Here is a 72089-nt window from a genome sequence, read left to right as displayed (position 1 = left end):
GCCTGCTCAACTTTTTCTGGGAAAAGGAAAAACCATGTAAGTGTAAAATGAAGACCTAAAATAGCTGTACAATAAAGTTCCTTTAACAAGAACCCCGGTCATTAGATAAATACTTCCCGAACTATGGGCAGCATGAGTCTGAGCTTGGTGCACGACTGCAGCCAGGTATGTTTTTTTCTGAAATGCTCCAGTGGCTTTTCCCCGCACCACTCTAGTTGATTGATAGGTCTCTCAAGTGTGAATATAGGGAGCGATCGGTCAATCAACAGCAGGGATAACCCAGGATGGTCACTGGACGGTGGCAGGGAGACGGACGACTCCTTAAATTATGTTTTCTCTGAAACACAACAGCATTTTTAGAGAAAAACATACCTGGCTGAAATCGTGTAACCAGGCTCTGATTTATGCTGTCCGTGGATTGGGCAGGATGAATTGAGTCACAGGTCCCCTTTAATATGGTATTAGAGCAGCCTGACAAGTGCTGGATTAACAGATATTTGCTGATATTTATTATCACCAATATCCATAGTAAAATAGATCTAAATTATTGATAAGGGGAGAAAACCTTCAGGAAGGAAGTTCAACGTAAAATTTAACCCCCAAATCGGCTGCTATCATTTCCTAAGGAGATAATTCTCCTAATAATCCCCATTTTCTCCAATAGTAGTTGTTCGTCGTCTTGAAACAGTATACCCAAGAAAGGGAAGAACACTAAAATACATCTTGGAACAGACCGCCGTACTCCCTGAGATCCCGATACAGAAGCAGACGGCAGACTGTACACAACGTAAGTCACCATTTGTATAGTACTGTACCTGCCGTGTCAGAGGGTCATTAACTTTTATGTCCATGTATCAGGGGTAGAAGGGGTCTTGTTTCTTTATACATTAAGTGCAAAATCTCACAGTTCTAAATGCATTCATTGTCTTCTCTAAATAGAGAGGAGATTGACGCATCGCTCGCTCTTGTGGAAATGTCAAGACAATTTGAGAAGAAGAGAATCCCTAACCAGTGAGTTACACTCAGCGATGGCCCCGGCCTCACTCTATAACGTCATCTGAACTTCTTATTTCTTGTCCGTTACACAGACTCACTGAGAAAGGGATAAAACGTAACTTATAATCATCATAGCATTAAACAACCCCAATAGAGTCCCGATTCCCCAATATGTCACTCAGGAGATGACTGAGACATAAATATACAAAATACATACAAATACCCGACGTCTCTTAAGCCTCATAGCTGGTGTACGTCAAAGCAGCAACTCTCTCCCATCAGACCCATGACTGAATGCGACTGGCTGCATCTGAGCCAAATGCACGGCTAACCCTAATGTATTCATTGTCTAATCTAAACAGAGAAGAGATTGATGCAGCGGTCGCTCTTATGGATTTATCAAGGAATTGGGAGGAGCGCAGAGCAACTGAGCAGTGAGTTACAGCGATGGCCCCGGCCTCACTCTATAACCTCATCTCAAGAGCTTATTTCTTCTCCGTTACACATGTAGAACGTCAGGACCTTATATTCATTTTCAGAGCTAAAAATACAAAAGAGGAAAAGAGCTCAAGGAAAACTCAAGGAAAAGAGCAAAAAACTCAAAACTCAAGGAAAAGAGCTAATAAGACCAGCAAGCCGCCCCCCAAGAAAAGAGCAAAAAAGAATAGTGATGAGGTAAGGCAGAGCGCCGCTGCCTTCATTTCTCTGTGGGGGAAGAGAGAGGAGGACCGAGCGATTGGGAAACACATAACATAATGACATGCAACATATTGTAACAAAGTCCGACACATCACAGTGGCCAGGAATGGTGAAAAGAACCATAATTATATGTTTGCTGCGAATGAAGATTTCACTAAACTTTGGTTTTCTTTTTGTTTCTTGTTCTAGGTGGTGACTGCATCACCAGCTATGACCACCAGCCACTCCAACCATACAAGAAAAGCTGCCACTAAATGCCAAGATCAACCGCCAGCTGCCACCATCATTTAGGATATTTCTATTATCTATTTTATTTATAGGACTAGTTTTTTCTTATTCATCCATTGATATTTTTAGATTTAATTAATGTTTGAGCATTTATTTTAATAATGATTTTTATATTTTTTATTCTATTTCTATTTTTGTATATTATATTTATTATAAATAAGAGATCTATATTTTTTATACCAAAGTGGCTAACATCCATCTGCTACCAACAACTATGCCTAATTACTACCAGCCAGTACCATCAATGCCGAACTACCACCAGCCAGTACCATCAACGCCTAATTACAACCAGTCAGTACCATCAATGCCTAACTACCACCTGCCAGTACCATCAACGCCTAACTACCACCTGCCAGTACCATCAACGCCTAACTACCACCTGCCAGTACCATCAACGCCTAACTACCACCTGCAAGTACCATCAATGTGTAACTACCACCTGCCAGTACCATCGGCTAACTACCACCTGCCAGTATCATCAACGCCTAACTACCACCTGCAAGTAACATCAATGTCTAACTACCACCTGCCAGTACCATCGGCTAACTACCACCTGCCAGTACCATCAACGCCTAACTACCACCTGCAAGTACCATCAATGTCTAACTACCACCTGCCAGTACCATCAACGCCTAACTACCACCTGCCAGTACCATCAACGCCTAACTACCACCTGCAAGTACCATCAATGTCTAACTACCACCTGCCAGTACCATCGGCTAACTACCACCTGCCAGTATCATCAACGCCTAACTACCACCTGCAAGTACCATCAATGTCTAACTACCACCTGCCAGTACCATCGGCTAACTACCACCTGCCAGTACCATCAACGCCTAACTACCACCTGCAAGTACCATCAATGTCTAACTACCACCTGCCAGTACCATCGGCTAACTACCACCTGCCAGTACCATCAACGCCTAACTACCACCTGCCAGTACCATCAATGTCTAACTACCACCAGCCTGTACCATTTAAGCCTATCTTGCGCCTGCCAGTACCATCTATGCATCATTTTCACCACCTATTGTTATTTTTACTGAGTTTTATATTTACTTTTATATTTTTACTCTATTGATATATTTTTTTATATTTTGTACATAGTGTAAATATTGTAAATAAGAGATATATATTTTTATACCAAAGCCCTGGTGTCAATTGTGTTCTTTATTCGTCTACAAAAATTCTCTGTTCTAAGAGATGATGAATTGATGATCCTTTACTTGCCTAAAACGTGTTCCCATTGTTAACACGACGGCTGACAGGTTAGGCTATTAATGTCGTGTGCCACGATGCATTACACAATTTGTGCAGTGTGGCCCCATACACCGATAGTGGTTTTCCACAGAAATTAATAATCCTGCCGATCCCTACTGATTCTGATCTCTATTGTTGCTTCCCTGCGCTGCTCTCAACACAACATAACAAAGCTCTTACACTAACTCCGGCAGGAGGAGAGAGCAAGAGAAAAAGGTATCAGAGGGTAAGATGGGGTTGTAGGAAATAACCAGAGGTGACAGGGGGCGATGGGGAATAACAGGGGGGTAATGAGAGATAAGAGATGGGAGTCACATACGGTGGCAAAGAAAAAAAATACGGAGCAGAACCAACGGCTAAGGACCACAGACCCTGGACTATGAATAAAGTGCGACCCTGACCCCCGACAGCCCAGAACATAAATAGTTTTTTTATAATTTTTTTTTGCAAATTACTTTCTACATTTGAAAAAAAAATAAATAGAAATCTTGTAATTTTCACACTGGCAACGAGGCTTAATATTAGACTCATATTTCCTTTCTTTTCAGCAGGAATAGACTGACTGACCCTATTGACCTGTATAGGAAAGCTTTCTATGCATGCTCTGACCTAGGCAAAGGTCATTGCGGAGGGAGGAGGAGTAGGTGAGCTGTAATATCACCTATTTAAATGGTGGGTTCTGAGTTATTTATCTTGCATCAAGGTGACATTTGTCATGTAACCCTGTCTGTGATGATAATGAGACTGCTGTGAAGTATTACAGAACAGAAAGGATGAGTCTGCTTTTAGGTTTAGCGGCCAATGTGAAAATTGAAAGAAGTTTTTTTAAACGTAGAAATTAGCAACATAGAAAATTTGATGGAGGGAAAAAAAATTGCTTTTTTAACACAGAAATAACACAAAATCAGGTTTTTCAGTTTATTGTGGCTCTTGAAAATGACTCTAGCAAAAATAAAAAAAATATATAAGTTGAATTTAAAGGAAAGAGCAGCCAGTATACAGCCGGCCGGTCTGAGCACCGACACCAGAAACAGTGCAGAGCGGTTTCTTCTCTTACCTCGGGAATATTTCCTTCTCTGCACAAGTAATGAATCCCCAACATCCTGATGGCTTCCAGGTTATGGCTGTCCTTGTGTAGTAACCTATGGGAGAAAAAAGACAATGTCAGATTTTTATACATTATCTGTCTGGGAATAGTTTATATTTTTTTACCATCCATGCACAGAGACAGATATATTAGAAGAACTGTGCATGTGATCAGATGAAAGCAGCGGAGAACAGTAAACAGATCTGTCACCAGATTTCACAATATAAACTGCACACATTATTTAATCTTCGCCCTGATGAGGCTGATGTACTTACTTTGAAAAGCCACATCAGAATGGCTGTATAGTCCTGAGTACAAAATCAGTAGTTTATGAGTCCAGCCACAAAAAGAACTCATGAGTCCAAGTGTTTTCTGTCTCTGCCCACCCACTCAGTCAGCCTGAGAACTGCAGATTGTACTGAGCAGTGTAAGAATTCAGCAGCAGCATGCAGGAGGGACACTGAGGAGCTGTCAATCAGACCAGTTGGGCAGAGATTGAGTTTAGACTTTCAAAAAGTATTGTATACCATTCTGACGATGATTCTCAAAGTAAGTACACCAGCCTCATCGGGTTTAAGATCTATTGAAAAAATGTGTGCAACTTGTACTGTTAAAGCCGGTGACTGATTACATTTTATGTAAAAAAACAAACAAATAAGCAATGTCCTGTCAGCCAATGCTTCACAAATATCTCAGATAGCGTGTGATGTAGCTACAGGACAGCTACATCCAACTTACTGTTCGGTGAGGGTCCGACAACTTATACAGTCACTGATCAGCAAAACAGGGAATTTTATCCCTAATGGGGCATTTTACCCCCTTTACAAAATGGAGCAGCAGGTCGGACACCCAACTGACGATCAATTTACTCTCTATGGGGTTGGCGGAAAAAGCCGAGCAAAGCGCTTGTCAGCCCCAGAGAGGAGTTAACGGTCCCAGCGGTAGGACCCCATTGATCAATAAGTTATCACCTTACCTATGGATTGGTGATCAGGGGTTTCTTGGATGAACATAAGTTAAGATATACAGTGCATTGTGAAAGTATTTGGCCCCCTTGAACTTTTCTACCTTTTGCCACATTTATGGCTTCAAGCATAAAGATGTAAAATCCTATTTTTTTTGGGGGGGAAGAATCAACAACAAGTGGGACATAATCGTGAAGTGGAACGAAATTTATTAGATATTTTAAACTTTTTTAACAAATTAAAAACTGAAAAGTGGGGCGTGCAATATTATTCCGCCCCTTTACTTTCAGTGCAGAAGTTCAGTGAGGATCTCTGAAGGATCCAATGTCGTCCTAAATGACTGGTAATGATAAGTAGAATCCACCTGTGTGTAATCAGGTCTCGGTATAAATGCACCTGCTCTGTGATAGTCTCAGGGGTCTGTTTCAAGTGCAGAGAGCATCATGAAGACCAAGGAACACACCAGGCAGCGCCGAGATACTGTTGTGCCGAAGTTTAAAGCCGGATTTAGATAGAAAAAGATTTCCCAAGTTTTAAACATCTCAAGGAGCAGTGTGCAAGCGATCATATTGAAATGGAAGGAGTATCAGACCACTGCAAATCTACCAAAACCCGGCCGTCCCTCTAAACTTTCATCTCAAACAAGGAGAAGACTGATCAGAGATGCAGCCAAAAGGCCCATGATCACTCTGGATGAACTGCAGAGATCTACAGCTGAGGTGGGAGAGTCGGTCCATAGGACAACAATCAGTCATACACTGCACAAATCTGGCCTTTATGGAAGAATTGCAAGAAGAAAGCCATTTCTCAAAGATATCCATAAAAAGTCTCGTTTGAAGTTTGACACAAGCCACCTGGGAGACACCAAACATGTGGAATAAGGTGCTCTGGTCAGATGAAACCCAAATCGAACTTTTTGGCCACAATGCAAAACTATATGTTTGGTGTAAAAGCAACACAGCTCATCACCCTCAAAACACCATCCCCACAGTCAAACATGGTGGTGGCAGCATCATGGTTTGGGCCTGCTTTTCTTCAGCAGGGACAGAGAAGATGGTTAAAATTGATGGGAAGATGGACGGAGCCAAATACAGGACCATTCTGGAAGAAATACTGTTGGAGTCTGCAAAAGACCTGAGACTGGGACGGAGATTTATATTCCAACAAGACAATGATCCCAAACATAAAGCAAAATCTACAATGGAATGGCTCAAAAATAAACGCATCCAGGTGTTAGAATGGCCAAGTCAAAGTCCAGACCTGAATCCAATCGAGAATCTGTGGAAAGAGCTGAAAACTGCTGTTCACAATCGCCCTCCATCCAACCTCAATGAGCTCGAGCTGTTTTGCAAGGAAGAATTTGCAAGAATATCAGCCTCTCGATGTGCAAAACTGATAGAGACATACCCCAAGCGACTTGCAGCTGTAATCGCAACAAAAAGTGGCGCTACAAAGTATTAACTCAAGGGGGCCGAATAATATTGCACGCCCCACTATTCAGCTTTTAATTTGTTAAAAAAGTTAAAAATATCCAATAAATTTCGCTCCACTTCACGATTGTGTCCCACTTGTTGTTGATTCTTCCCAAAAAAAAATAGAATTTTATATCTTCATGTTTGAAGCCAGAAATGTGGCAAAAGGTAGAAAAGTTCAAGGGGGCAAATACTTTCACAATGCACTGTAACTAAAAAAAAAAACTTTCAATAGAATAAAAATTCTGAAAATGTATAATATTACTGTTGGGTGGAAAATGCTTTACGTTACTCCATCTTCCCATGACACATTGCATGAGCATCATAAGAATAAGATGGTCTGGGTCACCCCAACACTGCAACTGTGACCTTCTTCACAGCATAACTGTCCAAATAAAGGAAAGAATGAACCTGATTCCTCCCACAGAGGTATAAAAAATAGCACAGGGTAATTAGATTCACATTGACTCTCAATACTGCCACATCTGTCACAGTGACAGGTAGATCCTATCATTTAATATGGGGTTGTTCTATAGATATTAGCAGGCGGGAGATGAATAGTGACGTTTGCATGTTATCATCCAGGAAGGTATAGAGTGTGCTGCCCATCTCATCCTGTGCACTGTATATACTATGACGCTGGATCCATATATCGCAGTGTCTGCATTGTAGATACGAATGGAGAGGAGACTTAATAGCTGTCTACAAATATGTCAAGGGCTGTCACATTGTAGAAGGATCATCTTTATTCTCATTTGCACAAGGAAAGACTAGAAGCAATGGGATGAAACTAAATGGGAGGAGACACAGATTAGATATTAGAAAAAACTTTGACAGTTAGGGTGATTAATGAGTGGAACAGGCTGCCACGAGAGGTGGTGAGTTCCCCTTCAATGGACGCCTTCAAACAGAGGCTGGACAGACATCTGTCTGAGATGATTTAGTGAATCCTGCTTTGAGCAGGGGGTTGGACCAGATGACCCAGGAGGTCCCTTCCAACTCTACCATTCTATGATTCTATGATTCTATGAGTCAACAGAACATAAAGGAGCGGATTTCACCTACAACACTGCCACCCAGTGGACAAGCATTGCCATGCAGCTATCAAAGTAGATCAGATTTCGATATTTTTTCTCTCTGCCGATTGTTTGTGTTGAATTGGGGACGGGATGGTATAAATGTTATGTTTTTCAAATAAATTTTTAATTAATTTTTCCTAGAAAACTTGAATCCGTGAGGAACTACTACAATAATCGACATCATAGGCGCACCAAGATGGAGGCGATAGGTTCCTTGTTAGCCCAGTGGCTACACTGACTACCCAACTGATCATTCAGCTACTAGAGATGAACAGTTGCATCCAAATAGTGAAACAGCAGCGACTGCAGCGTTCTCTGTTCGTTGCTTTAAAAGCAAGTATTGGCTGAAAAAAACAGTATATGGAGCAGGATCAGCTCCGGAGACCACCCATACAACCTCACCCGCCATAGGACGCCCATACAACCTCACCCACCATAGGACGCCCATACAACCTCACCCGCCATAGGACGCCCATACAACCTCACCCACCATAGGACGCCCATACAATCTCACCTGCCATAGGACGCCCATACAACCTCACCTGCCATAGGACGCCCATACACCCTCACCCACCATAGGACGCCCATACAACCTCACCCACCATAGGACGCCCATACACCCTCACCTGCCATAGGATGCCCATACAACCTCACCCACCATAGGACGCCCATACAACCTCACCTGCCATAGGATGCCCATACACCCTCACCTGCCATAGGACGCCCATACAACCTCACCTGCCATAGGACGCCCATACACCCTCACCCACCATAGGATGCCCATACACCCTCACCTGCCATAGGACGCCCATACACCCTCACCTGCCATAGGACGCCCATACACCCTCACCTGCCATAGGACGCCCATACAACCTCACCCGCCATAGGATGCCCATACACCCTCACCTGCCATAGGACGCCCATACAACCTCACCCGCCATAGGACGCCCATACAACCTCACCCGCCATAGGACGCCCATACACCCTCACCTGCCATAGGACGCCCATACAACCTCACCCGCCATAGGATGCCCATACACCCTCACCTGCCATAGGACGCCCATACAACCTCACCCGCCATAGGACGCCCATACAACCTCACCCACCATAGGACGCCCATACAACCTCACCCGCCATAGGACGCCCATACAACCTCACCTGCCATAGGACGCCCATACACTCTCACCTGCCATAGGACGCCCATACAACCTCACCTGCCATAGGACGCCCATACACCCTCACCTGCCATAGGACGCCCATACACCCTCACCTGCCATAGGACGCCCATACAACCTCACCCGCCATAGTACGCCCATACAACCTCACCTGCCATAGGACGCCCATACACCCTCACCTGCCATAGAAATCCCCATACACCCTCACCTGCCATAGGACGCCCATACAACCTCACCTGCCATAGGACGCCCATACACCCTCACCTGCCATAGGACGCCCATACACCCTCACCTGCCATAGGACGCCCATACAACCTCACCCGCCATAGTACGCCCATACAACCTCACCTGCCATAGGACGCCCATACAACCTCACCTGCCATAGGACGCCCATACAACCTCACCTGCCATAGGACGCCCATACAACCTCACCCGCCATAGGACGCCCATACAACCTCACCTAACATAGGACGCCCATACAACCTCACCTGCCATAGGACGCCCATACATCCTCACCTGACATAGGACACCCATATAACCTCACCTGCCATAGGACGCCGATACAACCTCACCTGACACAGGATGCCCATACAACCTCACCTGCCATAGGACGCCCATACAACCTCAACTGCCATAGGACGCCCATACAACCTCACCTGCCATAGGACGCCCATACAACCTCACCTGCCATAGGACGCCCATACAACCTCACCTGCCATAGGACGCCCATACAACCTCACCTGCCATAGGACGCCGATAAAACCTCACCTGCCATAGGACGCCGATAAAACCTCACCTGCCATAGGACGACGGTACAACCTCACCTGACATAGGACGCCGATACAACCTCACCTGCCATAGGACGCCCATACAACCTCACCTGCCATAGGACGCCCATACAACCTCACCTGCCATAGGACGCCGATAAAACCTCACCTGACACAGGACGCCCATACAACCTCACCTGCCATAGGACGCCCATACAACCTCACCTGACATAGGACGCCCATACATCCTCACCTGACATAGGACACCCATATAACCTCACCTGCCATAGGACGCCGATACAACCTCACCTGACACAGGATGCCCATACACCCTCACCTGCCATAGGACGCCCATACACCCTCACCTGCCATAGGACGCCCATACAACCTCACCCGCCATAGTACGCCCATACAACCTCACTTGCCATAGGACGCCCATACACCCTCACCTGCCATAGAAATCCCCATACACCCTCACCAGCCATAGGACGCCCATACAACCTCACCTGCCATAGGACGCCCATACAACCTCACCCGCCATAGGACGCCCATACAACCTCACCTAACATAGGACGCCCATACAACCTCACCTGCCATAGGACGCCCATACAACCTCACCTGACATAGGACGCCCATACATCCTCACCTGACATAGGACACCCATATAACCTCACCTGCCATAGGACGCCGATACAACCTCACCTGACACAGGATGCCCATACAACCTCACCTGCCATAGGACGCCCATACAACCTCAACTGCCATAGGACGCCCATACAACCTCACCTGCCATAGGACGCCCATACAACCTCACCTGCCATAGGACGCCCATACAACCTCACCTGCCATAGGGCGCCCATACAACCTCACCTGCCATAGGACGCCCATACAACCTCACCTGCCATAGGACGCCCATACAACCTCACCTGCCATAGGACGCCGATAAATCCTCACCTGCCATAGGACGACGGTACAACCTCACCTGACATAGGACGCCGATACAACCTCACCTGTCATAGGACGCCCATACAACCTCACCTGCCATAGGACGCCCATACAACCTCACCTGCCATAGGACGCCGATAAAACCTCACCTGACACAGGACACCCATACATCCTCACCTAACATAGGACGCCCATACAACCTCACCTGCCATAGGACGCCCATACAACCTCACCTGCCATAGGACGCCCATACAACCTCACCTGCCATAGGACGCCCATACAACCTCACCTGCTATAGGACGCCCATACATCCTCACCTGCCATAGGACGCCCATACAACCTCACCTGCCATAGGACGCCCATACAACCTCACCTGCTATAGGACGCCCATACAACCTCACCTGCCATAGGACACCCATACAACCTCACCTGCCATAGGACGCCCATACAACCTCACCTGCCATAGGACGCCCATACAACCTCACCTGCTATAGGACGCCCATACATCCTCACCTGACATAGGACGCCCATACAACCTCACCTGCCATAGGACGCCCATACATCCTCTCTTGACATAGGACACCCATATTACCTCACCTGCCATAGGACGCCGATACAACCTCACCTGACACAGGATGCCCATACAACCTCACCTGCCATAGGACGCCCATACATTCTCACCTGACATAGGACGCCCATACAACCTCACCAGCCATAGGACCCCCATACAACCTCACCTGCCATAGGAAGCCCATACAACCTCACCTGCCATAGGACGCCGATACAACCTCACCTGCCATAGGACGCCGATACAACCTCACCTGCCATAGAACGCCCATACAACCTCACCTGCCATAGGACGCCCATACAACCTCACCTGCCATAGGACGCCCATACAACCTCACCTGCCATAGGACGCCCATACAACCTCACCTGCCATAGGACGCCCATACCTCACCTGACATAGGACGCCCATACATCCTCACCTGACATAGTACACCCATACAACCTCACCTGACATAGGACGCCCATACAACCTCACCTGCCATAGGACGCCCATACAACCTCACCTGCCATAGGACGCCCATACAACCTCACCTGCCATAGGACGCCCATACAACCTCACCTGCCATAGGACGCCCATACATCCTCACCTGACATAGGACACCCATATAACCTCACCTGACATAGGACGCCCATACAACCTCAACTGACATAGGACGCCCATACAACCTCACTTGACATAGGAAGCCCATACAACCTCACCTGACATAGGACGCCCATACAACCTCACCTGACATAGGACGCCCATACAACCTCACCTGACATAGGACACCCATACAACCTCACCTGACATAGGACACCCATACAACCTCACCTGACATAGGACGTCCTGGTTCTGATATTGAGATGAAAAGTTTATTGTTCCAGATATAATGTGAAACCTCATGGATCCAAGTAAATTCAGTCACTACCCACCCAACTTGACTAACAGCTGCAACTTGTTCTGAGCAGGGTGAGATCTCAGCAGGGGAGAGGGACAGTGAGGAGTTGTCAATCAGGCACATTGAGATAAAATTTCATGAAAGATTATACTGCTATTCAGCTATAGATATACAAAAGAAGCACACCAGCCACATCAGTCTCAGGGCCAATAATAATGTATGCAGTTTGCATTGTGAATTCTGGTGACAGATCTGCTTTAAATGTAGTACACTGACAGGAGCAAGTGCTCTTAAGGAGACGGTGACAATAGATAGCGATGTTTTTATATGCAACTCGCACACAATCTACAAGGTTTCCGGTAAAAAAAATGTTTAAACTACTGATGACTGTCAGATTCAGCCATTTACTTCCATAATTGCTTCTTCTCTGTTTTCCTAGCAGCTGAAATGCCGGCAGCCCACACAATTCCCAATATCTGTAACGCTCTGCTGGCGGTGCGAGCGCTGCGTACTGAACCTTAGTGCCGTCTCCACTGTCTGGTCCCAGTCCTGCAGAGCGAGCTGGAGACTCATTTCGTTAATGAGAGCCGGGGTGAAGCCCGGATGGCTGGCCAGGATTTTGTTCACGACTTCCAAGGCTCCGGAATAATTCTGTCGTAACTCGTAATGGTGAGCCTAAAATAAAGCCAAGTGCATGCATTAAATGCTCTATGTAGCAAAAGCCGTATACTGCTTCTGAATAGTAATTGTGAGAAAAGCATACATTGGACGAGCACTTATGGTCTCTTACAGTGGCAGGAAATTAGATATTGATCACCTATCCTAAGGAAAGGCCGTGAATATGTAATCAGTGGGGTCTGACACCCGGCGTCCCACCGATCAGCTGCATGCGGCTCCCATGGAGGTCAGATTTGCAGTGTGATCAGTGCAGCGCCATACACGTGTAGTGGCCGTACTTGGTACTGCACCTCGGGCACTATTGAAGTGAGCTGCTTCACCCAAGAACAGCCACTCCACAGAGCCACTGTGGGATCCACGGGTGACAGACCACCTCCGGTATGATACGTCATCAATATACAAGTCCTGGACAACTGCTCCCATTTACCTGGTCATAAAGGTTCTCAAGTATTAGATAGACTGAACAGTCAGTGCTAATAGCGGCATTTTCCATGTTATGAACGATTCTTCTCATGGACAATAATGAGTCTTTTTACATTGCTATCTGTGTATATTTTTCAAGGGAGGTTTTCCAGCTGACAACAAGATCTAGATCTGATAACTGGACCGGTGTGATCACGTCATGAACAGAACAGATCACATTCCCTTGAAATACACCGTGACAGCAAGCAGAGATCTCAAGAAGCATGAAGAATTCCTACAGAAAGTCAATTCTAAAATGGCAAAACGTTTAACTGCACAAAGAATTAGGTTTGTGGGAATATTCCCCAGAGACGACCAGTCAATTGCAATAAATGTATATGTGATATTTTATCCTGGTGTCAATCCTGCAATGCTCCTGAATTTATTTTTTATTTATTTTACTCACTTATATGGCGCCATTAATTCCACAGCGCTTCACAGACATCATCACTGTCCCCATTGGGGCTCACAATCAGTCACTGGGCTATACCGGGGGGGAGAAGGTCACTGGGCTATACCGGTGAGGAAGTCACTGGGCTATGCCGGGGAGGAAGGTCACTGGGCTATACCGGGGAGGAAGTCACTGGGCTATACCGGTGAGGAAGTCACTGGGCTATACCAGGGGGGAGGAAGGTCACTGGGCTATGCCGGGGAGGAAGGTCACTGGGCTTTGCCGGGGAGGAAGTCACCGGGCTATACCGGGGAGGAAGTCACTGGGCTATACCGGGGAGGAAGTCACTGGGCTATACCGGGGAGGAAGGTCACTGGGCTATACCAGGAGGGGGAGGGGGTCACTGGGCTATACCAGGAGGGGGAGGGGGTCACTGGGCTATACCAGGAGGGGGAGGGGGTCACTGGGCTGTACCGGCGGGGGGTCACTGGGGGTTGGGGAGGAAGTCATTGGGCTATACCGGGGAGGAAGGTCACTGGGCTATACCGGGGAGGAAGGTCACTGGGCTATACCGGGGAGGAAGGTCACTGGGCTATACTGGGGAGGAAGGTCACTGGGCTATACCGGGGGGGAGAAGGTCACTGGGCTATACCGGAGAGGAAGGTCACTGGGCTATACCAGGGGGGAGGAAGTCACTGGGCTATACCGGGGAGGAAGGTCACTGGGCTATACCAGGGGGGAGAAGGTCACTGGGCTATACCGGGGAGGAAGGTCACTGGGCTATACCAGGGGGGAGAAGGTCACTGGGTTATACCGGGGAGGAAGTCAATGGGTTATTCTGGGGAGGAAGTCACTGGGCTATACCGGGGAGGAAGATCACTGGGCTATACCGGGGAGGAAGATCACTGGGCTGTACCGGGGAGGAAGTCACCGGGCTATACCGGGGAGGAAGTCACCGGGCTATACCGGGGAGGAAGTCACTGGGCTATACCGGGGAGGAAGGTCACTGGGCTATACCGGGGAGGAAGTCACCGGGCTATACCGGAGAGGGAGTCACCGGGATATACCGGAGAGGAAGTCACCGGGTTATACCAGGAGGTGCAGGGGTCACTGGACTACACCGGGATGGGGGGGGTCACTGGGCTAAACCGAGGGGTAAGCCACTGGGCTATACAGGGGGGAGGGGGTCAATGGGATATACCAAGGGGGGGGGGGAGTCACTGGGTTATACCAAGGGAGGGGGGTCACTGGGCTATATCATTCCCTGACTCCCGTTTACTTATATGAGAGTTCTGGAACTACAATAGTAAAGCTCATCTCCGTTCACTCTTGCGGCAGGACGTGGCCAGGGATCATTGTTCTAGGGATAAGTGGGACCACATCTATGAGACATTTATGGGCCGTCCTATGAGCATGGGAAAGCCTCTTTAAGTAGGATTTAATGATGTTTCATAAGGATCTACTTATAACTTAGACGGTTTCACATGTCCAGCATTCACGGTCTGAGTATGGACCGCTATGTCTGGACCTGCTGTGGGTCTCCTGACGCCACTTTACAGACTCCTAGACATATATAAGGCTCTTAAGTTCATACATGGAGACTGCGTCCAGCCCGGGTACTGCGGTTGGTGCTCAGACCGTTAATGTCGGACGTGTGAAACCACCTACGCTGTAAGTAGATCCTATGTGAAGCGTCAGAGAAGCCTACATTTATAGTACTGGTACTCATTTATGTAGAAGGACTGATGGGGCCTTTCAGCATCCCCAATATGAATGCTGCTGCCCAATATTCAGTAATGCACCTACATCGGTGAGGATCCGTCGGTCAGCTGTTTGTAGCTGCAGCCAGCTGTATAGGAGCAGAGGAGCACAGCTCTATGCGCTGCTTTATGACCACTCTCGGGTGCGGAAGCTCCTATAGAAGTGAATAGAAGCGGAGCTGCAGCATCCAAAGATGGTCACTACACTGTGCACATCTGTCAGTGAAGAGGACAACAACTGATCGAAGGGTGCACTGAGGAACAGACCCCCACACATCCAATATTGATCGATAGGTCATCAATATACAAGCCCCCCTTAACTCCCCTCCTTTCTGGATGCTCCTAATAAACTTTACCTTTATGACCAGATTATCTACAAGATTATCCAGATGTAAGTTAAAGTTGATTTTAATCAATAAATCTTGGAATAACAATAATTTCCACAATTGGATGTGTTTAAATAAAATGTTCCTGTGCTGAGATAATCTTATAAATGTGCCCCTGCTGTGTACTGTGTAATGGCTGTGTCTGACCATACAGGAACATGGTCTGATCATACCACAGCTCCTGGGCAGGGGAGGAAGGAAAAGAGTATACAGACATTACAGCAGGGGATCACACCTGATTCTTTCTGTGAGATAAAATATTTCTCTGCATCTTTTTAAAAAATGTTTTATCTCACAGAAAGAATCAGGTGTGATCCCCTGCTGTAATGTCTGTATACAACTTTGTTTGTGGAAAAACCCCTTTAACCCCTTAAACCCCGAGGGTGGTTTGCACGTTAATGACCAGGCCAATTTTTACAATTCTGACCACTGTCACTTTATGAGATAATTACTCTGGAACACTTCAACGGATCCCCCTGATTCTGAGACTGTTTTTTCGTGACATATTGTACTTCATGATTGTGGTAAAATTTCTTCGATATCACTTGCGTTTATTTGTGAAAAAAACGGAAATTTGGCGAAAATTTAGAAAATTTTGCAATTTTCAAAATTTGAATTTTCATGCCCTTAAATCAGAGCGATATGTCACACAAAAGAGTTAATAAATAACATTTCCCACATGTCTACTTTACATCAGCACAATTTTGGAATCAAATTTTTTTTTTGTTAGGGAGCTATAAGGGTTAAAAGTTGACCAGCGATTTCTAATTTTTCCAACAAAATTTACAAAACCATTTTTTTAGGGACCACATCACATTTGAAGTCATTTTGAGGGGTCTTTATGACAGAAAATACCCAAAAGTGACACCATTCTAAAAACTGCACCCCTCGAGGTGCTCAAAACCACATTCAAGAACTTTATTAACCCTTCAGGTGCTTCACAGGAATTTTTGGAATGTGGAAGAAAAAAATGAACATTTAACTTTTTTCACAAAAATGTTACTTTAGACCCAATTTTTTTTATTTTCACAGAGGTAACAAGAAAAAATGGACCCCAAAATTTGTTGTGCAATTTTCCCTGGGCACGCAGATACCCAATATGTGGGGAAAAAACACTGTTTGGGCGCACGGCAGGGCTCGGAAGGGAAGGAGCGCCATTTGACTTTTTGATTGTAAAATTTGCTTGAATAATTAGCGGATGCCATGTTGTATTTGGAGAGCCCCTGTGTGCCCAAACTTTGGAGCTCCCCCACAAGTGACTCCATTTTGGAAACTAGACCCCCAAAGGCACCTATCTAGATGCATAGTGAGCACTTGGAACCCCCAGGTGCTTCACAAATTGATTCGTAAAAATGAAAATGTGACAAAAAAAACACTTTTTCATATTTATGAATCAATTTGTGAAACACCTGGGGGTTCCAAGTGCTCACTATGCATCTAGATAGGTGCCTTCGGGGGTCTAGTTTCCAAAATGGGGTCACTTGTGGGGGAGCTCCAATGTTTGGGCACACAGGGTCTCTCCAAACGCAACATGATGTCCGCTAACAATTTGAGCCGACAATTTGTTAGCGGATACCATGTTACACGCAGTAGCTCTCCAAACGCAACATGGCGTCCGCTAACAATTTGAGCCGATTTTCCATTCAATTTGTTAGCGGACACCATGTCGCGTTTGGAGAGCCCGTGATGTGCCTAAACAGTGGAGCTCCCCCACAAGTGACCCCATTTTGGAAACTATACCCCTCAAGGATTTTATTAAGGTGTATAGTGAACATTTTGAACCCAGAGGTACGACACAGCATTTGTTTACATTAGGTCATCATATTGAATAAGTTGTCATTAGTCTTGAGCGCAAGTGCTCGCTACTTGAGTTTGCATCGGGTACTCAGGTATGCACCATGTACAGCGTGTGCTCGAGTGACATGCTCGAGTCCCTGCTCCGCATGTTTCACGGTTATTAGACACCCAAAAAAAAACATGCGGGGATCGCTCGTGCATGGCAGGCAATCCCCGTAAAGTTTTTTTGGCCGCGAGCATGTCACTCAAATACCCACGATACTCAATGCATACCAGAGCACCCGATGCAAACTCAAGTAGCGAGCACTTGCGCTCAACACTAGTCGCCATATCGTCATCTTTTTTCTTACTTTTGAAAAAAATCCCAACCCCATCACAACCCTAACCCCAACCCTAACCCCAACCCCAGCCCTAACCGTAGCACAACCCTAACCGTAGCACAACCCTAACCGTAGCACAACCCTAACCGTAGCACAACCCTAACCCTAGCACAACCCTAACCCCAAACCCAGCCCTAACCCTAGCCCAATCCTAACCCAAGAGTTTATTTTTTGCGCCTTTCCTCGTGCGGTATAAGTGATTAGATGACTTTATTCTTCGGGTCGGTGCGATTACAGTGATACCAGAATCATATCGGGTTTTTATGACCGACAGCTGTCACACACAAAAAGACGCATTTTTTGTAAAATCTAGTTTTTGCATCGCCATATTTTGAGAGCTATAATTTTTCCAGATTTTGGCAGACAGTCATGTGACGGCTCGTTTTTTGCGGGATGAGTTGACGTTGTTATTGGTGCCATTTTCAGGCACGTGACATTTTTTGATCGCTTTCTATTCCGATTTTTGGGAGGCAGAATAAACAAAAACCAACAATTCAGGAATTTTTTTTTTTTTTTTATTCTGTTCCGCGTGTGGTAAAAGTGATAAGGCAGCTTTATTCTTTGAGTCAGTACGTTTACAGCGGTACCACATTTATATCGTTTTTCTATGTTTTGCAATTTTACATAATAAGAGCAATTTTATAGAAAAAAATATTTTTTAGCATAGCTTTATTCTGAGAGCTATAACTTTTTTATTTTTCGGCTGATGGAGCTGTATGTCAGCTTGTTTTTTGCGGGACGAGGTGACGTTTTCAGCGGTACCATTTTTATTTATATTTGTCTTTTTGATCGCGTGTTATTCCATTTTTTATTTGGCGGTATGGTGATAAAGCATTGTTTTTTGCTTAGTTTTTTTTTTTTTTTTACCGTGTTCATTGAAGGGGTTAACTAGTGGGACAGTTTTATAGGTCAGGTTGTTCCGGACGCGGCGATACCAAATATGTGTACTTTTATTTTATTATTTTTTTTTTTTTATAATAATATTTATTGATGGGTACATTATATTTTTATTTTTGGTGGATTATTTTATAGTTTTTTTTTATATATTTTTGCAATTTTTTTTTTTTTTTTCACTTACTGACAGTTTTTATACTTTATTACTTTGTCCCACTCTGGGACTTTCACTTTTTTTTCTCTGATCGCCTGCATGGCACAGGAATGCAGCACCATCCCTGTGTCATACAGGCTATCAGCGCTGCACAGTGAGAAGATTGTTTGGAGATGCACTGCGCATGTCCAAACAATCTTCCTGCTGTCTGGTGACCCGGATGCTGTCATGACGACATCGGGTCGTCATGGCAACACCCGGGAAGCCTTTGCAGACAGCGCTGGAAGCCGGAAGAGGAGGTGAGTATCTGCACATAGTACCGGGTGTCAGCTGTGACAATCAGCTGACACCCGACGGCGATCGCGCCCGCACAGCCTGTGTGCGCGCGCGATCGCGATGACATACTGATACGGGTCTGGCTCTTAAGTCCCAGGGCACAGACGCGTATTAGTACGTCAGATGTTATTAAGGGGTTAAGTAAAACTGCATCGATAGCAAGACATTTACTAGAACAATGAACTCGGCATTCACGCCACCATTTTTGATGATCTTACCCTTCCCATCATTGCGAACACGTCCGCGTCATCGCTCTGTCCGTCCTCAAAGTACTTCAGAGCCTTTTTAGCATTGGCTTCCCTCCCGCAGGTCAGATCCAGCCACCCTTTCAAAACCAATCCCTGCAAGACCAGAGCTCGACATTTCATTTCATCTTGTCAGACAATAAAACAAGGTGTCCATGCTGTTCAGGACTAACGTGATGACGGTGCTCGGCTTCAGAGAACCATCTCTCCGTCTTTACCCACCACCCACCCTGTAAGTACCTGGATAAGCAAAAGCTGGGAAAATTACTTAAGGCATAAAACACAAGATTTGATTTATATAGATGCAAAATGTTTGGTTATAAATGTTGTACTCGTGCGCTCTCTGTGTACAAAGTCCATAGACAGAGAGCTGCTTATCACAGGAGGGGGCATTGCCAGACTAGTGTAGTCCCAATGTTAATCCCTTAGTGATAAATCCTTCACAGTTAGTAGACAACAGCACGCACTTTGTCAAGTGACACATCCCTGAATTCTGTGTTTCAGCCTCTATCTCTTGCATAGTAAAAACCTGCTGACAGTTTCCCTTTAACACTTTCCCATTTTTTTGCTTTTAAGTTTTTCTTCCTTTTCTTCCAAAAGCAAAATTATTTATTTCTCTGACCACTTGGCCACATGAAGGCTTGAAGTATAGGGGGACGAGCTGTAGTTTTGAATGTCGCCATTTTTCTACCATTCAATGTGCAAGAAAACAAGGAAAACAAGATTTCAAGTGCAGTGAAATTGCGCAAGTAGAAAAGAAAAAAAAAAAAGATGCAGGTTCAGCTCCTGAGCCAGCATACAAGAAGGTGACTTGTCAGATGTCGCACTCGTATGTCAGATGTCGCACTCAGGCAGTGCGACCTTATATCTCCACGGAGCACGCTACTGGTTCAGCTTCTGTAAGGAACATGATATGTTGCGGAGGACTGTAGATTGTGAAAACTGGTAAACTGATGTATAAAAAAGAAAAACATAAGGGCCGATTCATCAAAGCTTTTACGGCAGAAAAGTGACGTAATAAATTCAGCCCCTTCTACTGCAGTAAGACTAGCATGGGCTACTCCAGTCTTGATGAACCGGACCCATTATTTTGCAGGTTGCAGTGCACCATAATGGCGCACAACCTCAGTCAAGCTATTAGGAGAATATATCAGTCTGAGTGGCAACGAGCATAACCCTGAATATAAGTTTGGATGGGGCTGGCTATAGTTCCTTGCATATCGGCGGACGGCAGGAAAAACTTAGAAGGGGACTCAGTGGTAACGTGGTCTCTTCATTCTCTGGAAATCCCACAGAGGTCGCACCTTCACTGATCATAAAGTGATACCAATCCCCACTTTATGGCACGGCATACTGCCCAGTGAGTGTATGAGGGTATTGTTGTATTATGGCGCTGTGTTACTTACATCTCGGTCTCCGTTTGATATCTTAATCATCCAGTCGACATACTCCCGCGCTTTGTCATGACGCTCCACGTGCCACAGGAACAGCCCGGCGTAGTATAAGGCTCTGGGCGCCGCAGTCTTTCGCTGCTCTTTCATCCTCGTTTCCAGATCCTGAATCGCTTCTCTGTCTGCACAAAAGTAAAAGGAACTTTATTGTCTTTAGACACAGAAATATAATTAACCGTTTAAAATAAGAAAAGAAAGAGAATATTGATATAATGTCAGGGGTCTCTATGTGTATGTTATAGATTCCCAAAATATCCATGTCCTAGTGAGGCTGTGTCCCAGAGGACCAGGCTGCTACACAAAAATAAACGTCCATCCTAATTATCTGTCATCTCAGTGGGGACGATATTGGACTGACTACATGACCTGTAGGAAAATTATACAGGTGTATTCAGTCTCTGCCCACCCAGCCTGACTGACAGCTGCAGCTTGTACTGAGCAGTGTGAGATCACAGTAGGGAGGAGGGACAGTGAGGAGCTGTCAATCAGGCCAGGTGGGCGGAGATTGAGCTAAACTTCATAGAGGATTATACAGCCATTCTGACATGGATTTTCAAAGTAAATACCGTACAGCAACCTTATAAGGTCACATAGTGTTGCATATATTTCTGATATTAAAGAAATCAGAACAACAATGTATAAGCCTGACGTCAGTATAACAATATTAAGGGAAAAATAAAATATTAAAATTATTAATGCCATTTAATTTAAAACAAATAAATGTAAAAAATATGGCAAATGTTGTGAATGGATTAAAATGTTTTTCCAGCATTTGGAGGGAGAGAGAAGACGAGAGAGAGAGAGAGAGAGAAGGCGAGAGAGAGAAGACGAGAGAGAGAGAGAGAGAAGGCGAGAGAGAGAAGACGAGAGAGAGAGAGAGAAGACGAGAGAGAGAGAGAGAAGACGAGAGAGAGAAGACGAAAGAGAGAGAAGACGAGAGAGAGAGAGAAGACGAGAGAGAGAGAGAAGACGAGAGAGAGAGAGAGAAGACGAGAGAGAGAGAGAAGACGAGAGAGAGAAGACGAGAGAGAGAGAGAAGACGAGAGAGAGAAAACGAGAGAGAGAGAGAAGACGAGAGAGAGAGAGAGAAGACGAGAGAGAGAGAAGACGAGAGAGAGAGAAGACGAGAGAGAGAGAAGACGAGAGAGAGAGAGAAGACGAGAGAGAGAGAAGACGAGAGAGAGAGAGAGAAGACGAGAGAGAGAGAGAAGACGAGAGAGAGAGAGAAGACGAGAGAGAGAGAGAGAAGACGAGAGAGAGAAGACGAGAGAGAGAGAAGACGAGAGAGAGAGAGAAGACGAGAGAGAGAGAGAAGATGAGAGAGAGAGAGAAGACGAGAGAGAGAAGACGAGAGAGAGAGAAGACGAGAGAGAGAAGACGAGAGAGAGAAGACGAGAGAGAGAGAGAAGACGAGAGAGAGAAAACGAGAGAGACAGAGAGAAGACGAGAGAGAGAAGACGAGAGAGAGAGAAGACGAGAGAGAGAGAAGACTAGAGAGAGAGAGAAGACGAGAGAGAGAGAGAAGACGAGAGAGAGAGAAGACGAGAGAGAGAGAAGACGAGAGAGAGAGAGAAGACGAGAGAGAGAAGACGAGAGAGAGAGAGAAGACGAGAGAGAGAGAGAGAAGACGAGAGAGAGAGAAGACAAGAGAGAGAGAAAACGAGAGAGAGACAAGACGAGAGAGAGAGACGACGAGAGAGAGAGAAGACGAGAGAGAGAGAAGATGAGAGAGAGAGAAGACGAGAGAGAGAGAGAAGACGAGAGAGAGAGAGAAGACGAGAGAGAGAGAGAGAAGACGAGAGAGAGAGAAGACGAGAGAGAAGACGAGAGAGAGAAGACGAGAGAGAGAGAGAAGACGAGAGAGAGAGAGGAGAGAAGACGAGAGAGAGAGAAGACGAGAGAGAAGACGAGAGAGAAGACGAGAGAGAGAGAGAAGACGAGAGAGAGAGAAGACGAGAGAGAGAGAAGATGAGAGAGAGAGTAGACGAGAGAGAGAGTAGACGAGAGAGAGAGAGAGAAGACGAGAGAGAGAAGACGAGAGAGAGAAGACGAGAGAGAGAGAGAAGACGAGAGAGAGAAGACGAGAGAGAGAGAAGACGAGAGAGAGAGAAGACGAGAGAGAGAGAAGATGAGAGAGAGAGAAGACGAGAGAGAGAAGACGAGAGAGAGAAGACGAGAGAGAGAAGACGAGAAAGAAGACGAGAGAGAAGACGAGAAAGAAGACGAGAGAGAAGACCAGAGAGAGAGAGAAGACGAGAGGGAGAGAAGACGAGAGGGAGAGAAGACGAGAGAGAAGACGAGAGAGAGAAGACGAGAGAGAGAGAAAAGACGAGAGAGAGAAGACGAGAGAGAGAAGACGAGAGAGAGAGAGAAGACGAGAGAGAGAGAGAAGACGAGAGAGAGAGAGAAGACGAGAGAGAGAAGACGAGAGAGAGAGAGAAGACGAGAGAGAGAGAAGACGAGAGAGAGAGAGAAGACGAGAGAGAAGACGAGAGAGAAGAGAGAGAAGAGAAGAGAGAAGAGAAGAGAGAAAAGAGAAGAGAGAAAAGAGAAGAGAGAAAAGAGAAGAGAGAAAAGAGAAGAGAGAAAAGAGAAGAGAGAAAAGAGAAGAGAGAAAAGAGGAGAGAAAAGAGAAAAGAGAGAAGAGAAAAGAGAGAAGAGAAAAGAGAGAAGAGAAAAGAGAAAAGAGAGAAGAGAAAAGAGAAGATCGAGAAGAGAGAGAAGAGAAAGAGAAAGAAAATATCTAATTGTATCTAATAAGCCATCGACCTTTGTATTTCAGCCCAGATTAATTCACTTGGGGAAAGGGCTGTGGAGTCGGTAAGTCAAACCTTCGACTCCTCAATTTCCATGACACCGACTCCACGACTCCAACTCCCTCATACATGGCTCATGTTTAAGTGATAAATTTACTGTATCACAGGTTCATCTCCACTAAAAGTCTAGACCCTTAGATCAGGAATAGGACAGACATTTATAGGACATTACATAACTTTCTCAAATTCTTTTGAAAAAATATTCCCCACAAACTGCAGTGAACTACTGTACCCAATTTATTATATGTTTTAGGAGTTGAAGTCGGTCCATTTTATACCAACTCCAACTTCACCAAAATGGACACCGACTCCACCTCCACAGCCCTGCTTGGGGATCAGCTGCAATACTGCACACATCCTATGACCAAGAGTGGTGCTGTTTTCTTTTTAAAAGTCCAAATCTTACATATTCAGTAAGTTGCTTATTCACTTTCCACAGTATGACCACTAATAAGACTATTCATTCTGGGCGAGGATTACCAGGGTGTGAGCTCTTCTTGTGCGCATAGATCAAGGCCATTACAGCACACAGAGACACATCCGCCTTGTCTTTCAGCGTTTCCAGTTCCTGGATGGACTCGGACACTTGATCTGCGGATAAAGAGAATAAAGCAAACATGGGTTAAAAGGAGGGTTCAAATGGAAAGGGTTAACCGGGAGTTTCAGCTAAAATCCATTACCTTCCATTAACATCCCAAAGGCCCGGAAAAAGAAGAACACCGGATCATTCCCATACTCCTTCAGCCCCTCATTAGCGGCTGCCTGCACGTGATGAAAGTACTTTTCCTGGCAGTAGTAATTGATTAATGCCTGAAAAGAGGAAAGAATTACAATTGTAGGCGCTTTCTAGAAATCCCCAAAGAACATTTCCATGAACGGTCATGAAAAACACAATGTTGACTCTTAGGATTCTGGAGAAACACAGGCTAAAAGGAAAGGTGTGAGAAGATCTGCAGGCTGCATCCAGCACAAGATCGATGGCCATTACTGCTCTTCTGGTGATCTGCATTCTCTCTCTCCGCCAGGTGATGGCGTCCTATGGCTACACCTCTGTAGGGACCACCCTGGCACAGCAGAAGTGCCGCCTAGGCTTCTGCAGTAGTGATGAGCGAGTATGTTTTGTTAACCCTTTCGGCGAGTATGCTCGGGCCGAGCACTTATAGCGTTCTCGGTGATATGTTTGAATCACTCCCGTGTGCATGATTTGTGACTTTTTGACAGCTATGATACATGCGAGGAATGTCTGCTTCTTACACATTCCTCACATGTATTAAAGCTGTCAAACAGTCGCAAATCATGCACACGGGAGTGATTCAAACATAACACCGAGCACGCTATAAATACTCAGTGCTCGGCCGAGCATACTCGGCGAAAGGGTTAAGAAAACATACTCGCTCATCACTATTCTGCAGACTTCTACAAATTTCTGCTAGAAGCCACAGGAACATGCGCAGAGGCAAATCCAGACAAAATCATATGGATTTTGGAATAGATTTAGAATAAGCAATATAAAAAGAAAAGTAATCACTGGTAACAGCCTGTAGAGTTGGCGCGTATTGATTGGCAGGAACCTGTCCATTGGCCAGTGATCTGTGGCTGCTAGACGGTAGCCCTGAGAACAGCCTCTTACATAATGGCATCGGCGGCTCTTCTTTTGGCGTGATGTCATATGTGTTTCACACCGCGATGATGATGTCACGCCAGGTCGGCTAATCAGATGAAGAGCGGCAGATGCTGTCAGGTAAGAGGCAGGTCCCAGGGTTCCTGTCGTGGCCATCAGACTGCGTCCTGTGGGGCGATTTGCACCACCTCTACTAGCCTGGTCTCTTGAGTTGTCATCGCAGCAGACTGCGCTATAGAGACCGGCAGGGAACCAGGGGAGTTTTACCAGGGGAGTTGAGTACAGAATATTTGTTTTTATCTTCGACTTACTGAAAAGTGATTTTCCTTTTTATTTTGTACATTTTTTATTTTTAAGAAGTTGTGGATTTTCAGTAATCTACAAAAAATGGGATCTGTTGATATATTTTTATTTCAATGGGAAAAAAATCAGCAAGTGAGACAGGCAGCAGCTCCATGAGTCATTACTGACCCTAATGGATTTTGTTTTACTCCCATATCATCCACTATGCTTCTTAGACCACGTTCACAAATTCAGTATTTTATCAGTATTTTACACCAGTATTTGGAAGCCAAAGCCAGAAGCCAACGTTCACCGTCGGCCCCCCCTCCCCCGACGTTCGCCGTCAGCCCTCCCCCGACGTTCGCCATCAGATCCACCGATGTTCGCCGTCAGGCCCCCCATCGTTCGCTGTCAGCCCCCCCCCGACATTCGCTGTCAGTCCTCCCCATCGTTCGCCGTCAGCCAATAGTGAACTATAAAAGACGATACAATCTATTCTGAGGCATTCTCCGGTCCCTGGTACATTTTTGAGTCCTTTTGCTTTGGGAATGGGGTTTTGCTTTTTTCTGCCATTTCCACATACGTGCAAAAAAAATTATGAATAAAATGAACAAAAAAAAATACTATACTAGTGAAAACTGCAAGAAAAAAATCACAAACACCTAAGTGTGAAGGAGGGAGCAGAGCTCGACCCCCTCTGACTTATATGTGACAGACCGAGGGCTGATAATAAACGCATATTCGCTCTTATTCAGTCGCCATCTACACTATAGCACAGCCAGTAAGTCGCAGCCGCTCCCACCTGAGCACTGGAGGCGGCAGCATCTGCAGCCATGTTCCCGGAATGCCCGGATGCTGCCTCTCTCCACAGCGGACACCGCTGACACTAAGGACCAGTCCTGTAACCCCGCCCACCGGAAGTACAAGGCCGGTGCGGCTCCAAGTTCTCGGAGTCCTTAGGAGACAATATTTACGTGATGACGTCACCAGCGCTTTACGTTCTCTCATAGTCAGTGTAATCATTCCTGAACACTAGAGGGAAAGCATTGTATACACTGCACGTTATAATATGTCGGCCTTTGTGGTGTGACGGAAGTGTTAACCAGTTATATGCCGCTGTCGATCGCTGATGACAGCGGCATTTAAATGAGAGTCGCGCATGTGATCGAGAGCACCAGCTCCCGTCTGCTCCCCCGCAAGGCGATCGTGGGGCACCGATGGCTTACAATGACGGGGGGAGGGGCAGCTCAGAAAAAGAGACAAAAAGAGCTACAACTCATTCTGCAGCGAGCAATTAGGGAAAAAAAGCAGTAATGGTGGACAACCCGTTAACCCTTTAAAGATTTAGTATTTTTTTTTATTTTTGCGTTGTTGTTTAGGCCCAACTATTTTCATTTAAAGGGAACCTGTCACCTGAAAAGGTTCACAATGCTATTAACCTGCAGATCAACCCCATGTCTGCCAGTTAATCAAATTTTTTTCAGGTGACAGGTTCCCTTTAAATAATAATAAAATGTCCCCAAAAGAGGAAAACCCCTTTAAGGGCCAATTTTTTTAACTTAAAGGTGTTGTCCTATGAAATACAGTTTTTTTGACTTATAAAAAAGGCTTCATGGTACGTGTATTATTGCTGGCGGTCCAGCTGCTGAGACCCCGACCAATCCGGAAAACAGGGGGCTCCTATAGTCAGTGAGTGGAGCTACAGCCACAGAGGGAGCTAAGTGACGGAGGGGACGTTTTCATTTCTGCCTCCTCATTTTGCATCAGCTATATTTTTTTTTTTACTTTAAGGCTTTGTAGCTACTTAGGGACTTTATTTTTTTGGGAAAGGTTTTATATTGTAAAAGCTGCAAAAAAATATGTATTTTATGGCATCCACTAAGGGGTATTTCAGGCAAAAGTATTGGTTGCCTCCCCACTGGCAGGTGATAAATGGTGGGACCTGATCTCCACGATCAGTGCAGTGCACTGGAGTTTACATGGCCTTATGTAGGAATCTGGCTGTCAGTCACTGGTGCCCTACTGATCGTACAGGCAGCTGATCCGGATAATGCTCATCTATAGCACGATGCAGGAATTATCTTCCGTATTGCTGATCATATTGTCAGGCTACTCTCGTGTTATTGATGAGGAACAACAGTTTTGATGCAATTGATTTTTTTTTTCTGCAAAGACCTTTCAGTGACTGCGTCGGTCAGGGGGTTCATTGACCATTTATTTTAACATTTGACTTGGTGCCGGGTCAGAAGTTTAAAGTGGATCTGTCACCAGACTTCACAATACAAGCAGCATACAATACTAAATAGATCTTTTACACCTGATGAGGCTGGTGTATTTACTTAGAAAAATCCAAGTCCTTTGTTTCCCTCCTTAATATTAAAGTGAGCATTTTAGGAGTCCAGATCTCAGCAGGACTCATAAAATGGACATTTTACTATCCGGATTATATAGCCGTTCTGACAAGGATTTTCATTGTAAATATACCAGCCTCATCGGGTCTAACAGATTTAATTTGTATATTCAGTTTTTATTTTGCAATCTGGTGACAGATCCTCTTTAACCCCTTACCGACATGTGATGTGTCAATTGCCCCTGTCTATGGCGGGGGTTCAGGATCTGAACGTGCACCATACCTGGGAGAGTGAAAATTTGAATCACCCCCTTTTTCCATAATTAATAATATTGAAATACTGGCAGATACTTTTCCATCAGCGAGGCGTCTGATTAGCCCTTAATTTATTCTGCAGCCGGACAATGACCCCCAAACATACAGCCAATGTCATTAAGAGCTATCTTCAGCATAAAGAAGAACAAGGAATGATGATTTGGCCCCACAGAGCCCTGATCTCACATCGTCCAGTCTGTCTGGGATCACATGAAGAGACAGAAGGATTTACACAATCAACATCCACAGAAGATCTGTGGTTAGTTCTCCAAGATGTTTGGAACAACCTCCCTGCCGAGGTCCTTCAAAAACTGTGTGCAAGTACCTAGAAGAAGTGATGAAGGCACAGGGCGGTTACACCAAATATTGATGGGATTTAGATTTCTCTTTTGTTCATTCACTTTGCATTTTGTTAATTGATCAAAATAAACTATTAACTCTGATATTTTTAAAGCATTCTTACTTTCCAGCATTTTCCCACACTTGCCTAAAACTTTTGCACAGTACTGTATATGTCAGGTGTATTTCCCGATGACATGCACTGCAAACCTACTGTGAATTCAACTTTGCCAATACTTTTAAGAAATATAAAAAAAAGACATAGAATAAGGTGTAAATCACATGAAAGTAACATGTGAACATGTGGTCAGGTGGCCACAGTCTTGAAGAACTCAACTAGTGACCCCTATGAAGGTCTGTTACACAGTTCTTCTGCCCAATGGCACTTCTGGTCACCTATTGTCACCATCAGGAAACTGAACACGGCTCCAGAGCTTATTTTAAAAGGAGACGTCACCACTTTGAGACATGTAGATCAGGAGAGCAGACTGTCAGTCATTACATGTCTCTTTCATTTATAATAAGTTCTGGAGGCAGATTCTTGGGGAGATCTGTGTCCGGCTCATAGATCTTAACAGCTCATTTACATAGTAAAAAAAAGGTGGATTTCTCTAGAATAAGATATCAGATCATCGATATCAAGGTATCATTTTATTCAGCTTCCTATGACCTACTTGAGATGGGCACACTTGGGGAGGAGAAAGTGACATTGCTGAATGCCTGTGGTATCTTCCCCTAGCCACAGGCATTCAGCACAGTGACAGCCGTGGCGCAGGCACACAGAGGAGCAGTGTCCGTCAATGACACTTCTCGCCCCTCTCTCTGCCTGTGCACCAGCCATTTTTCCCTTCCTGCACTCACGTCTGTCAGACATGCATACAATTGATGTCGGCACTGCCCGGAACAGGAGCAGAGGAGCTGTAATCAGCCCCTTGTTCCTCCGGGACCTCCACCTGAACACAGGCCACTTCCGGCCTGCGCACTGAAGGAGATGGCGCACACAGGGGACGGCGCGATGCTGTGACATCATCACGCCTTTCAGCGTCCACTTCTGCACGAGACAGAAGAGGAGACAGATTAGGTGAGTATAAGCTTTTTTTTACATTTTTCTTATTAGTTTGCCAATGAATGGGGGACATAGCAAGAGAGGCTGGCTGTGGGGATCTACATGGAGCTAGCTGTGGAGCTGGCTGTGGGGACCAATGTGAGGCTTGCTGTGGGGAAATACGTGGTGCTGGCTTTTGGGACCTACGTGGTGCTGACTTTGGGAACATAACAAGAGGGGCTGTGGGGGACATCATATTATATGGGAAACAATATACGGGGAGCTGTGGGGACATTATACCTAGGCTGTGGTTACATCATACTCTGTAGGATATGTGGGGAGGCATAATACTGTATAGGGGGCCAAGGGGGACATTATACTGGGGCTGTGGAGACATCATACTGTATTGGGGGTTGTGGTGACCATACTGTATAGGGGGCCGTTGAGGACATTATTTTGTATATGGGGCTGTGGTGGACATAATACTGTATATTGGGGGGTTCTGGTAAACATCATGGTGTATATTGGGGGACTGTTGTGGATATATCGCATGGGCCGCTGTGGTGTCTATCATACCATGTAGGGCAGTGTTCCTCAATTCTACTATATACAGTATGATCCCCCATTTAGCCTCCTATATACAATATGAGCCCCCACATAGCCTCTTAAATACAGTATGAGACCCCGCATAGCCTTCGATGTACAGTATGACCCACACACAGCCCCTCTACATACAGTATGAGCCCCCACATAGCCTCCTATATACATGTAAAGTCCCCATACACATATGAAAAAAACCCGACATACTCGCCTCACTCCCGTTCCCCCGCTGCTCTGCTCCGGTGCACTCACTCTCGGCACAGCAGATGCGATTAAGTGACGTCATCGTGTCAGCTGTCTCACATGGTGATTGGTGAAAAAGGAGCCGGCAACCCTTCCTCCACCAATGTATTCACCGCTGTCTACCCCTACGTCCTGATGATGCGGACAGCAGTGACAGCGGGTGGCTGAGGGCATGGTGCGGCCGGTGGGCCACTGTTCCAGCCCTTTGGCTGTCTCGGTTCGTGGGCCGGACTGGGACAGCCAGAGGGCCGGATGTGGCCACAGTTTGACCAGCTCTGCTCTAGTGGCTGCAGTAATAGAATCATCTCACTTGATTCTTCATATTGGATCTCTGCAAAATAAAAATTTAGCTTTGCATACTAGAGAAATCTTATACCGAGTAATGGTGTTCACGGGTGTTTTTTGCCACCTTATATCACTAATTTCCTTGCTAAGATAGCATTCTCTGGAACGTTTTCATTATCCTGACGCCTCTGTTATCAGTGCTGGCACATTACGGGTGCTATAAGCAATAAACCCCTCACTTTTGTGGCTTAAAAGTAGTTTACTGGATGAGTGGTGAATGGAAGACCCCTGTAACAAATGCATGAGAGACACGCGGCGAACATTTTCCTGTATGTCACCTGTAGCAGCCGATATAGAGCTTCTTATCTTTCCTGTGCTGGAGATATACCTCAGCCATTTTCTCCTTGGTCTGGACAAAATATGGCTGCTCTGGAGAAACATTTCGGAGCATGGACAAAGCTCGTTCCACGTCCCCGTGAGACAGGGCCAGCTCAGCGTTGGCTATCATGAGGCGCAGCTCCTCCGCTGTCCCGGAGAATTCATTGATTGCATCTTGTAAGACTTTGGCAGCTTCGTGCTGTAGATATAAAAGGGAAAGTGGAAAAGATTTATTATAAGAGGCAGGACAGATGCAACACACTCGCTAGAAGAAAAATATTCTGGAAATTAAAGGTGGTTGTCTCCTAAGAAAAAACAGCTTTCAGAGTGCAGCTCCTGGGGGAGATCTGATAATCCGGCACCCGTGGCCACAGTCGGCCGACTGCAAGGCAATAATAATGACCACTATGAGCAAGATATGGGGGTCCGACCTCTGGCACCATCACAGAAGACTGTGAATGAGAATGAAGAGGCCATTTCCCCGTTCTCTGGATGAGTGGGGGGTACTAACGGTTGGACCCTCAGCAATCAATATGTTACTCTAAACAGTGGTGGCCAGTTTCAGCGGTGCAGGGAAAGAGTTTAGAGGGACTGCAGAGCTGAAACACTTTCTCCATTTTTATGATCTATGATTGTGGGGATCTTACATTTAAAGTGTAAAGAAACTTTTGTAAATTTTTTATACATATTTTACGCCCTTTAAATCTGAGCAGATAGGTGGGGGTCCAGGTCCTGAAACCCCCCGCCAATTGCTTAAAAAAACTTTTAAGAGTGTGCAGCTCAGGTGACAGGAGAGCAAGTGCACAGCAGAGTATGGATTAATTAAAAAGTCATAGGAGCACAGAACTACTGCCAGATCGTAAACACCCCCCCCCCCCCACCCCGGCTGAGCGCACAACCCCCTGACTGAGCACACAACCCTATTGAATGATGTGTGGGGGTCTCAGGACTCAGTCCCTCACCAATCTGCTCAGAATTAAAAGGCCTAAAACATATGTAGCACCCTGAGGATTCGGCTGCTACAGGGGTATTGCACCTCAACCCAGAGGTGTGATATTCCACTCCCAGGTAAGGATGGAGTGTGGAACTGAGCTCAGTAGGCTGCATGCACTACACACATCCCATTTCCGAGGAGCAGACCGACGGTACTCCCACTTAGAAATGTGCAGGTACGACCGAGTCTGTTACTGGCTGGAGTGGGAGGGGGGTGGAACATCCCAAGTAGTGTAGGGGCAGATAGGGGGAGCAGCCTGGGTAAAGATAGGAGCTCATTGGGTGCTGGTCACCTGAGCTCACACATAGAGGGTGTATATAAGGTGGGCACCAACTAAGAACAGGGTCAGTTGCAGAGAGAAAGTCAGGAGCAGAGGAGAAGAGAGACCCAGAGTGAGAGAGGAGAGAGAGAGACCCAGAGGGGGAACCAGAAGAAAAGGACTCCAAGAACCCAACTTAAATCCCCGGGTGAAGAGTCGGCACAGGGTACCGGAACCCAAGCTGGTGGGGGTAAAAACACTCCCCAGCCAGAGACCGGAGACCGTGGGCAGCGTTTGCCACGGTCACCCACCACATCCACCACGAAGGCATACCACGAGGAGGGTCAGGGAACCCAAGGCCAAGGGTGTCCCAACAGAAGGCCCGAGGGAGCTGGACCTGGGTGGATCAATAGTGGGGACGGCCAGAGAAAGGACTGAAGGAGAGCTCAGGGTCACGCTCCGGACTTATTTGGGAGTTGGCTGGATCCAGAACCTGGTGGACGCAGCACGGCTCGGGAGGTCACTCGAAGCTGGAGTGACCAGAACATCAGCAGTGAGTAAAACATCCTAAACTGCATAACCCGACTCTGTCTCTGATTGCCGTCTACACTGCATCACCACAACTCCCATCCTCTGCACCTGATCCCCCTGAGGCTATACCCCACCCGTTGGGGGTTATATCACCAAAGCTGCACCTACACCACCAGCCTCAGCGGACCCTGCTGCAGCGGCGGCCACAGTGACCGCAACACAACGGGTGGCGTAGTCGACAATAAAGAACTTATAACATCTGTATGACTGCCACATACAACTGAGTTTGACACCCTGGGCACGGACCGGGTCACAGCCACTCGGAAGACTACAACCCCCATCTGATCCGGCTCCGGATATTCCCCCTAAAAGAATATGGCCCAGGGGGCGCGTCAACTTTGGCGTAGTCGGCAGGATTACGTGCCCACAACACCCGGGTACTGCGTGCCTGAAGAAAAGTGCGAGTTTACCTCAAAAAGAAGTCTCCTGCCGGTTCTGGAGGGTCCCCGCCATCGGACCCCATCACCAGTCGATTCCCGCCGGTTGTCCGCCATTAACAGCTTTTTCCCGCCATCTGCAGAGTTTCCCGCCACTGGGAAGCGATTCCCGCCATTTCCAAAGGTTTCCCGCCTTGTCAGAGCGGACGCCATTATGGGCGTGCCAGAGGATGGCAAGAGGCCACCTCCCATCGTGGGCCAGGACCGAAAATGGCGCCAAAAGTGGGAACCGCCCCCACCAACAGAGACTGTGATGCTAGAGGTGTCTGCCAGCGTGAAAGAACAGCCCCTGGAGCTGACAGTCACCAAGTGGCCCCGGGACCGCCCTCGAAGGGGGAGGAGACGAAAGGAGAGAACAAAGATGGGTGCCGCCTGGAGCAGTCTGGAGCGAGCGCACCCGGAGGCAAGAAGCCTGGAGAGGAGGAGCAGAGAAGCTCACCCGGAGATGTCCAGAGAGCAGAGCAGCACCGGCCCGCTGGCCAGGAGCCTGCTGGAAGAAGAGCAGAGCAGCACCGACCCGTTGGTCAGGAGCCTGCTGGAAACCACGACCCCACTAGGCTTAGTGGAGGTCCTAGCACAGCTCCCCCGAGACCGGGAGTGTGCACAGACTGCCCTGGAGGGCCTCGCACGGAGGATGGCCCGGGTACAGCGAGAGACATTGGCGGAGTGGAGCCGAGAGATGGCCCAGCAAACCAAGACCCGGAGCACGCCAGCCAAGATGAGGAGACAGACCGCCTCTGAGGATGGCGCGGGAGGACCCAAGGCCGGAGACGGCGCCGAGAAGGGAGCCGAACGCATGGAGACAGGTAAAGGGGACGTCTATACCCCAAACCAGGACACCGCTTACCTGCCCCAGCTCCCCGTCGCAGAGCCCGAAAGTCCCCCTGCTGTGCCCGAAAACGCCATGTCACCGCCACAGACTAGGCCTCAACCGGAAGCCGCAGCCGCGACCCCTGTGACGTCACACGCCTCGACCCCGAGCGTGACCAAGCAGGAAGTACCACCAGCCTCTTCGCAGGGCCTAGAATTCCCGGGCGTCGCATCATCAACAGCGCCCCCTACCTCCGCGGAGCCTCCGGCCTGGCCGCAAGGCCAGGTAGCCCAGGGCGCCGCCGTCCTGACGGTGCCCTTCACCTTCCAGGTGCCCCAGGCCTGGCCGCAAGGCCTGGGCAACCCGGGCGCCACCACCACCGCGCCCGCACCCGTAAAACCAAGGGTGCCGCGTCTGGGAGAGGACTTGTTTGCCCAGCACACGTGGCCGGACGGGCAGCCTTTCATCTGGCCCCAGAAATATTATGAACTGGAGCACCAGAGGAGAGTTGGGGCCATGTGTGCACCCCTGATTCCGGCTCCGAAGCCCGTGATAAGGATCTCGCCCCCGCTTGAAGAGACCCAATTTGAGTGGGACCCCACCGGAGAAGACCTAATGGGGTTCACTCAAGAAACCAGGGCAGCTGCAGCGGAGCGTGCTGAGTGCTGCCGACAGCAGCTCGAGGAGTTTGCGAGGGAGCGGAGAGAGAGGCGGGTCCGGGAACAACAGGCTCAAGTAAGGAGCGCCGAGCAGAAGAGCCGAACCAGGAGGGACCCCCGTGCAGCGCACAGTCCCCGCACCACCGGGACTGTAATTAAGTTCAACATGCAGCATGGGTGGGGCTTCATCAGAGACCACAACACCCCCGGCGACGTCTTTGTCACGCGCAGAGATGTGGAGTCCCATCTGCCGGAGGGGCATAGAGGTCGTGACCTTTATATCGGGGACGAGGTCACCTTCACCCGGCACAAGTGTGCTAAAGGACCTTACGCCCTCCAGGTGCATCGCCTGACAGAGGAGGAGCTGCGATGTGAGGAGGAAGAGCAAGAGGATCCGGACGGGTCTGAAGCTGAGATCCCCAAAGAAAGAGCAGGAGGAAGACGTTGTTGAGTACAGCGGAGTAGATGCTGTAAATAGTTACCCGATCGGGGTATAAAGAAACTGTTACTGCAAATATAGTCCCCGTTGGGACCAGCTGAGGGAACTGTTTACCCGCTTACCCTTAATCCCACAGGCTGAGGACTGTGAGCAGCCATTCCCTTTCCCTCCCTAACTGGCCGAGGACTGAGAGCGGCCATATCCCCTGTATATAGTTGCGCGTCCTAAAGCGCCCCCTACCGGTTTTATAGGGAAAACCAGTTTTCCAGAGAGACTGTCGCACTTTACCCGGTCACACGTTGCACAGTGACCGGAGGAGGAACAAGAGACGACGAGAATGTTTATTATAAAAAGTTTTATTGATGCTGCTAACTTATATAATGTTTTATATGTTTTATATGTTTTATATGTTTATGAAAAATTTTGTATGTTTTGTGATGTTTTTGTCTTACAGCCCGAGGACGTGCTGTGATTTACCAGGGGGGAATGTAGCACCCTGAGGATTCGGCTGCTACAGGGGTATTGCACCTCAACCCAGAGGTGTGATATTCCACTCCCAGGTAAGGATGGAGTGTGGAACTGAGCTCGGTAGGCTGCATGCACTACACACATCCCATTTCCGAGGAGCAGACCGACGGTACTCCCACTTAGAAATGTGCAGGTACGACCGAGTCTGTTCCTGGCTGGAGTGGGAGGGGGGTGGAACATCCCAAGTAGTGTAGGGGCAGATAGGGGGAGCAGCCTGGGTAAAGATAGGAGCTCATTGGGTGCTGGTCACCTGAGCTCACACATAGAGGGTGTATATAAGGTGGGCACCAACTAAGAACAGGGTCAGTTGCAGAGAGAAAGTCAGGAGCAGAGGAGAAGAGAGACCCAGAGTGAGAGAGGAGAGAGAGAGACCCAGAGGGGGAACCAGAAGAAAAGGACTCCAAGAACCCAACTTAAATCCCCGGGTGAAGAGTCGGCACAGGGTACCGGAACCCAAGCTGGTGGGGGTAAAAACACTCCCCAGCCAGAGACCGGAGACCGTGGGCAGCGTTTGCCACGGTCACCCACCACATCCACCACGAAGGCATACCACGAGGAGGGTCAGGGAACCCAAGGCCAAGGGTGTCCCAACAGAAGGCCCGAGGGAGCTGGACCTGGGTGGATCAATAGTGGGGACGGCCAGAGAAAGGACTGAAGGAGAGCTCAGGGTCACGCTCCGGACTTATTTGGGAGTTGGCTGGATCCAGAACCTGGTGGACGCAGCACGGCTCGGGAGGTCACTCGAAGCTGGAGTGACCAGAACATCAGCAGTGAGTAAAACATCCTAAACTGCATAACCCGACTCTGTCTCTGATTGCCGTCTACACTGCATCACCACAACTCCCATCCTCTGCACCTGATCCCCCTGAGGCTATACCCCACCCGTTGGGGGTTATATCACCAAAGCTGCACCTACACCACCAGCCTCAGCGGACCCTGCTGCAGCGGCGGCCACAGTGACCGCAACACAACGGGTGGCATAGTCGACAATAAAGAACTTATAACATCTGTATGACTGCCACATACAACTGAGTTTGACACCCTGGGCACGGACCGGGTCACAGCCACTCGGAAGACTACAACCCCCATCTGATCCGGCTCCGGATATTCCCCCTAAAAGAATATGGCCCAGGGGGCGCGTCACATATACATTTTATTTTTTACTCTTTAAATGTGCCAATAAATCCCTTTTTACTAATACTCTGCAGGTATACAGTTCTTATTACCGGATTACAGAGAGGAGTGATGTTTTCTATGCAATTGCAAACCTGACATGTAACTGTAAAGGCGGCTTTATACGTCCGTATGTAAATGATAGCAAAGTATATTTCTTACAAACAAGATACCAAGTTCTCTAGTAGTGATGGGACCGGAGTGAGTGGACGCTTTCCCTCCGTTACCTGCTCCCCGTTCATGCTATGACAATCGACGAGCTCCAGGAAGATGGACACTCGGTCACTTGCTCCGATTTCTACTTTTCTTCCTTTTGCCTTTAGAGAAGATCCGGCCTTTTTCATTCCCGGTAAGCTCATTGCCATCTGTAGTGTTTTAATGGCCTCCTGAATTTCTCCCATTCGTTTCTGGGTCTGCGCTTTCAGGAGATTGTACAATGGATATTCACTAGTGTTGAGCGAGCATGCTCGACACTGCTCGGTACTCGCCCGAGCATCTCACTACTCGGGATGTTCGGCGAGCACCGAGCATTTCTGGGTTACTCGGGCGGGAGCTCCGGTCTCCGCTCTGCATGTTTGGCGCTCTTTACAGAGCCAATGAACATGCAGGGATTGCCAGCCAGTCACTGTAATGCCGCAGCCATGTTGTGGGCATTACAGTGATTGGCTGGACGCACAGCGTCACCTCGAGTATTTAAAACCGTGCGCCGCCATCTTGGACACAGTCGCCCGGGATCAGACAGTGTAGGATCAGTGTTGCTGAGTTAGGGAGAGATATATAGTGCAAAATAGGTAGTGTAGGGTCTATAAAGCCTGCCAAATCAAACAAACAGTCCTTCTGAGGACTAATATCCATCCCAGATATCAAGCAGGCAGGCTGTATAGGAGACGCAATGGTTATACCAACAAACACTGCATTACAGTCCTGTGTGCTGCTGCTGGTCAAATTACTAGACTTAGCTCCCGGTCTCAGGGGCCAGGAAAAATCCTTTTTTTTTCATCTAAATCCTCTTTTTTTTTTCTCTCAGTCAGACTGTACAAATACCTGTCTCATTAACCTTTTGGTATTCTCCCCCCCCAAAAAAAAAAAAAAAATTGTGTGTGTCTGTGAGTGTTCAGACACAAATATATCTGTTTAAACGAGTCTGGTTTCGGCTGGATAACTAGAACTGTGGTTTTGCAGTTCCGCGGTTCAAATCTCTGTATTACCCACTTTTTTGCCTTTTTTACATAAAAAAACAGTTTGAGTGTCTCGCTGACTGTTCAGACACAAATATATCTGTTTAAAAGATTCCGGTGTAGGCCAGAGAACTAGAACTGTGGTTTTCCTCTTCCACGGTTCTAATTTCCTTTTTATTACCCTTTTGCCATTGATAGTGCGAGTGTAAGCTATTTTAGTTAATTTACAATGGGCAAGGCGCGTGGCAAGGGACGTGGAACTGGACGTTCTGGTGACGGTGTGTGCAGAGGACGGGGCCGTGGCCAAGGTGAAAATGTGCCGCAACCAACAGCCACATCTTCTCGCTCCCAGTTCTTGACCGAATTACTAGGGAAGCACTGTCAGGCAAAATGTATTTTTGTCCTAGTTTTAAAAATGAGAGATGTCCTAAATTTCCACCCCTCTGTCCATTTGTAAGACATAGGACTCACTGTAGCTTCCCCCAACCCTCAGGAATTTTTATGACGCCATAAAACCTCAGTCCAGAGCAAGTATACTGGTATACCCTGGATCTTTCCCTCCAAAAATCCTATTGTTTAAAAGTTTGTACAATTAATGTAGAATTTAATAAGGCACATGACTGTCATAAACCCAGGGACCACATTTTTGGAATGCTCACTTTTTTCCGGTTACATTGGTATATCTTGCATGGCTGGGAAACCGCCGGAAACGTGGGAAATGGTTTCTTAGCTTCTGAGCGTCATAGAGATATCATATTTGATAGCCATCCGCATGAATATTAGTGACGGCAAACATGATGTCTCCATCTTGGATGTGGGACACCCCCACACCAAGATATGAAAGATGGAGGATTTTTATGTCTTATGCAGCTGGGTGGGTTCACAAAACCGAGCCCCCGTGTGAGGTAAGCGATATGGGTGTCTCCTGGTGTTTTGGCCCCATACTAAAAACCAGAACGGCCATAAACCAGCAGATTCTTCTCAGGGACGTCAGACGCATGCCCTACACGCTGCGTGGAAGAATCACATCTAATTTCCGGGGAGCCGTCCCCCCCACAGAATCTGAGACCATCACCTTGTGAAGCAGGTTTTGCTATTACTTATCCCTTTTATTTTAATAACTGTTTTATGCATATATGTAAATTGTCTCTTTTATAATATCTTGTATATATTTTGTAAACACTGCCCTTTCGGGAGTAAATCATTATTATTTACCAGTTTCGTTCTTCTTGTCCTATGTCGAGCAAACACGTTCCTCACCCGCTAATTCACGTTACCTAACGGGTACCCGATCCACCTGTTAAGAGATCGGTGGTGGCAGTATACCAGTATTTATGTGATATTGTGGTTTGAGGGTGGCTGGTCGGAGGTATATATACGTTCCTGGAAGGAACTGGTGGTATATATATGTCCTGTCACATCACGTGACGCAATAGTCGACATAAATTAGAGCAGCTGCACCCGTGCTTATCCTCGGTCAATACCGTGTTTGACCAGCAGGATAAGGGGGCGACAGAGAGCGGCAAGGTCTGACCCAAAAGTGGGTGTTGTTTCCTGACAAGCACATAACAACACCAGTATTGCGAACTGATCAGTGTGAACAGGTTATTAATTGGATAGCAGATAATACTTCCAGTCACCTGGGCACCACCACCTCCGGTCTGTCTTCCACACGGTCAAGTGTTAGTAGCTTTGAGTTTCGACCGCATACTCCTCCTCACCCTGATGCTCCTTCCTCCCACCATGCCGAGTGTCGTCAGACAGCAACTGATCCCACACTTGGACACTCTGAAGAGCTGTTCACTGGTCCATTTCCATATTTGGGCCCCTCGCCTGCTCCGCTTGAAGTGGTGGAAGAGGAGATTCCATGTAGCGATGGCCAAATATTTGAACAGCCACGGCCACAGGAAGGCGACGCTGGCAATTTGTCACAAGAGGTGGACGATGACGAGACACAATTGCCACGAAGTGAGGAGGAGGATCGTGGTGCGGAAGTGGAAGAGGAGGAGGTGGTGGATGATCTAGTAACTGACCCAACGTGGCAGGAGGACACGCAGAGCGAGGCCAGCAGCACACAGGGGGAGGGAGGCAGAGTACCCCAACAGGCTGGAAGAAGCAGTGTGGTGGCCGCAGACAGAAGGCGGGCAACCGTTCCCCGTAACACCAACACGAGGGACGTTGCCAGTACAACCGGTAGGTCTTCCAGAGTCTGGAATTTTTTTAAAGACTCTGCTGATAACCACAAAAAGGCCATTTGTACCACCTGCCAGGCCAGCATCAGCAGGGGTGACAAAACTACCAGCCTGACCACCACCAGCATGATCAGGCACATGTCAGCAAAGCACCCGACTTTGTGGGGCGAACCCCAGGGTCCATGACCAGTGTCAGCGGGTGTCGCCACTGCTTCTTCCGCTGTTGTGCATGTAAGAGAAACCCCTGTTGTGCGTGCAAGGCAATCCCCTGTCCATACTGCATGCAAAGATGCCCCCTCCTCTCAGTCTTCACTTGTTATGGCAGTTTCTCAAGAAACAGCATCAACGTCCACGTCCACGTCCCACCGCAGCGTTCAATTGTCCATATCGCAGACCTTTGAATGAAAGCGCAAATTCGCAGCCAACGCCCCACAGACCCTTAAATTCGCACATTTCACGACTGCTTGCGTTGGAAATGCTGCCTTTTAGGCAGCTCCTGTGCATCCTCCTCCTCCTCCTCATGTTCAGCCTCCATCTCAGATATCACCACATCAGTTACAAGCTGGAAGCACTGCAGTACTGCCTCAGCCAAGCGGCAACAGGCTGTGCTGAAACTCATAAGCTTAGGTGATAAGCCTCACACTGCTTGTGAGTTGTGGACAGCTATGAAAGAGCAGGCAGATCTGTGGCTGAGACCGCTGAACCTACATCCAGGCATGGTCGTGTGTGACAATGGCCGCAACCTGGTGGCGGCTCTGAGGCGAGGCGAGATCACACACGTACCATGGCTGGCTCATGTGCTTAACCTCGTGGTTCAGCGGTTTCTTAAATCGTACCCCGAGTTGCCAGATCTGCTCATCAAAGTACGCCGCCTGTCAGCTCATTTTCGGAAGTCGGCTACAGCTTCCGCCGCCCTTCCTGTGTTGCAGCAGCGTTTGCAGCTTCCGTCACACCGACTGGTGTGTGATGTCCCCACACGTTGGAACTCTACCCTCCACATGTTGCAAAGGATTTGTGAGCAGAAGAGAGCATTGTGGAGTACCAGCATCAACAATGCCATCGGTATTCAGTTCAGACTCCACACATAAGACCTCAGGAGTGGACCTGGATGTCTGACATATGTACCATCCTGACAAACTTTGAGGAGTCCACCAAGATGGTGAGTGGCGATGACGCCATCATTAGCATCAGCATTCCACTTGTCTGTCTTTTGCAACGCTCTCTGCAGAGAATTAAAGAGGAGGCATTGCAGCCAGAGTATGATGAGATGGATCAAGAAGCCGTAGCGGGCGATTACACACAGCCCAGCCTCATCTCATCCCAACGTGCATTGGGGGACAATCAGGGAGAGGAGGAGGAGGAGGAAGAACAGGAGCTTGTATCATGCACTGTAGACGGTAGTACCTGTACAACTGTCATACCGTCGGTTTAGCATGGCTGGCCTGAGGACAGGTGGGAGGAGGACGGAGGACAGCATGGTCAGTCGTTATCTTGGTGAGGACACGGAAGTCTTGCCCATTACCAGTCTGGTACGCATGGCTGACTTTATGTTACATTGCCTTAACCGTGACCCTCGCGTTGTCAAAATGTTGGGTGACAGTCATTACTGGTTGGTGACACTTTTAGACCCCCGCTCCAAGGAGAACTTTCACTCTCTTATTCCTGAGGTGGAGAGGTCTACAAAAATGGGGCAGTACCAGAAGGCCCTTGCTGTAGAACTGTTAAAAAAATTCCCATCTGAACACGCTAGCGGCAGAGGTCACAGTTCGTTGCCCAACCAAGGTGTACAGGAGAGTCGCAACTCCAATCCAGCAGAGGCAGGGGAACACTGTCAATGTTCTGGAACAGTTTTCTCAGACCCTCCCTTCGGACAGACCCTGAGGCGTGGGGTACTCTCGCAAGGAGTGGAAAGTTTCAAAAGATGGTGAGGGAGTACTTTGCCGACCGTACCAGCATCCTTCGTGATTCCTCTGTGCCTTTTAATTATTGGGTATCCAAGCTGGACACTTGGAATGAACTTGCTCTGTACGCCTTGGAGGTCCTGGCCTGCCCTGCCGCTAGCGTGTTATCGGAGCATGTTTTTAGTGCCGCTGGGGGAATTATAACTGATAAGCGAACTCGCCTGTCAACTGACAATGCTGACAAGCTGACCCTTATCAAAATGAACAAGGGCTGGATTGGGCCAGACTTCTCATCACCACCAAATGACAGCAGAGTAACATAAAGTCAAATCCACTGTGTTATTTCGGGAGGTGTATTCACATGCACCGCTTCACACCCACACATGGGTATACGCTTCCTCATTTTGGCTGTTTTATGTTCTTCTCCTTATCCTCAGCCTCCACAACCACTATACCACCAGGGTGACCGTGGTCCGTGTTGCCATTATTAAAAGTTCCTCCGTCCTTATTTTTGTCAGCTTTTGCTTGGAAGGCATAAGCAAAGACAGTGGGAGACCCACTCCCCAATAATGGGAATAATATTTTTAAGATGCGTCTTGTTAAGCTACTGCAACCTCCACGTCTCTTCCGAGGGGCAATAAAACTGTCTTGTTAAGCTACTGCGACCTCCACGTCTCTTCCGAGGGGCATTAAAACCATCTTGTTAAGCTACTGTGACCTCCACCACTTTTCCAAGGGGCATTAAAACTGTCTTGCTAAGCAACTGCGACCTCCACCACTTTTCCAAAGGGCATTAAAACCGTCTTGTTAAGTTACTGCGACCTCCACGTCTCTTCCGAGGGGCATTAAAACCGTCTTGTTAAGCTACTGCGACCTCCACGTCTCTTCCGAGGGGCATTAAAACTGTCTTGTTAAGCTACTGTGACCTCCACCACTTTTCCAAGGGGCATTAAAACCGTCTTGTTAAGCTACTGCGACCTCCACGTCTCTTCCCAGGGGCACTAAAACCGTCTTGTTGTAACATCCCTGGTGGCATGCTTGCATGGTGCACCACCTCCCACCATGCAAGACCGCAATCTTACCCATCAGTCCAGCCTGCAAGCCGTGCTCCAGTTCTTGCCGTGTGCATGCCTCTTGACTGTCTGCTTAGGGCGGCGGCCCAGTTACTTCCTGGTTCTTATAGCTGCTGTGGGCACACCCCTAATGTGTCTCCAGCCTATTGCTATGAGTCACTGGATATTTAAACCCCCTCCACCCAGTAGGAGGTGCCTGAACAACACTTACATTCAGTGTGCTCCTTTACTCTGAAGTTGCCAGGTCCAGTCTGCTTCTTGCCTGTTTCCACCATCTCTGGGGGCTGTATACCCAGACCTGTTTTCTGTGACTTCTAGTCCGTCTCCGCCACTCTGGGGAATGCCTTCCCAGACCTGTTATCTGTGACTTCTAGTCCTTTCCGCCATCCCTGGGGGCCGTATACCCAGGCCTGTTCTTGTATCTCTTGCAGTAGCAGTTCCTATCTGAACTGTATCCTAGCCTGTTATCTGTTTGTCTCTATGTTCGTACCTTCCCTTTTCCTGCAGTGTCTGAACCAGCAACTAACTCCTACTCGTTGTCTCTGTACTTCTGTTTGTGAGTTTTGTGTCCACTCGCTACTTCAGTGTAAGTACCTTGTGTGTATCTGGTTCTGCTTGTCCCTTTTCCCTTCTTCCGTATCTACCTCCTGTGTCCTAGCCATCTTTCTGTATCCTTCAGTCTGTTCCATGTGAACAGAGCCCTGTCCTCTCTGCCTGCACCGTCAGCCCTGTTCTGCTCTGCCTTGCTCACCGCTCCGGCGGTTCCCCTCTGCTCTGCCTTGCTCACCGCTCCGGCGGTTCCTCTCTGCTCTGCCTTGTTCACCGCACCTGCGGTTTAGTTCTGCTCTGCCTTGTTCCCCGCACCTGCGGTCCCTCTCTGCTCTGCCTCACTCACCGCTCCGGCGGTTCTTCTCTGCTCTGCCTTGCTCACCGCTCCGGCGGTTCCTCTCTGCTCTGCCTTGTTCACCGCACCTACGGTTTAGTTCCGCTCTGCTTGCTCACCGCTCCAGCTTTTCCTCTCTGCTCTGCCTTGCTCACCGCTCCAGCGGTTCCTCTCTGCTCTGCCTTGTTCTCCGCACCTGCTGTTTAGTTCTGCTCTGCTGGCTCACTACTCCGGCGGTTTCCCTCTGCTCTGCCTTGCTCACCGCTCCGGCGGTTCCTCTCTGTTCTGCCTTGTCCACCGCTCCAGCGGTTTCGCTTTACTCCGCTTGTCTACCGCATCTGTGGCTCTGTTCCTGTCTCCAAGTCTGTACTGGACTCTATCCAGCAAGCGCTCCAACTTGCCAGTATTTCCCTGTCTGCACTCCAGCCGTGCTTGTCAGCACCCACCAGTCTGTACACCAGCCGTGCTTACCAGTACCCCCCTGTCTGCATACAAGCCGTGCCTGCCAATACCCACCTGTCTGTGTGCCAGCCTAACCTGCCTGTTCCTGCATTCCCCGGTGTGGGTCAACAGCTGTGACCGGGGTCTGACCTGGTGTAGCACCTGGTCCCTCTGCTCGGTTCCTCCTTGGTTCACGGAGTCGTTAGCTGCCATGCGACTTAGTTACACCTCTCCAGGCACTCCTCGGTTCATGGTACAGTGGGATCACTAATCACGCTCACGCCAGTCAGTCCGGGCGCGAGCGTAACACTTGTTAAGCTACTGTGACCTCCACCACTTTTCCAAGGGGCATTAAAACCGTCTTGTTAAGCTACTGCGACCTCCACGTCTCTTCCGAGGGGCATTAAAACCGTCTTGTTAAGCTACTGTGACCTCCACCACTTTTCCAAGGGGCATTAAAACCAACTTGTTAAGCTACTGCGACCTCCACCACTTTTCCAAGGGGCATTAAAACCGTCTTGTTAAGCTACTGCGACCTCCACGTCTCTTCCGAGGGGCATTAAAAGCGTCTTGTTAAACCACTCTGAACTCCACAGGTCTTCCAAGGGGCATTGAAATGTTGTTTTTAATTAACTGTAACCTCCACGACTCTTCGAACGGGCATTGCATTTCCTCCTAGTTTTTGGCAGCTTTTGCTTGGAAGGCATAAGCAAAAACTATGGGAGACCCACTCCCCGATAATGGGAATAATGTTTGTAATATGCTGTACTGCATGGCTCTTGTAAGGGGCATTGCAAGTTCCTCCATCCTAAATTTTGGCAGCTTTTGCTTGGAAGGCATAAGCAAAGACTATGGGAGACCCACTCCCCAATAATGGGAATAATGTTTGTAATATGCTGTACTGCATGGCTCTTGTAAGGGGCATTGTAAGTTCCTCCGTCCTAATTTTTGGCAGCTTTTGCTTGGAAGGCATAAGCAAAGTCTATGGGAGACCCACTTCCCAATAATGGGAATAATGTTTTTAAGATGCTGTACTGTATGGCTCTTGTAAGGGGCATTAAAACCGTCTTGTTAAGCTACTGCGACCTCCACCACTTTTCCAAGGGGCATTCAAACCGTCTTGTTAAGCTACTGTGACCTCCACCACTTTTCCAAGGGGCATTAAAACCGTCTTGTTAAGCTACTGTGACCTCCACCACTTTTCCAAGGGGCATTAAAACCGTCTTGTTAAGCTACTGTGACCTCCACGTCTCTTCAAAGGGGCATTAAAAGTGTCTTCTTAAACCACTCTGAACTCCACAGCTCTTCCAAGTGGCATTGAAATGTTGTTTTTAATTACCTCTAACCTCCACGACTCTTCCAACGGTCATTGCATTTCCTTCTAATTTTAGTCAGCTTTTGCTTTTCAATGCAAAGGCGAAAACTAAGGGAGACCCACTCCCCAATAATGGGTAGAAGGTTTTTAGTATGCTGTAATCTACGTCTGTTTCAAGGGGCATTGCAGTTCCTCATAATTTTTGGAAAGCCTTCCATTCACTGCTTAAGCCAACAGTGTACAGGAGACCCAGTTGCTATAAATGGAAAAAACGGTTTAGTTAAGGCCCTCTGACCTCCATGTCATTTCCAAGGGGCATTGGAGTGCCTCAAAATTTTTGGTAGGCATTGCATTCACTGAATGCTCTATAACTGTGTAGCCGAACCGCTCCTTTTGTTGCAGAAAGATATCCTACAAGACATATGTGGTTGACTGGCCTGATATTGATGTGAATGGTCCCTGTTCCTCCTGCTCTTTCTCCTTTGCCACCACCTCATCCATCATTTATCACCTGAAGCTTTGTTTTAACGGGAGTCATAGAACTGGGATAGTAGCAGGAAAACATCCAGCAATCCTCGGAGGAGGTAGGATATGCGCCAAAACGCTGACCACCTCAGGCCTAGCCACTACTACATACAGTTAGGTCCATATATATTTGGACAGAGACAACATTTTTCTAATTTTGGTTCTAGACATTACCACAATGAATTTTAAACAAAAGAATTCAGATGCAGTTGAAGTTCAGACTTTCAGCTTTCATTTGAGGGTATCCACATTAAAATTGGATGAAGGGTTTAGGAGTTTCAGCTCCTTAACATATGCCACCCTGTTTTTAAAGGGACCAAAAGTAATTGGACAGATTAAATAATTGTAAACAAAATGTTCATTTCTAGTACTTGGTTGAAAACCCTTTGTTGGCAATGACTGCCTGAAGTCTTGAACTCATGGACATCACCAGACGCTGTGTTTCCTCCTTTTTGATGCTCTGCCAGGCCTTCACTGCGGTGGTTTTCAGTTGCTGTTTGTTTGTGGGCCTTTCTGTCTGAAGTTTAGTCTTTAACAAGTGAAATGCATGCTCAATTGGGTTGAGATCAGGTGACTGACTTGGCCATTCAAGAATATTCCACTTCTTTGCTTGAATATTCCAGGGTTGCTTTGGCTTCATATTTTGGGTCATTGTCCATCTGTAGTATGAAACGACGACCAATCAGTTTGGCTGCATTTGGCTGGATCTGAGCACACAGTATGGCTCTGAATACATCAGAATTCATTCGGCTGCTTCTGTCCTGTGCCACATCATCAATAAACACTAGTGACCCAGTGCTACTGGCAGCCATGCATGCCCAAGCCATCACACTGCCTCAGCAGTGTTTTACAGATGATGTGGTATGCTTTGGATCATGAGCTGTACCACGCCTTTGCCATACTTTTCTCTTTCCATCATTCTTGTAGAGGTTGATCTTGGGTTCATCTGTCCAAAGAATGTTCTTCCAGAACTGTGCTGGCTTTTTTAGATGTTTTTTAGCAAAGTCCAGTTTAGCCTTTTTATTCTTGATGCTTATGAGTGGCTTGCACCATGCAGTGAACCCTCTGTATTTACTTTCATGCAGTCTTCTCTTTATGGTAGATTTGGATATTGATACGCCTACCTCCTGGAGAGTGTTGTTCACTTGGTTGGCTGTTGTGAAGGGGTTTCTCTTCATCATGGAGATTATTCTGCAATCATCCACCACTGATGTCTTCCGTGGGTGTCCAGGTCTTTTTGCATTGATGAGTTCACCAGTGCTTTCTTTCTTTCTCAGGATGTACCAAACTTAAGATTTTTCCACTCCTAATATTGTAGAAATTTCTCTGATGTTTTTTTTCTGTTTTTGCAGCTTAAGGATGGCTTGTTTCACCTGCATGGAGAGCTCCTTTGACCGCATGTTTACTTCATAGCAAAACCTTCCAAATGCAAGCACCACACCTCAAATCAACTCCAGGCCTTTTATCTGTTTAATTGAGAATGACATAACGAAGGGATTGCCCACATCTGTCCATGAAATAGCCTTGGAGTCAATTGTCCCATTAATTTTGGTCCCTTTAAAAACAGGGTGACACATGTTAAGAAGCTGAAACTCCTAAACCCTTCATCCAATTTTAATGTGGATACCCTCAAATGAAAGCTGAAAGTCTGAACTTCAACTGTATCTGAATTGTTTCGTTTAAAATTCATTGTGGTAATGTCTAGAACCAAAATTAGAAAAATGTTGTCTCTGTCCAAATATATACTGTATATACACTGCTCAAAAAAATAAAGGGAACACTTAAACAACACAATGTAACTCCAAGTCAATAACACTTCTGTGAAATCTACCTGTCCAGTTATGAAGCAACACTGATTGTGAATCAATTTCTCCTGCTGTTGTGCAAATGGAACAGACAACTGGTAGAAATGATAGGCAAATATCAAGATACCACCTATAAAGGAGTGGTTCTGCAGGTGGTGACCACAGACCATTTCTCTGTTCTCATCCTTTTTGGCTGATGTTTTGGTCACTTTTTCATTTTGCCATTGCTCTCACCCCTAGACGTACAGTAGCATGAGGCGGTGTCTACAGTACAACCCACAGAAGTTGCTCAGGTAGTGCAGTTCATCCAGGATGGCACATCAGTGCGAGCTGTGGCAAGAAGGGTAGCTGTGTCTGTCAGCACAGTGTCCAGAGCATGGAGCAGATACCAGGAGATGTGGAGGGAGCCATAGGAGGACAACAACCCAGCAGCAGGACCGTTACCTCCTCCTTTGTGCAAGGAGGAACAGGAGGAGCACTGCCAGAGCCCTGCAAAATGACCTCTAGCAGGCCACAAATGTGCATGTGACGCGCCCCTGGGCCTGCTTTCTGATGTAGCGTTGCGCACGCAGGGGTTACCCGGAGCCGGATCTATTAGGGGTGGTAGTCCTTGTGGCGGTGACCCGGTCCGTGCCCAGGGAGTCAGACTGAGTGGCGGTGTACGTAGCAGTAGATATTGGACGACTACGCCACCCGTTGAATGCAGCTATGGAGCCGCCGCTGCAGGGTAGACCGCTGAGGCCGGTGACACAGTTCTGCAGCGGAGATGGTATAACCCCCAACGGGAGGGGTATGGCCTCAGGGCAGCCGACGTGGATGATGGGGGTAGCAGGAACCACTCTGAGACGGTACGGTGTAGTTCAGGGTCTTTACTGGTGACAAAGACAGACCCTCCCGGAGTACTGGCTAGCGAATGGGGCCTGGTCAGTCCTTGAGCAGATGGGATTTCCCCTGGCCAGGCGGAGCTGTAGGCCTTCCCAACTAACTGTACTCTTCTGGCTACCTTGCTAGAGGCGGGTAAAAGTAGCCCACGTCCCTGAGTGTACCGTGTGGTGCTCACCCGTATGGCCGGTGACTTGGGGCCTTCTATTTGCTTCCGCTCCAAGACGGCGGTGCTGGTCCCACGCGTGTGACCGTGCCTTCGGGTTTCTTGGCCAGAGGACCGGAAATCCCCTGCCTGACGGATTCTGCTGCTGGAGCAAAGTTAGTCCCCACAGCCTCGGACTCCGGGTCCGGTGACAAAGCTTCGATCAGGGCGAGCTCTACAGCTACCAGCCCCTGACCTCTTCTTAGCACGATTCCCACAGAGCTCCTGGTCTTCCTTTCCTATTACTGCTTCTCTTCTTCTCTCTACTCTTCTCACTAACCCTGCCTCAGCCCCAGGTTTATATAGGGGAAGTTCTTCCCCTCCCAGGACTGGGCAGGAGGTGTGGCATGCATAGGATCCCTGACCAAGAGACCTCCCACCTGCTCTCAGACATAACATTGCCGTTACTGTGGAAACCAGACCCCTGGGGTGCCACATTCCCCCCTAGTGAAATTTAGTACTCCGGGACTAAACATATTTTTAGAAAAACATAACAAGGTATAAACAATAATAATACAATAAGAAAAACACATAAAGATGGTTACGGCGTATCCGCAACCGGGTGCAGTTTTGGAAGAAAAGCAAGGTGTCCATTTCACCAAACAGGGAGACGTAACCAGGTAGGGGTCTGTCCTGCCCCGAGTCCTTAACAGTCTTTAGTCCATTCCTAGGTTACGCTCCAACCAATTGTACAAGGATTCCCGGTAAATCCACCAAGGACTCCTAAAAATAACTAGAAACACATAATTATTTACAAGTAACAGACAGGTGACCACAAATAAAACAATTTAAACACTTCAAATCCTCCAACGTGCGGGTAACTGGCCTCTAGTGGCCCTAGTGGACCTACGGAGCTGACTGTCTGGCCCTGAACTACAGGGTGTAGGAGCTGTCAAGGGTAAACTGGGCAGCTGTCTATGGGCTCTTTGGCTCACTAGGGGTACGGCAGGCTCACTATAAGCAGAGGGTTGATCCTCCTGTTCTGCTTGGGTGGAGTCCCTTGCCTCCTGGACCGGCTGCTCTCCCAGCTCTACCTGTTGCTCCGTAGGCACTTGGGATGCTGGTTGGAGGAACGTGAGGACGGGTACCACAACTGCACCATTGACTTGAGTCCAGGACCGAGGGAAGTCTCCGAGCACAGTACTAACCATATCTTCCCTTTCCTCTACGGGTCGAGGGTCTTTTTGTTCCCCTTCTGGGTTCCGTAGCTGTTCGGGACACTTCTTCAGGTGATCCCGGGATACAATGGCTGTGGTTTCCCCTCCGTCTTTACTGATGGTACAAACCTTTGGGTTGTCGTGGCTTGAGGGCAGTACGGTGTACGGGTCCTTCTCCCACTGGTCGTCCAACTTGTGGAGCCGTCTCTTCCTCTTCAAGACCTGCTCTCCGGGTACCAGGGGAACAGCGGGAGCATACTGGTTGTAAGTTTTCTCTTGTCTTTCCCTAGCCAGACAGAGACTTCGCTCCACGCTCTCCTGTACTTTCCGGTACTGCTGCTGCCTCTCTGTGTCCCAGTCTGCTTCCGGTGAAGTGTCCTCGGGTGTCAGGACTCCCATCTCCAGGTCAACAGGTAGCTTACCAGGCCTTGCCCTCATTAGGTAAGCCGGGGTACAGTTGGTGGAACCTACAGGGATGTAGTTGTATAGGTCCACCAGGTCGGGCAGCTTCTCAGGCCACAGACTGCGTTCTTCCAGGGGCAATGTTTTTAGAAGATCTATCACTACCTGGTTCATTTTCTCACAAAGTCCATTAGTTTGCGGATGATAGGGTGTCATCCTGATCTTCCGGCAGTCATACAGAGTACAGAACTCTTGGAAGACCTCCGCTTCAAAGGCAGGTCCCTGGTCCGTCAGCACCTGCTCTGGGTAGCCGTGTGGACGGCAGAAGTGCTGCTGGAAGGCTCTAGCTGCTGTTTGAGCCGTTAAGTCCTTGACGGGGACGACAACCAAGAACCGGGAGTAGTGGTCCACGATGGTTAATGCGTAGACGTAGCCACTTCTGCTTGGGGTCAGTTTTACATGATCCAAGGCCACCAGTTCCAACGGCTGCCGGGTAACGATGGACTGAAGGGGGGTCTTCTGGCTGGCACGGTCCTTCCTTCTTAGGTTGCATGGGCCACAGTCTCTGCTCCACCTCTCGATGGTTCCTCTCATGCCTACCCAATGGAACCGCCCGCGCAGCAGGAACTCCAGCTTCTTCCATCCGAAGTGCCCAGCCCCGTCGTGGTATGCCTCCATCACCATAGCTGCGTCCCTTCTTGGCACCACTACTTGCCAGACCAGTTCATGCGTCCGGGAGTTAACCATTCTGCGGCACAACTTCCCCTTGTAAATGAACAGTCGACTCTTCTCAGCCCACAGTTGCTTGGTCTCCTCCGGAGCATCCGGGTCAAGGCGAGCTTCTGGCTGAGTCAGCATCTCCTTCACCAGCCGGACGGCAGGGTCACTGTCTTGCGTTTCCGCCCAGTTGTAGTGAGGTAAGGGGTTGAACGTAGCGGCTTGCTTACCCCTTACACGGTGGGAATACTGGACAGTCCCATGACGGTGGAACGCAGGGAGTTCGACCTCTTCCAAATCTTCTGAATCCTCACCCTCGTCTGGTAGGTTTGGCATCCTAGACAGGGCGTCCGCGTTGGTATTGGAGCGTCCTGCCCGGTATTTGATTGTGAACTCATAGTTGGACAGGCGGGCCATCCATCTCTGCTCCATGGCACCGATACTTGCCGTGTCCAGATGCGTCAACGGGTTGTTATCCGTGTACACGGTGAACCGGGAAGAGGCGAGGTAGTGCTTAAAGCGTTCGGTGACTGCCCACACCACTGCCAGGAACTCCAGCTTGAATGAGCTGTAATTCTCAGGGTTTCTTTCGGTGGGTCTCAGTTTTCGGCTGGCGTAAGCAATTACCCATTCTTTCCCCTGCTGGGTCTGGGACAGTACGGCTCCTAGCCCAATGTTACTGGCGTCGGTGTAGAGGATAAAGGGCTGGCTGTAATCAGGGTATGCCAGGATTTCATCCCCCGTGAGGGCCATCTTCAGCTGGCGAAAGGACTCTTCTTCTAACTTCTCCCATCTGAAGGGCGGCTTCTGGTTCTTGGCCTTCCGGGACTGGCCTATCAGGAGGTCCTGCATAGGAGCTGCCTTTTTGGTGAAACCGGGAATGAATCTGCGGTAGTAGCCTACCAACCCTAGGAACTGCCGCACTTCCTTTACACTGGAGGGACTTGGCATTCCTTAATTGCGGTGATCTTATCAGGGTCGGGAGCCACTCCGTCAGCGCTCACCACGTGTCCCAGGTACTGCACCTTTGGTTTCAGGAGGTGACACTTGGAGGGTTTCACCTTTAGGCCGTAGTTTGCCAGAGCTTCGAACACTTCCGCCAGGTGTTTCAGGTGATCCTCGTAGGTTTTGGAATAGACGATGACATCGTCCAGGTATAGCAGGAACGTCTCGAAGTTTCGGTGTCCCAGACAGCATTCCATCAACCGTTGGAAGGTTCCTGGTGCGTTGCAGAGTCCGAACGGCATGCAGGTAAACTCGCTAAGTCCCATCGGGGTGGTGAATGCGGTCTTCTCCCGGTCCGCCTCTGCTACAGGAACCTGCCAGTACCCGCTAGTAAGATCCAAAGTGGAGAAGAAATTAGCAGATCTTAAAGCAGCCAAAGACTCCTCTATCCTTGGTAAAGGGTACGCATCTTTGTGTGTGATATGGTTGATTTTCCGGTAATCTACACACATTCTCATGGTGTTGTCTTTTTTTTTAACCAAGACTAGTGGAGCTGCCCAGGGGCTACAGCTATCCCTGATTACCCCAGCCTCCTTCATGTCTCTGAGCATCCCCTTGGCGTGTTGGTAATGTGCAGGGGGTACGGGTCGGTATCTCTCCTTTATGGGAGGATGATCTCCCGTGGGGATGTGGTGTTCTACCCCCTTGACTCGCCCGAAGTCTAACGGGTGTTTACTAAACACTCTCTCATACTCTTGAACCACCCGATAGACTCCCTGTTTCTGGTGTGAGGGAGTGGAGTCAGTACCCAAATGTAGTTGCTGACACCAGTCCTCCATTGTTTTCTCAGAGCCGTTACCTTCCTCCGGAGAAGATGGAGGCAAGGGTTCTATGGACTGTATGGAATTTCGATTGATGGTATACAATTTGGCCAGCGTGGCATACCTGGGCAGGTACACTTCCCTCTTCCCGATATTCACTACGCGAACGGGCACCCTCCCATGGCGTACATTGACCACCCCCCGTGCTGTCAAAATGGTGGGCCTACTGTCTGAGTAAACTGGTTCTACCATTGCCTGGTAATCTCTACCTCTCAGACCAATAGCTGCCCGGCACCAAATCATCATTTCACTTTTTGGGGGCATGGCAATAGGGAAAGGGTCACACATTCTCACGCTACCAATCTCACCACCGGAGAGTTCCACCTGTTGCTGTCGCATCAGTGCCCGGATCTCTTTCTGGAGCACTCGCTGCTCGCCGGAGCTGGCGTTCTTGGCAACCTGCTGTAAAATGAAAATCACTTCTGCAAGACAATTTTCAATCACATTAGTTCCTAGAGTTATCTTTGGGTGACTCTCGTGTTTGTCAATGTCTACAATGATCAGTCCCTGTGCTGCCAGTTCGACTCTACCGATTTTAATGGTCACCTCTTTAAATCCGATCTGTGGCACGGGCTGACCATTGCTGGCGATGATACTCAAGTCGTCGACAGGGTAGCGGGTTATATCCGAGTCATTCCAGTACTGCTTGAAGAGCACGTACGGGATGGTGGTGACCTGTGACCCGGTGTCCAGTAGGGCACTCATAGGAATGCCATCCAGTACCACAGGCAAGACTGGACGTCCTCCCACGTATTTGTCACGCCAGTTCGATGGGCCTGATGATCTTTTTCCTAGGGGTTGGCCCTCTACCCTAGGTTGGGCCAGTTTAAAGGACAGTACCTTGCCATATGTCCGGGTTGATTGCAGCGGCGGCAGATGGGTTGTCCGTCCTCGTTGTATCGGTCGCTGGGTCTTCCTCTGGCCGGTGGGGTCCTCCTTGGTCGACGCCACGGGATGTCCTCCGGTCCGGATGCCAGCTGGATCTTCCCCGAAGTGGAAACCTGTAAAGACTGCACAGTTCTGGTTAGCGCAGCAACGCTTTTAGCTAGCTCTTGGACCTGATGGTGCAGGTCTGGAGCCGGGTCATTGCTCAAAGCCTGCGCATCAGTTCCCACAGGCCCTGCCGACAAGGGCGCCGCCTCCTGGTGATAAGTGGTAGTGGGGCGTCTGTGGGTCACAACGCCACCTGGTGCTGGTTCTCGGAGCACCCGGATGGCTCTGTCCTTGAACTGTGCAAATCCCAGATGAGGGTCCTGTAAGGCCATTGCCCGCAACTGAGTTCGGTGGGCATTGCAATATAAACCCTCTATAAATTGTTCAGTCAACAGCCTGTCCTCGTCTCCCACGCCATCAGGGTCGGTCTGCTTAATGGCTCTCAGGGCCTCTTGTAGGTTCAGAGCATAGTCCCTTATACTCTCTTGTGCTCGCTGCTTGCACCCGTAGAATCTAAGCTTGATCTCGGCTGAGGTGCGGGTATCAAAGGTGTCCCTCAGCCGGGTTAGTATCCCTGCGACAGTCCTCCCCCCAGGTGGCCAGGACTTTACCTCCCTTTGGGCTGCCCCGGTTAATTGGGCCACCAGAATGCTCACTTTTTGCTCTTCTGTGAGGGGGTACACCTGGAAGAGGCTATCCAGCTTTTCTCTAAAGTCATGCAGGGTATGTGACTCCCCTGAGTACTGGGGTAGCCAGGCTGCCCCCGGGATATAGGGCATGGTGAAAGGCATGACCGCAACAGCGGTGGCGCTGGCGGGGGTTGGAGCGGTGAAGCTCTCCTCCGTATCCGACATCCTTCTCCCCCCTAGTGGACCGTGGCCTACCTTGCGATGATCCTCTTCCGTAGGCCGCGGCTCCGCAGTGGATCGTCAGGGTTGAGGACCTTCCGTCGCGCTCCTGTGACGTCGGCTGGGCTCCTTCCAGGACCTTACGCAACGTCCGGACGTGAGGCGGGGCTTCAGTTCTCGCGCGCTTTCGGAGTCCACGCCCCTCTTCTTCCCGCGCGGCGTCCTCAAGATGGCGTCCAACGGCAGGAAAACTCCACGGATGGCGGGAAGAAGGCAGAAGATGGCGCCGGATGGCGGGAAAACTTCGCGGATGGCGGGAAGAAGGTAGAAGATGGCGCCGGATGGCGGGAATCTTCACCACTGGTAAGTTTGAACAGTCTTTTTCAGGCACGCAGTACCCGGTGGTTGCGGGCACGAAATCCTGCCGACTACGGCAAAAGTTGACGCGCCCCTGGGCCTGCTTTCTGATGTAGCGTTGCGCACGCAGGGGTTACCCGGAGCCGGATCTATTAGGGGTGGTAGTCCTTGTGGCGGTGACCCGGTCCGTGCCCAGGGAGTCAGACTGAGTGGCGGTGTACGTAGCAGTAGATATTGGACGACTACGCCACCCGTTGAATGCAGCTATGGAGCCGCCGCTGCAGGGTAGACCGCTGAGGCCGGTGACACAGTTGTGCAGCGGAGATGGTATAACCCCCAACGGGAGGGGTATGGCCTCAGGGCAGCCGACGTGGATGATGGGGGTAGCAGGAACCACTCGGAGACGGTACGGTGTAGTTCAGGGTCTTTACTGGTGACAAAGACAGACCCTCCCGGAGTACTGGCTAGCGAATGGGGCCTGGTCAGTCCTTGAGCAGATGGGATTTCCCCTGGCCAGGCGGAGCTGTAGGCCTTCCCAACTAACTGTACTCTTCTGGCTACCTTGCTAGAGGCGGGTAAAAGTAGCTCACGTCCCTGAGTGTACCGTGTGGTGCTCACCCGTATGGCCGGTGACTCGGGGCCTTCTATTTGCTTCCGCTCCAAGACGGCGGTGATGGTCCCACGCGTGTGACCGTGCCTTCGGGTTTCTTGGCCAGAGGACCGGAAATCCCCTGCCTGACGGATTCTGCTGCTGGGGCAAAGTTAGTCCCCACAGCCTCGGACTCCGGGTCCGGTGAGAAAGCTTCGATCAGGGCGAGCTCTACAGCTACCAGCCCCTGACCTCTTCTTAGCACGATTCCCACAGAGCTCCTGGTCTTCCTTTCCTATTACTGCTTCTCTTCTTCTCTCTACTCTTCTCACTAACCCTGCCTCAGCCCCAGGTTTATATAGGGGAAGTTCTTCCCCTCCCAGGACTGGGCAGGAGGTGTGGCATGCATAGGATCCCTGACCAAGAGACCTCCCACCTGCTCTCAGACATAACATTGCCGTTACTGTGGAAACCAGACCCCTGGGGTGCCACACATGTGTCTGCACAAACGGTTAGAAACCAACTCCATGAGGTTGGTATGAGGGCCCGACGTCCACAGATGGGGGTTGTGCTCACAGCCCAACACCGTGCAGGACGCTTGGCATTTGCCACAGAACACCAGGATTGGCAAAGTTGCCACTAGCGCCCTGTGCTCTTCACAGATGAAAGCAGGTTCACACTGAGCACATGTGACAGACGTGACAGAGTCTGGAGATGCCATGGAGAGCGATCTGCTGCCTGCAACATTCTTCAGTATGATCGATTTGGCAGTGGGTCAGTAATGGTGTTGGGTGGCATTTCTTTGGAGGGCCGCACAGCCCTCCATGTGCTCGCCAGAGGTAGCCTGACTGCCATTAGGTACCAAGATGAGATCCTCAGACCCCTTGTGAGACCACATGCTGGTGCGGTTGGCCCTGGGTTCCTCCTAATGCAGGACAATGCCAGACCTCATGTGGCTGGAGTGTGTCAGCAGCTCCTGCAAGATGAAGGCATTGAAGCTATGCACTGGCCCGCCCATTCCCCAGACCTGAGTCCGATTGAGCACATCTGGGACATCATGTCTCGCTCCATCCACCAACGTCATGTTGCACCACAGACTGTCCAGGAGTTGGCGGATGCTTTAGTCCAGGTCTGGGAGGAGATCCCACAGGAGACCATCCGCAACCTCATCAGGAGCATGCCCAGGCGTTGTAGGGAGGTCATACAGGCACGTGGTGGCCACACACGGTACTGAGCCTCAATTGTTTTAAGGACATTACATCAAAGTTGGATCAGCCTGTAGTGTGTTTTTCCACTTTAATTTTGGGGGTTACTTCAAATCCAGGCCTCCATTGGTTAATGAATTTGATTTCCATTGATGATTTTTGTGTGATTTTGTTGTCAGCACATTCAACTCTGTACATAACAAAATATTCAATGAGAATATTTCATTCATTCAGATCTAGGATGTGTTATTTGAGTGTTCCCTTTATTTTTTTGAGCAGTGTATATCTCCGTTAGGATTCGGTTCTGCTGGTTCCAGCACAATCATACTTGCAGTCAAGTGACAGCTAGTGTCAGTGACTAGAACACTGTAGGACGTGGCTGACTCTCTAGTTGGCACATGACAGCAAGTGTGCAAAGTGCATCCTCGTGGTTACGTGATTAATGATGGAACTGGCAGAGCCCAACCAAGTATATATTATATTATATTACATTATATGTCTGGTATCGATACCATCTTGTATCTGGTAGAATTCTACAAATTAAAGTATGGAATATTGTAGTACGCTGCATTATTCCATACAATGGTATCCTGTAAAACTCGTACTTAAAAGATTGACATTTTTTTTAACAGTGGATGTTGAAACCACTGTATGGCAGGTGGGAGTGGATGGGTGTCACGGGTGTGTCAGATGCAGCAGACAGTCGTTCCGCAGCTGGTTGCAGAAGGTTACTTTGTTTGACATTACAGACGACTTCTTAAATCTCTCTGAAGTCGGCTCAAGCTAAGTTGCTTCCACCTGTGTTTGTTTTCCTTTTTGTCTTTAGTTGTTTAGTGGGGACTGACCAGTGCTCATCCCCACCCTTACCTATCCAGGGCCAAGCTCTAGGGAAAGACAGGACTTAGGATTCCTGTTCGGAGATTGGTGAGGAACCAATATAGGGATGGTAGGGGAGACAGGGTGATATCTCCCCTTTCCTTAGTGTCTGGGCTCCCTTCCCCTCATCCCTTCGTGTTGCACTTTGTCTTTCCTACACTATGCGTGACATTGGGTCAATCAAAATCGGGCCCCTTGACTGAGAGGCCCCATAGCGGTTGCATGGTCTTCTGTCATGAGCAGTATGCCCCTACATCCATGGGCCCCCCTTGCCTCTGGGCCCTGGTGCAGCTGCACCGACTGCACCAGCAGTGTGTCCGCCTCTGGTTGTTGCCTTCTCACCAAGCTGCTTGCCTATTGCCCTGTAGCCCATCCCAGCTTTGTGCAGGTCTACAATTTTGTCCCTGGTGTCCTTAGACATCTCTTTGGTCTTGGCCATGGTGGAGAGGTTGGAGTGTGATTGATTGAGTGTGTGAACAGGTGTCTTTTATTCAGGTAATAAGTTCAAACAGGTGCAATTAATTCAGGTAATGAGTGCAGAGTAGGAGGGCTTCTTAAAGAAAAACTAACAGGTATGGGAGAGCGAGAATTCTTGCTGGTTGGAAGGTGATCAAATACTTATCTCATGCAATAAAATTCAATTTAATTATTTAAAAATCATGCAATGTGATTTTATGTTTTTTATTTTTAGATTCTGTCTCTCACATTTGAAGAGTACCTATGATAAAAATTACAGACCTCTCCATTCTTTGTAGGTAGGAAAACTTGTAAAATAGGCAGTGAATCAAATACTTATTCTCCCCACTGTAGGTACTAACCACGCAGGGTGCCCAAACTTTTGCATTGGACCATTTTCATTTTTGTAATTTTTAAATGTAAAAGTTGAATGAATAAATAAATAAATATATATATATATATATATATATATATATATATATATATATATATATATATATATATATTTTTGCCTAAAATACAAAGGAAATGTGTCATCTTTAACTTTATGCCTTTTAGAGATCATTTCATCTTCAGCTTGCTTAACTGTTCACAGTAACAGTAATTTTGACCAGGGGTGCTCAAACTTTTACATGTCACTATAGATATGTACATCTGAGGAATCATTGTTTGTTGGCTCATTTTCATGAAATGTGTATGGGGGCATGTAGTTTCAGATTTTTCTCTTGTATTAATGACTCTCCTAGTAATACATGTTGGATGTGATCTCAGTGTATCTAGGTTTCTGCGACCTTCACTAATATATCAGCACAGCTTCTATCCTGAACTTATTGTTTATACAAGTGTTTTCCTCTTTGTCCACAGCCTGTTTCTCTGCCCTCCTTAAGACGGTAGATGCTTTGCCACTTCCCCAAAATGTGTGGAGATATGTGTACGAACCATTCTAAGCTGCTATCCCCACCACGGAGAGAACGGAAGACGACAGCAGAGACAGCCGTCAGGAATGAGCAGTCTCTGACGGATTTGTATCATTTTTGTAGATCACTCAGCCAGGTAAAAGATTTACAAACAGTCTGCAGAAGCAAAACAGTAGAATGTTTTATTATGAAAACTGTCTTAAAAAATGCTTTATATTGCATTTAGCAAGAAAATAAACAATAAAAATGAATCCTGCAAAGTTGTATAAAGATTTTAAGTTCCATATCCACTAATTGTAAGAGTGTGACTGATTACACCTCCACTAGGGCTTACTGTCAAGTGTCTTTGGAAGGTTTGTCGGGCACCAATTGCACCTAACGTCTCCCCAATCTGTACAATTGTTGTAAATATGACCCATGATGCTAAAATGCCATTGACGTAGACTCACAAAATGTCTTTCAAATTGTGAGATTCTTATCTGTTACATAAAGCAGTAAGATTTCTATCCCTTATAATACACCGATGCTGGTGCCAGACCCTTTCTTAATGGGAACCTGTCTTCTGATTTTGCCCAGTCCGCAGGCAGCATGGATCAGAGCCTGGCTGCATAATTCAACATGTCTGCTATTCTCTGAAATTCTCCAGCATTTCAGGGCAAATATGGTCTGGAGGTTCGGCCGGGGAACATAGCCACAGATGAGACTCTTCCCAGCACTGCTAGAGATAAGGGACAGGTCTCTCCCTATGTACACACGAGGGAAAGACCTGTCAATCACCTGCAGAAGCGCTGGAGAAAGCTGGACCTAGGTGGCACTAGTCTGGTCTCTGGCTATGGTCCCCGGCCGCATCTATAAACACTGGAGAATTTCAGAGAAAAATATACCTGGCAGCAATTTTGAAGCTGGACTCTGATTCATGCTGCCCGCGGTTTGGGAGAGGGATCTTTTATTTATTGCAATTTCTCCCAATCCGTCCTTCCTGCTTTTCATCTTTACAAGGGTCATGGGACCCCGTATGATAAATCATTTATGCTACATTTTATCTTTATATGGATGTGTTATACATATTCAAGGCCAGATCAGCTAAATGGCTTTAAATGAGAACGTGCAGAAGATTTGTCATTTACTTATGATATCATTGCATTACATATATAGGACTGATATAGGTTGATATATGGTGGGGTATGAACCAGCAATTTGTACTGGAAGGGACTTTCATTTTTCAAACTTGCTTTTTCTTTCTCTTTCATTTATTTCACCATAAAGACATAAGAGTGGGACATTTCACTACTATAATACGCGTTTCTTATTGCTGAATTCCCCAGTAACTAGGGCTGGATATTAGCATTTTCAGGCTTCTGCCTCCGCTGCAGAGCTGATCTGTGCCGTGGGTTTAGTATATTATAATAAATATATCACTTTGTGTCGTGCATTTTTCGTCTTTTTCTGATTTGATTGTCAGTCCTCTGTAATAAACCATCTTTATAGGGAGTCTGGCCGGCTCTGACAGCAGCTCTCCGCTCCGGCAGCTGCACGATCACCACCTAAACCCCACATGGTAAAGGATGGAACTTTCCAGAGACACAACGATTAATATTAATGATGTAAATGATTTATCACTTAGGTCACATATCATTAATTCTTCTATAGTTTTTAATAGTAAACTATGCAACCAGTGAGTTAAATGTTCTATGGTGAAAAAAAAATACATGAGATACTAAATATATACAATATTCCCCATAATATGACAGAGTATATCATTAGTGTATGTTCAACATTGTCGCTTTTTCAGCATTAAGATTCTATCACAAGATTCCGTGATGACATCACTGATGATGGTCACCCATTATGACATCACGGCTCACAGTCCCTACTTATACAATGTACGCTGTGTCACGGGTGCCTTTGTTGGCTTCATAGTGATTGAGCGCACTTGCAGTTTCTCGCTATTTCATAGTGACTGATCGCACTTGCAGTTTCTAGCTATTCCATAGTGATTGAGCGCACTTGCAGTTTCTCGCTATTCCATAGTGACTGATCGCACTTGCAATTTCTAGCTATGGCTGAATTACTTCTGGACAATCTTCAGGTACAAGACCTATGGGGGATTGTTATCAATAATCGCCCTGACATTGAGCTTCTACCACCCGATGGCGTCCTTAGCTTCACTCACCAGCTGATGGTGGAGCTAGTAAGGGACTGCCTGTCCAAACCCCGACAACGTCGTCTGACCTCAGACTATCTGACGGATTTACAATACAACATCAGGACATTACTACACCAGGTAAATGGCGGACACTCCGCACAAAACTTCTCTATAATAATAGATAATAATGGTGGGAGAGAAGCTTTTTCTTTCCTCCAGTGTAAATTATGATGAATCCCCAGATATGTAGACATTGTATCTGCAGACACAGGAGCAGATGTCACATACAATGGCCGGCTCCATTGTGCCCTTTCTCATAAACTCAGGATTTTACTTTTTCTTTTTTTCTTTATAGGCTGAAGAAAAATCTCAAAATGGAGATTTGGCTTTTATAAAAGAGCTGGCCCAAGAAGTCCTGTCTGTACTGGAATGTACGGCCCCCTCATTGGAATGCCCGGTAAGTACCCATCCAGGGGCATGCATAGCAATCATGGGGCCCCATAGCAGAAATCCCAATTGGCCTCCCAAAAATTAAAAAAACTGAATAATCCGAAGGGTCACAGAAGAGCACAACCCACAACGGTGTAGCCTTTACATAATGATTTTCCTCCAGTTGAAGCCCCTTAGTGTTCCTATGCATTAAGATACCACTTTCATGGCCCCCATAAAGTATGATGCCAACAAAAGTGCCCTCCAAACACAGTGTTATACCCCGCACAGTGAGATCTTTCACAGCAGCCTCTAGACGCATAGTTTGATGACCCTACATTACCCCGAATCCCGCAAAGTATAATACCCCCACAGTGACCCCAACACAGTATGATGGCCCCGACACAGCCCTCGATACAGTATAAAATCCTCCATACAGTTTTATGACCCTTACTCCCCTCCACACAGTATGGTGGCCCCTACACAATCCTATACACAGTATGGTAGCCCAACACAACCCTCCACAATGTAAAATGGCCCCCACACTGTATAATGAACCACACTGGCTCTCCAAACTGTATAGTCACCCCACATAGCCCTTCAAACAGTATAATTGCCCCCACATAGCTCCAAACAGTGTATTGGCTCCCACATAGTGCCCAAACAGTATATTTACTCCCACATAGCCCTCCAAACACTATAATTGCCCCCACATATCCCTGCAAACAGTATAATGGCCCCACATAGCGCCCAAAGAGTGTAATGACCCTATCTATATAGCCCTCCAAATAGTATATTAACTCCCACATAGCCCTCCAAATAGTCTAATGGCCCCCATATAGCCCCCCGAATACTATAATGGCCCCCATATAATCCTGTGAACTGCATAATGGCCCCAACATAGCTCACCAAATAGTATAATGGCCCACACCTAGCCCTGCAAACTTTATCATGGCCCCCACATAGCCCTCCAAACTGTAATATTGCCCCCACATAGCCCTGCAAACAGTATAATAACCCCCACATAGCTCCAAACATTATATTAACTCCCACCAAGCCCTCCAAACAGTCTAATGGCCCCCACATAGCCCTCCAAATACTATAATGGCCCCCAGATAGTCTTGCATGCAAACTGCTTAATGGCCCCAACATTACCCTCCAAATCTCCAAATAGTATAATGGCCCACTCCCATCCATGCAAATATTATAATGGCTCCATATAGCCCTGCAAACTCTTTTAGGGCCCCCACACTGCTCTCCAAACAGTATAATGTCCCCATTGATTTACAAAAAAAAGAAAACAAAAATACTCACCGCTCTTTGTACCGCCGCTGCTCCAGTCTCCTCAGCGTGTGTGTCCCCCGCAATGTAATGACGACATAGCACCTGCTGCGCTGAGATGTCAGAGCTCAGACGCAGAGGGAGTATGATGGCGGAGAGATCGTCAGCTGATAGCTCCCTCTTCCATCATTGTTTTCAACTATATTGGCATCCTCTGCAACCGCAATCGTTACGCCCCTGGGTGTAAATGTCCCGTCCAGCATTATCCCCCATATGACCATGAGATATCTCTATCCTAAGGGTAGATGACACTACTGTGTTACAAATTACAAATTAGGTTTTATATTAAAGGGAATCTGTCACCAGGATTTTGCTTCTCAATGTGAGAGCATTATTACGTAGTAGGGGCAGAGACCCTGTTTCCAGCAATGTGTCACTTACTTACTTACTACTGGCTGCAACAATTGTGATAAAATCACAGTTTTCTCTGCAGCAGATCTAGCAGTGCTCTGAATGCTGACCTCTGTATAACTCCGCCCACACCACTGATTGGCTGCTTTCTGTGTAAACTGTGCATAGACACAAACCTGCTAATCAGTGGTGGGGACGGGGTTGCACAGAACAATAGAACTATATGGCATAAGACAGCTAGTCCTTTAGTGACATTCTTCTGCTGATAAAACACTGATTTTATTGAAACAACAGCTCACAGCCTAGTAAGTGACACATCTCTGGACTGAGGGTCTCTGCCGCTACATCATGCAGCTCTTAGATTACATAGCAAAAACCTGCTGACAGATTCCTTTTAAGTTCTCCCCTGTGTGATCTTGCGTATTATCCAGCACTATACAATGATACCGGTGTATAGAGGATCCCCTTTATATTACATCCATGCGGAGCGTCCTGCTTGTATCGTCACCTACATCGGATCAGTGTAAATCAGCCGGGACATAATATAGGAGAGAGAAGATTTTACGTCCTGAGATGTTTTCCTGCAGCTTCTATATCTTAGTGTTATTTCTTATTCTTTTTTAGGACTTGATCAAATCATTGGTCCCGGCAGGAGAGCCGCACATGAGTGACTATGAGACATCTAAACTGATCAGCAGTGGAGCTTTTGGGTGAGATTTCTGCTACCATAATCCACATTTCTCAGGGTTCCCTATGACAATGCTTCTGCCTCTGTGCTCGGCCATTCAGTGTTATCATAGGGAAACGATATGAGTCCACATCACTGCCCACATCTAAATGTCACTATGCAGGTCTTTTATATAGAGATGACCAAACTGATGTGTAACAAATCAAACTGTTAAGGAAAGAGATGACAATAATACATTACCCTCGCCTGTCCGAGACCCTCATCTGTCCTTATGCTGCCCCCTCCATCAGAGCTTTCCGCTCCTCTGGCCGTTCTTCACTTTTTTCGGGGCTCCATTATGAAGCTGATAAGACTGATTGGCTGGGGTGAGGGTCCCGGCAGACGTGGCATTGTGCCCACCTCCCATAGGTGATCTATATAGTGATATTTCATGGATTTCTAGATGTGGATTTCTAGTGACGGCCGGACTTCTAGTATTAAAGTATTAAACATTAGGACAGAAGATCGTATAATGACTTCTATAGACGGACTGTTAATAAGGATTTATTATAACCCATGGATTCTCCTTCTCTCCAGTGCCGTCTACTTAGTGCGCCATAAAGACTCCCAACAGATCTTTGCTATGAAGAAATTGGCTAAGCAGAATCTGGTTACTCCACAGAAAGTGGAATGGGCCTTTCAGGAGAGGGACATCTTAACATTCGCAGATTGTCCCTTCGTGGTCTCCATGCTCTGCTCATTCCCTACTAGATCTCACCTGTGTATGGTCATGGAGTATGCAGGAGGTAAGACACCTACATTGTATTATATTCAGCCCATGTCTGCTTTCTTCTTATCACCTCATATCATTAAGACTTGTCCATGTGAACGGTTACATCCCCACAGAGCATTTACTATAGGTGATCTAATACCAAGATGGCCGGAAAGTCATTGATCTGTGTGATCTCCTCTGTATGTCCGCACTGAGTATGTCCATATCTCCAGCTGTAGACGTCACATCACTTTATGTTATTAGTTACATGGAGGACATTTCACCATGACTTCAGACTAATATTATGACACTATACATTATATCTTTCTATATTCTCTCCTGCCCCAATGTCTCCGCTCACTTCTCATTATACATCATGGTGATCTGCTGTATCAACCCCTCACCGGTCATATTTCCTTTCTTCTTTAGGTGGAGACTGTGGGACCCTTCTAAGCACCAGGGGTCATTTATCTGTCCCCTTGGCCCGTTTGTACTTTGCAGAAGCGGTTCTTGCTTTGGAATACCTGCATAGTTACGGTGTGGTGCACAGAGACCTGAAGCCGGAGAAGTAAGTGCCCCCTGTATTATAATAAAGGGAGTAAAGTTATCACTTAATATCACATTGTGTGTGAGGCTAAAACCATCTTCTCTTTCACAGCCTCCTGATAACATCTTCGGGACACATTAAAGTCACCGATTTTGGGCTTTCAAAGCTTGGTCTAATGATACCAAAAACCAAAACCTATAAGGAATTAGCACAGGACATCAGCAGAGAGTTCCAGGATCGAGAGGTTGGTAACACTTACAAGAACTCAGCTTGTTCTTTACAAATGTCATTGTATTGTCTTCTCTCTACGTTCTTTATTTCTAGAGAACTTTTCCTCTGATTTCATTTTCTTTAAATTCCGATTTTATGGCAAGAACTTGTCATAATTATAGTTTCATCAATCTCATCCTTTTTCTATTGGTTTCCAGGTCTGTGGCACCCTGTATTACACAGCCCCAGAGGTCCTCCTGAAGCAAGGCTATGGAAGACCTGTTGACTGGTGGTCAATGGGCATAATCCTATATGAATTTCTTGTGGGATGTGTACCTTTTGATGGGGATTCCCTTAATAGGCTTTACAAAAATGTTGTCATTAGTAAGTAGAATTATTTGATCTTTACTTTGACTAGTTACATTGGTTTAGTTATTTCTTTTGCTTTATAGTACAGTCCATTAAAAACATGTTATTTTCTATACAACAGGAGACATAATTTGGGATAGTGATCCCGCTCCTCCCCCGGATGCTCAGAATCTCATCACTGAGCTGCTAAGAACAAATCCTGTGAATAGACTTGGGACAGGTAACATATATAATAGTATTAATATTCCTTTATAACACCAAGGACATATCACTCATGTCCATGAGGACCAGCACTTCTCTATCAGCTTGTCCATTTCTAGTTCTCCATACTAAGACTTTCAGTCTATTTCCTTCATGTCGGCTCAGTTATATCATGTGTTCAGATTAAGATAAACTTGTCAGATATGGAGAAATCTCTGAAAATATCCACATCACTTTTATTTTTATTTTTCCAGGAGGAGCATTTGAGATCAAGGGTCATCCATTCCTTAGTGACTTGGACTTTGACAACATTCTAAGTCAGAAGAGGGAATACATTCCTCAGCTTGAGTCAAACGTGGACACCAGCTTTCTTATCAGTAAGTAAAATGAGTCGTCATCTAGACTAAGCGACTGTTTGTCTCATCTTCCCCAATATGTGATCATTGGTTCCCATTAATATTAGTGATAAATGGTGACTATATTATACTGACAAACTCTAATAATCCTTCATTACGTATGTCTTGCAGATCACTCTGATATAAATAACCATCTGGTCTCAGAGGATAAGGAGGGCACAAGTGAGGACAGTGAGAGCTTTGACTTCCTAAATTTCACATCATCTTCTGAAAGGCTTCCTAAAGTACGTATGTGATCAATAAACCCAAGATATTCAGAAATAACCCCTCTAAAAGTAAAAAAAAAATAATAACTTGTTGTCTGCATTTAGCTCTGTACCATCACAACCGGGATGATGAACAATGAGGATGCCAAGTCCCCTCCAGAGTCTACCCCAGCATCAAGCACAAACATCTCAGACATGTGAGTAGATTAAGGGGTCATTACTTGGTGCTCTAGGCTGATAGATGTATACCAGACCAAATATAGGACATAAATACCATAATTTTAAATGCAGCATTCACTGCCCCATGATTATCGGCTATTTTGCTTTTGGCTTTAGAAATCGCTGGTGCTTACAGACCATAAATATGGCCGGTCATGCATTTTTAATTCTGCCCACGGTGTAGGAGAGATGTAGTATTGAATGCCAGATATTCTTGGTGGTTGTTTTCTGCTCCGCTCTATAAAAGGTAGTTTTGAGCAGAAGACCTTCCCCACCATGACAGTCATATGTCCTATTAGGCCTTATAGTCAGTGTTATTATAGTGAGACAGCCCCTTTTATACTGCGTTTACTTGTGATTGACACGTTTTTCTTCTTTGAAATAGGCAGGAAGAATCTATTCCTGTATCTAATTCAGATGATGATATTACCATCTTGCCAACCTCGTCCCCATTATCAGGTATGTACATGTCTTCAGCACCAACAATGTGAATGTTGAATTTAAGGCTCAAACATTTCCACATGGTTTTTCTGCAATAGGTCTCCTATGTTATCAATGATTCATGGATCCCAATTATGTTGACCATGGGCCCATACTCTATCCCTATTTCCCTAATTTTATACAGGAGTTTTTGTTATAGTATTCTGTGATTTATGTTGTAACATCCAGTAATCTAGTGATAAATGGTGATTTTGTTATACTGACAACCTCTAATAATACTTCATTACCTATGTCTTGTAGATCACTCTGATAAAATCAACCATCAGGTCTCAGAGGATGAGGAGGGCACAAGGGAGAACAATGAGAGCATTTTCTCCCTAAAAATTACACCATCTTCTGAACAGGTTTGTAAAGTAAGTATGTGATCAATAAATCTAAAATATGTAAAAAAAAAAGACCTCTAAAAGGAAAAATAAATAATTCAAACCTTATTATTGCCCTCATTTAGCTCTGTACCAACACTACCGGGATGATGAGCGATGAGGATCCCACGTCCCCTCCAGAGTTTACCCCGGCCTCCAACACAAACACCTCAAAAATGTGAGTAGATTATGGGGTCATTACTGGGAGCTCCAGACTGATACATGTGCACAACACGTAACAAAGGACATAAAAACCATAATATCAAATGCAGCATCCACTGCCCCATGGTTAGCGGCCATTGTGCTTTTGGCTTTAGAAACTGCTGGTGATAACAGCCCACAATTGTGACCGGTCATGAATTTTTTACTGCTGCCCACGCTATAGTAGAGATGTAGTATTACATGCCAGATATTCTTGATAGTTATTTTCCACTTCGCTCTATAAAAGGTAGTTTGGAGCAGAAGACCTTCCCCACCACGACAGTCATATGTCCTATTAGACCTTTTAGTCGTTGTTCTTATTGTGAGACAACCCCTTTTTTTACTGTGATTACTTGTGATTTACACATTTTTCTTTTTCTGAACAGGGAGGAAGAATCGGTTCCTGTATCTAATACAGACGATGATATTACCATCTTGCCACCCTCGTCCCCATTATTAGGTATGTACATGTCTACAGCACCAACAATGTGAGTGTTGACTTCAAGGCTCCAACATTTCCATATGATTTTCTGCAATAGGTCTCCTATGTCATCCATGTTTCATGGATCCCAATTATGTTGACCATGAACCCGTACTGTGTCCCTATTTCCCTAATTTTGTACAGCAGTTTTTTGTTCATGGATTCTGTCAATTTCTTTGTAGTATCCAGTTACCTACGTTATCATAATGTAACATAATCTCCTATAGTAGAATATCGCTCATTAGGGATGCACCACATGGCGGCACACAAAGAGCTCACTGCTCTATATTAGTGACACATCTAATGCCCCTCAGATGAGGTCTTGTGTGGTATATAGGACTTATTATGCCCTATTATGATGTAATACCAGATTACCAGGACTATAGGAGACAGGACTAGAGCAATTTTACTATATACAGGAAAGATACAAAGCAGATCCCATAAGAATATATCATTAATGAGGTTTTTTTTCACTTTCTGATCAGAATTTCCAGCTCAGGAAGAAGGAAAATCTGCAATAAATCTGAGTAAAGAGCAAAAAAAAATCAGAAAATGTAGAAAAGGGGAAAAAGAGACGAGGTAAGTGTGAGAATCAGCTCCATGTTGTGTGATGTCAGTGAGAATAATTCATGTGGAGCAGATGTCATCTGTCAGTGATGTGATTGTGACATGTATGATGGCTGACAATGATCCCTGACCTCCAGATGATAAGATTCCTCTGCCGTCCGACCACAGTGACCGCACAGTAGCATCATGTAATATGGAGTCCCATCACTTACATTATATTTACTTCTCTTCTCATAGGTTCCATCTTCCACCGGATCTTATCATCCTGCCGGCGTGGATTATCCAGGGCTGCTCGTGCTTTTGCATGTTGTCACTGTTGCCCTAAAACCATCTAAAAGACAGGACACCTCCGCATCCAGCGCCCTGAAGTCCAGCAGATCCACCATCACTGCTGGACCAGTATAGAAGGACCTTCACCAACTAACTGTGGCCTTCAGACTGTTATATCTCTACCCGGACATGTATCACCTCTGTCACCAGGCTCCGCGGTATTCATACTGCTCGCCTGATGTGACTTTTACTATCACCTGGTATCTGGCCCTCATCCTTCTATCCTTTTTTTATTTTTTATTATTAAAAAACTATTGCAACCATCACTTACAGCAATGAAATAAAACATCATATTACATCACTTCTGGATATGGCATGGACCCTCATTATTAGCGCATGAACCAAAACTACATGGCCTAATAGAAAACACAACACGTTATTTTTTGGGTGTCAAACAAACAAAGGGGTGGGTGGGAAATTCTTCTGCCATCTCTTCTGGCAGGAAAAAGAGGAGACAGTGAGACAAGAAGTTATATTTTTCCTAATCTCCTGCCCCCCAACAGTAATAAGAAACCAGGCACACAACCGGACTCAATGTAAATATAGATAATAGAAGATCCAGAAGTTGAGGGTTCCCCCCTTTCTACAGTCATGTGTCACCTTTGAATAGTACTCTGGGGAGTTCAGTAACATTATATGGCATCAAGCAATTGGAAGTACATTTGTCCCTCAAAAATATGATGAGGGATTTATAATATAAGTGAGGTTCTTTAACAAACTGATTAGTCTCGCTTATTTTCTCTTTTTTAGGGAGAGTAAAAATCTAAAATAAAAATTAGAAGCAAGAGAGAGAGATGAGAGAGGAAGGAGAAAAAAACAAAGCGAAGGGAAGGAGTGGTAGGGGACTGTAATATGCAACCAATCAATAACAATTAAGAGGTTAAGTCAGGGAGAGGTGCCTGAGAGCGCTAGGTTTCCATATTCTGTGGAGCGTTGAAACTAAATCCACTTGTACCATGTTTTGCAAAAGGCATCATATCTGTTGTAAAGAGAAGCCGTCAGGTCTTCCATATACATTAAGCCACTGTCCTTGGTAATCCAGAGGGACATATTAGGTGGATTTGCAGTCTTTGAAAGTAGAAGAATGCAGGCTCTGGCAGCCATCACCAAGAATCTTAAGAATGGACGTTTAAAGGAGGAAGCAGGAGTCTCGCAGAGCTGAAGGAGAAACAGTTTAGGACCCATCTCTGAAGTGTAACCAGTGACTAGCCTAATTATGCTTTTAAAATCAGCCGAGAAGGGTTGTAGAACTGGGTAGGACCAAAAGATATAGCAAAAATTGCCCCATGAAGTCTACATCTCCAACACACAGGATCGATCGAGGGGAACGTTTTATTTTATTTAGTTAGAACCTTATACCATCGGAACAAAATTTTATCATTCGATTCTTGAAGGTGTGAGCTTATTGAAGATTTTTGAGCCAAGGAGGACAGTACCTTAACCCTTTGATCAGGTAAAAGAAGTGCCCAAATCATCCTCCCACTGGGGCAAGAATCCAAGAGGTGGCTGATCCATTGGATTAACAAGCAAGGAACAGACAATAGATAATGTATGGCGGATTATACCTTCTCCCACAAAGATGTTTTCAAATGCAGTTGTTTTACGTACATATTGAGCCTAATTTGGAAGAGAATGGCTCTGTTAAGCTTGGAGGAAACTCAAGAGAACCAACAATAGGAGAAAGAGGTGATGGGATGGGTAAGAGAAGTTTTCATATCTCTGAATTGGAGCAGCAATGGAAGGTGGTACTAATAGTAAGATGAGACTTCAATGAGGGAAAGTTAATGTTGGCTGGCCAAGACAAAGCTGATAA

Source organism: Phyllobates terribilis, unplaced genomic scaffold (assembly GCF_046119375.1).
Source record: "Phyllobates terribilis strain yellow unplaced genomic scaffold, ASM4611937v1 Scaffold_9__5_contigs__length_417890890, whole genome shotgun sequence".
Taxonomy (NCBI): domain Eukaryota; kingdom Metazoa; phylum Chordata; class Amphibia; order Anura; family Dendrobatidae; genus Phyllobates; species Phyllobates terribilis.
Note: the sequence above shows the minus strand (reverse complement) of the source record.